We start from the raw sequence: 72,089 nt of genomic DNA, 5'->3' as shown, positions 1-72,089 counted from the left end.
TTCTTAAATTCATATTTCACAGAAAAAATGCAGAAATTCAATACATAAAACTAAAATGAATTAGATCAGATTTGGTTATTGTTTGTTATATTAACACATGATAAAATCAAACCAATATTTGGAATTTATAATTCAGTACACTTGTACCTCAACTGCATTTAAAAAGTAAAAAATCATGCACATAGGAGCATGAAAAATACATTTGCATGAAAAAGGCAAACGAGCAGGGAGGGCGTGAACAGGTGAAAGACAAGTAGCTAATCAGAACAAACGGGTAATAAGCTAGACAGAGAGACATGAAACAGAACACTACAAAATCACGAAGTAAAGCATGCACCAACAAACCAGGACAAGCGTTACAGAACATTAGCTTGTGCGGTGAAACCCTTACAAATGGTTCAGAACGCAGCAGCGCGTCTGGTTTTTGATCAGCCCAAAAGGACTCATTTCACTCCATTACTCAGTGACCTCCACTGGCTCCCCGTGGCCTCCAGAATCAAATTCAAGTCACTAAGTGACTACTGGTCTGCACCCATCTACCTAAACTCCATAATACAAACTTATGTTCCTTCTCTGCCTCTACGCTCTGGCTCTGCCATCCCTTCACACAAAGCAATCCCAGTCCCGGCTGTTCTGTGACACCACAATGGTGAAACGAGCTACTACACACCATCAGAGCAGGTGTGTCCCTCTCTAACTTCAAGAAGCTCTTGAAAACTCATCTCTTCCGAGAACACTTCCTCTTATAACACCTCTAACTCCGAACATCTAACATGCACTTCCTGTGCTCTTCTTCTTCTGTCTCCTTACAATTATCTTGTATTGATTGCACTTTTGCCCTGCGATGGACTGGCGACCAGTCCAGGGGGTACCCCGCCTTTTGCCCGATGTCAGCTGGGATTGGCTCCAGCCCGCCGCGACCCTGTACGCAGGATAAGCGGTTGACGATGGATGGATGGATGAATGATTGCACCTTTTTGTTAACTCGTACTTCCGTCCCTAGGTATTTACCCCATTGATATGTATATGTACCATGAGCTCTTACTAGTATTTATTGCTGCTCTTACTAGTATGTATTGTCAGTTGTAGATCTGTATTTGACGCTCTGTTGATGCTTGTATGTTGTTCCTCAAATGTAAGTCGCTTTGAATAAAAGCGTCTGCCAAATGAGTAAATGTAAATGTAACACAATCAGAGAAAACACTTTGTTGCCAATTTGCTGAAAAAAGCAAATTAACAATTTTAATTAAACATTCTCCAATCAGTACATGCATTAAAACTGAAATCAAATGTGATTATAACTGGAACATCAGTAAAGCAGTTTGCACTGATCTGTAAATGACTATGGGTCACAGCTGCTTTATATTGCATGAACATATTTACATTGCATATTGAATAGCGGTCCTACATCAAACTAGAATTACTGTTTTTTATGTCTCCAGGCAAGTTACAGTTTATATTCTTGTCTATCCAGATCCATAATATATGTAGTCAACAGTGTTGACTACATATATTAGTTACTTCCAAAATGTAATAAATTATGGATTACTAGTTACTGTCATTTGAAAGTAATTAGTTATGTTACAATATTATTACTCTGTTTGTAATGCTTTACACTACTTTGAGGTACTTTCACTGCTATTTAATGGGCGCATAGGTTCTAGTGATGTGCAGAGTTATATACCCGCAGATCGGGTGGGTCTTTGTCATAAAGATTTATCTTCAGATAAGTAGCTGGTGGGGTGGATGGAAGAAATAGGATGAATCGTGTCCCCATTAAGAAAGACACTGTGCGCATTTACACACGAAGTGCGGAGACATAACGTCATTAATCACTTGAATCTCCCGACACTCCGACAAGATCGGTTAGGATGAACTGACAGCAGCCTCTCTGATCATGAAAGTTATTTGTAGCACAAACACAGCCAATAGAAATCTATTTACACATGATCCATCAGGGGAGCTACCATCTTGTTAAGAGGAGCAGAGCTCAATTTCAACCGTCGGATACCAGCAACAGGAAATAACGTTACTCTTTTTTTCAAGGATTTGTTTTTCTGGTGCCGAAATGTTTCGCGATGTTGGTGTATTATTAAAAAAAAACAAACGCCTCTTAATTTTGGGTTAAAAAGCACTGTAACGCGCCTTACTGAGATTGTAACAATAATGAAATATTACCAACATTTTTTTTGGAATGCGTTATATTACTGTGTCACAGTAAAAAGCAATACATTACTGTAATTGCATTACTTTTGTAATGCGTTACTCCCAACGCTTATGGCCAATAAATTGTTTTGTGAGGTCACAGTGACCTTGACCTTTGACCACCAAATTCTAATGAGTTCATCCTTGAGTCTAAGGACTTGGACATTTGTGCCAAAGTTGAAGAAATTTTCTCAAGGTGTTGAGATATCATGTTCACGAGAATGGGTCGGATTGACTACCCAAAAACATAATTCCTCTGGCCAAGGCTCAGCATGGCTTAAAAAGCCATGTGTAAATGAAGCCAAGAAGCATTAGATACGGACACTTGTACCCTGAAGCTTACTCCTGTAATAATGGTAGCTTAAATTGAAATGACACTGAAATCTGCCATTGGGGCGGCTGTGGCTCAGGAGGTAGAGCGGGTTGGCTGTTAATCGGAAGGTCGGCGGTTCAATCCCGGCTCCCCCTTGGTTGCGTGTCGAAGTGTCCTTGGGCAAGATACTGAACCCTGAATTGCCCCTGGCGGCTGTTCCGCCACACATGAGTGTGAATGTTGCTTTCCGTTTGAGCGCCAGTCATACACATTCAGTTTATGAATGTGTATGACTGGTGAATACAGATGTAGTATAAAAGCGCTTTGAGTGGTCGAAAAGACTAAAGTAGTGTTTCATGTTTTATTCTTAAAATGCTTAACAGTCAATTTGTAACAATATAATGTGACCATTTATGATACAGTAGACGTATTTCTGGCCTCTGGCTGCAGATTTTAGGAGCTAACACTTAATGCTGTCCATTGTTTTTGGGGGGGGGGTTGTGGGTACACTGAGAGTGTACACCTGAGAACCCCTCTTGGATATCAGGCAGATATTTCTATAGCTGTCAGTTCCCTTGGGACTTGCTGTGTTCTCACACCAGTATGACAAGCCCATAACATTACCAAACACAGAATGACAGGACGTGAGAACAAGTCAGTAGACAGTGTTACATCAGGACGACAGGTGACTCAGCCCAGTTTATTGGAATGGTCGGATATTATTAAGACACAGTGCTGTACAATGTTTGAGACATTCAGGTGGAGAATCCAACAGGTAGCATGTAAAACAGCAATTAAAGGTCAAATCAGGTTGAGACATTGCTAGTGCGGCTACAGCTTCACTAATGGAAAGTGTCTTGCTTGTAATGCCAGTGCTGTTGTTACTGCTCCTTCTACATGTAAAACACAGAAGGATGCAACAGTTACACACCTGCTTTCTAAAGGCTGTTCAAAGTCATTGTGGGAAATATGTACTGTAACTATAGTAGAAGGTGAGAGAATATGGATCAAAAAAACAGTAATAACATTGCAATACTTAATTATAATTGCATATAAGGCAGTAGGTATAACTCTCAGTAGAGCTGGCGTAGTATTATATGGCAGCGGTTAAAGTGAAATTACAACATGAGACAGTGCAGCACTGAAAATTAGCAAATATGCATTTCAGTATCCTTTCTGAATAAGTAAAGGTTATGAGGAGACGTGAGGTGAATAGCCTTCTTGTTTACTGCAAAAATGGTAACGCGTAAAAATGTATGTTTCTAGCATGTAGTTCAGTTTGTGTTAGGAAACGAAAGGCAGTACCTTGACATAAAGCAGAAAAGGGAAGGTTACCTCACTTACTACTCTTATTTTATTATATTATTTAAAGTCAAACTTCTTTCATTATTTTAATCTCTGGATTCATCTTGTGACAGTTTGACTTATGGGTTACTTTCGGGGTGCCAGTCAGGTTTCTCTCCTGACACGTAAGATATTTTGTGTTTTACGCAGAATAATATGTTTCACTCAAAGGTCACAAAGGGTACATATACTCTGTTATGGAACCCTCACATTGAATGCAACTAGTGAACAATAATGAAAACCACAACTCAATATGAAATGCAAAAGGGGAAACATGTAATAACAAAAGCGTATCACAAAACAATAAACACAACTCAAATTATCACTCAGGGTTCAGTTCATTTCAACAAAGTAGTTAAGTTCAATTCAAAAAAGCAGTTCAGTTTAAAAATAGTTCAGTTCCATTGTCCTCAGAAGCAAAAAGAACTGCCCATCAAATAACAAAAAAGTGCTCCAAAATAAATGTTCATCCAACATAAAAAACACACAGCTCAAAAAATAGGACAGAGAAAAAAAAAAAGGTTTTGCAAAACTTACTCACTTACAGACTGTTAGTGGGTTCTGGACCGGTTTGATGGCGATGGTTTTGGTATTTTTGTGGCTGGTTGTTTGGGGGTTATGGCAGAGTTGCAGATGACGAAGGTTCCGACATACAGAAACGTAGCAGTATGTGAACGCGGAAGGGATTAACGGCCTTACTATCACTAGTCTACTATCACTCTTCTGCAGGTTGTTACAATCTGCATCTTTGCTCCAGTGGTCTTCTGCTCTAAAAATGTCAAATTATATGACTTTTTATCACTTTTCTCTAAACTACTACTTTTGCGAACTTGTACCAGATGGTTTTGCCAATCGACCTGAAACTTTGGCAGGATCATCTACGGACTTCGCTGTTCAAAAGTTATCAAAAGAATTTTGATACGTCAATCTTTATTTTCATAAGTTTTTACTTTTGTGTAGTACCATTTTACATAAAAGCCTGTAAATCAAAATTGGCTAAAGCTATTGTAACCAAACTTGACGCATCTGTTCAGATGCTCGGTTCAGGCTTCGCAGAGCAGTCCTGGGATATTCTTCCATTAGGGGGCACTACACTGGCAAAAATCCGGGTTGTATGATCTAGGGTTACAGTTGATGCATAAAATTTGGTAATGATTGCTCAAAGTGGGCTTATTACAAGAAATGTAAATTTCGAGATATTTCTCATTCCAAACTTCAAAAAATCGAAGAAAAACACCCGTACGTCCTAGAGGATGCCCAATAACATCTGGCAAGGGGACTGCCAATGAAAATTAGCCTGCGGCTAACTCCTTTTCAAATAAATAAAAAATAGAGAGCTGAAATTTTATCAGCACTTCCGCTGATTAACTGACGTTTGCCTCACTGCAACTTCTCAATTCAGAAGTCAGTCACTCTATATTTTCAGAATATGCTAAATCAATTAACATCTATATCTCCACTTGGTCTTTCTTGAAACGCTACCAAAATCAACACAGACATTCTCTAGATGGCCAATATCAAGTGTTTTTAGATCAGTCAAACAGTGAGTCTGCAGTGATCTTCAGTATCTTTCTATAATTTGTACAGTATGCACAACAATTTCTTTATTGCTCAGTCTTGGATCAAGTGCAACCAAAATAAGTGACAACAAACCCAAAACCAGCAGAATGATTTTCTCAGCATCATCAAGTTTAAACTGAAAAAACTATCCAGGTCTGGCACATGTGATGTCACTACCTCAACTCCAAATTCTTTCATTACTTTAACCCCTTAACGCCTGAATGTTTTTACAATCAAAAAATAAAAAAAATTATTTTCATTTGCTTTCAAGCTGATGTTAAATTAAGTGAAGATTGTTAATTTGTCTTTAGAACATAGAAAAGATATAAATTCAGGTATGTGTAGGTATGATGCAAATTAGGTTAGGTTCCTAGGTTTGTATCAAATATGCACCAACAGGCATTGGGGGAATCCATGTGCTATTTTGTCTTGCAGTCTGCAAGGAAGAGGTATGATGCGAATTCACGACAATCGGCGTCAAGGGGTTAAGTCAAGTCATCTGCATGTGTTCTTCTCCTCTGAAAATGTCAAATGTTGCGTTTTTCACGACTTGCCCTGATCTCGATCATTGCCGCTCGCTGCTATCCTTAAAATGGTTTTATGGTACACAAACTAGTTGATCTGTGTTAGAAAATGGTGGATTTATTTGAAGAAATATACGTTTTTGGCCCAATACTTAACATTAACTCAGTGGTTAATGACTAAATGCTTAATTTTTGCAGGATGAAATACTTCCCCAATCTTATTCCATTATGATCTGTCCTGATTTCCCATGAACAGAGCCAATACATTCACTGGGACTTCATTGTCCTCTCTCCCATGAGCGCTGCATTTTACAGCCCTGTATACCGTCCACAGCAGCATGACATATCACAGCTATAAATGTGTTTATCATGGGACTGAGTTGTTCATAGCCACAGAGGATAAACATGTCATTGCTTACTCTCAGTCCATGTTGTTATACTCTGTATGGGTTTTAGAAGAAGCGGATTCCAATGCTGCTTATATAATTTATTCACACAATGTGGACAGAATGGGAAGAGCAGGAATACCCTGTTATTCTGGCTTGACAGTGCTCATGCATCACAGAGGTGAGACAAATTTTAGAGACATGATTACATACAAAAGAAGTGAAAAGAAACAATTAGATTCAAATATATCTGGGGTGGCACGAGTTGAAAATATTTCAGCAGCAAACAATGCGTGCAAATTCCGGGGCTTTCTGAATCTGCTGGGGTGAATAAACACAGCACATTTATTTCACTTTCTGCCTGAACCAAGTGGGAACCTCTAGGTCTGAAAAGTGAAGCCAATGTGTAAGTGCCTTTAACCTACATTCTTTCTAAAGGCCAGCAAGGTGTGATTCCACTGGTCAAAAAGAAGTCCGAATGAATTGGTGTTGATGACAAAATGGCCCTGATTTATTACCTCAGTAAACACTTTCCTAATGAGTTAATGGTTTCAGTCGCTAGTTTCAAGTCTTTTTCAACACAGCATGATGTTCATTTTGTAAATTATTGTCCCATTTAGCTCAAAATAGATAAAGCAGTGTACACTTTAGGGCGTGGCTACCTTGTGATTGACAAGTCACTACATTGGCAACCCGTCAATCAGGATAGAGGCGAATCATGTCCACTGTACTGTGTAAATTTCACAAGTGCCTTTGAAAAAGCTTATTTAACTTAAACTTTAATTTTCAACCTAAAAATGTCTGGTTCACTATTTGGTTGTACGAATAGACACTCTAAAGAGTCTGCTGTTTTCTGGTAAGTAAATTTTGTTTTAAGCATGTTGTTTGCTAGCCAAAATTAGCATCCCAGTTAACCAAGCTAGCTCCACACTCTCGTCCAAATATGGTCACCTCTGGTTCCAAAAAAACAAAATGGCGACACTCAATAAAGTTATGGGGGTCCATCCCATAACCTAAATATTTGCCATTTAAATATGTTTAATTAAAGTTCTTTCCTATTCTACAGATTGGCAGTGAGGAATTGCTCTCCTCTACTTGAAATGCAATGGACACGACAGTCAAGAGAATCTTACTGAGTGTTGCACAGTTGTTGATGTGTACAATGGCCTGAGCATGCTGAACACCTTGGGGAGATTTGTATGGCTTATCAGATATGCACACACATTGCATCCAGGAATAGAAACTCCTGCACTCCTTTTTGGCTGTGGCTCAGGAGGTAGAATGGGTTGCCTGCTAATCAGAAGATCTGCAGTTTGACCCACCTGCTCCTCCAAACTGCATGTTGAAGTGTCCTTGGGCAAGATACTGAATCCCAAATTGCTCCCGATGGCTGTTACATCATTGTGTGAATGTTAATTTCTGTTCTGATGAGCAGCCTCTTCCCATCGCTGTATGAATGTGTAGTGTAAAAGCAATTTGAGTGGTCAGAAGATTTGAAAGGCAGTTTACCAATACAGAGTCCATTGACCATTAATATGAAAAATAAAGATTATCTATTTACAAGTAATGAAAACGCAGCTACTGAGGTTACTGAAAGGTCTTACCAGCTTAAAACATGTAATTTCGGAGAAAATATCCACGCAGCTTTGCAGAGCTATTTCGCATCTTTCAGCTCATTGTTTTGGTTTTCAGGACAGCAGCGCTACTATTCATTCTCACCACTCTCATCACCCTGGCTTCCATCAGGAGCAGACAGCTGTTTTCAGCAAAAACTCTGATTAACCTGCTGTACGCTACCTGCACAGCATCAAGAAGGGATATACTGTTCTTTCTTTTAAACATATTTACATCCCTGCCCAGCTGTAAATCGACACCTTTGAGCCAATCAGATTTCAGCAAAAATGAGGATTGCTCCAAGTTGGGAGGGGCCACCGGTATCCCTCCTCAATATTGAAAGTATTGGTTTGGCCTTGTCTGATAGACACAGACAGCATTCACTGCATCTGATGGCCTGAAAAATAAAAACTCTTGAACACCAGCTGGTTTGGCCTGAAATATTTCGGGACTGTTCCCAAAATTTCCAATGGCCAATCCACCCCTGGCATCAAGTGTTACATAAAGTTAATGTAAGAGGACGCAATTTTCTGCCATAACATAATATATAATAGAGCTTTTGTTGAAACCAACTAAAACCAAACAGAAATAACTATTTTTCTGAATAGTTGTAAATGAATTGCTGTGAATAGTTGGTCTTTGCATTTCAAATGACAAATGAAGCAGCTTGAAGTTATTGCCACAATGTCTTCTTGAGTAAACCAGCGAGGCAAGGCAAGTTTGTATAGCACATTTCAATAACAAGGCAATTCAAAGTGCTTTACAGAAAGCATAAAAGCAACATAGGGAAATATAAAAAGACATTTAAATACTAAAACTTAAAAACTACGGTGCAGTGTAAGATATTAATCAAAAGCCTTAAATTTAATTTAATAAAAGGCAGCGGCAACAAGAAAGGTCATCAGCCTTGATGTAAAAGAATTGACAGCTGCAGCAGATGTAAAGTTTTCTGGGAGTTTGTTCCAGATATTTGGTGCATAACAACTGAACGCCGCTTCTCCATGTTTAGTTTTTACTCTGGGAACAGAAAACACACCTGTCCTAGATGACTCGAGAGCTCCGGATGGTTCATAATGTAGCACAAGATCAATTTTGGCCCTAAACTATTTGGGGCTTTATAAACCAACAGCAGTATTTTAAAATCAATTCTTGAGTTTCAGGAAACCAGTGTAAAGACCTCAGAACTGGAGTGATGTGATCCGCTTTTTTGGTCTTTGTGAGGACTTGAACAGCAGCGTTCTGAATCAGCTATAGCTGTCTGATTGATTTTTTAGGGAGACCTGTAGAGACAGAGTCACAGTAGTCGAGTCAACTTAAGAGAAATGATGGATAAGTTTTTCCAGATCCTGCTGAGACACAAGTCATTTAATCCTTGACATATTCTTCAGGTGATAGAGGGCTTTTGTATTTGTCTTAATGTGGCCTCTGAAAGTTGAAGAGTACCGTCCATCCATCCATCCGTCGTCAACCGCTTATCCTGCGTACAGGGTCGTGGGGGGCTGGAGCCAATCCCAGCTGACATCTGGCAAAAGGCGGGGTACACCCTGGACAGGTCGCCAATCCATCGCAGTGTTGAAGAGTACACTGAACATATTTTAGTTCGATTTATAATGCATGCAGATTTATTTTAATAGCTTTGATCTATAGTATCTGACTGATTTACCAGAAGGCATGAATTTATTTTAGAGTGAGAACCTTCATACAGCCCAGATGTGGCAGGCAGAAGCCCCACAAAGACTCTGATGACACCTGGCTTTCAGGCTACACTGTCTGGAAAATTGGCTTTCGAGCCTCTGGGATGTTTACTGCCCACAACAACCTCTCTCAATCAGATCCTTTAGGTTGTAGCGTGGGCAATGTTTAGATGAGGGTCTGCCAATCGAGGCTGAAAGTATGCCACCTCCCTGGGAGGTTCAACCTCTGGCTATAAAGTGCTTCAGGCGTTGTTTTCTCTCCTCTCCATCCCTGGATATCTGCATTTCTCTATATAAATTGTCTCCAGTCTGCCAGTCTGTCTGCTTCAATCCCCTCTCCTCATTACTCTACCTGCATGTGGGTGGTATATACTACATCAGTAACAGCGGATAAGCAGTATTACCCTGCCATTTATCAACCTTTGAAAAGTGCACTCCACAGCTAAATCATGATTGCCATGATAGGCGTCGCACTTTGATTAGGCATTCAAAGGAAGCAAGGAGTTTCCTTGTAATTTTTGACTCCACATTGGACATGCGTTTTGTGGTTACATGTTTCTTGTTGGAATATAAACATGCTGCGTTTTGTGAAACTGTTTCTGAGGTGTCTAGGATTCAAGCTGCAGCTACAACCACATGCGCTAAATCCTTCACTGTCTCTGCTGAGTTTCTGCTACATGAGACACCTCATCTTGCATATATAAAAAGAGTGTGTCGCATGTAGAGGAAACATGCATGTATATGTATATATGTATATATAAATATATATATATTGGTTGTGCATATATATATTTTGTGTGTGGAAGCATACATACAAATGCAGATAGTGTGTTTGTGTGTGAATTTGTGTGTGCCTGGGTAGTAAAGAACTGTCACTATGCACACTGCTTAGGTATTCATACAGTCGATTTGGTAACGTGCTCTGCTTACTGTTGCCCGACTGGCCTCACGTGCCGGAGAAGAAGGAGTACGAGGAGAATCTAGGGGAGGGAGGAGCAAAGATGAGATAGAAGGTGAGATAACGAAGGAGGAGGGCACGGGAGAGTGAGGAAACAGTGGGGTGATGGATGGGTGGTTGAAGGTTGTGGTCTCTCGGATGCATACATCCAGTGAGGGGTTCACTTAGTATTGGCATTATTTATAGGGGTGCACAACCTCTCTCCCCAATTGACTTTGTGGGTTTGGGGTCTACATCTATATCTTGTTTGCTATCTGGCAGCAGCATTGTCTAACCTCTTCAGCTGTGACTGGAAATCTGATGCAGTAAGCTCAAACCTACAGCACTGCACTATAATCATTTATTATTCAAATAAAACAGATACATTTGTAATCAGCAGCTTCCAAAGTGGCCCAAACCCTTGACATGAATAAAAGACAATGTTTTCACCATTCGAGTCTTAATTGATCTTTTAACAGTTGTAGTCTGATTTTTTAAAAACATGCATTGTTTTTATATGACTCATGGGGGAAAAAGACACCAATGGTTTTTGAAATACCTAAAAACAACATAGTTGAATTTATATTACAAGGACCCTTTTGTCATCTTGTAATTTACGACTTTTGTGTCTCAGAAGAAAAGACGGAAGTAGCAGGATTTTGTTACATCCACACAAAAACTCTTAACAATGTAGGCCCACTGAATGCGGTGTGACAAGCTAATTTGGACCCTATTAATTTTCTATATGAATCACCTATCAGAGCATTGTGGGATAGATGATGATGACATACTGACAATCAACATGAAGACATGAAAGCTCAAAGTTTATCTTTATGCAAACTTGTTTGAGAAATGCATTTTCTGAAAAACTAGCAAAGAAAAATTGATGCAGTGCTGGATGGGAGAATAGCTACATTTAGCTAGTTTTGCTAACGAGCAAGCTACTTGCTAGCTTTCAACTTAAAGGGGCTATATGTATTTTTTGTTTTATGAAATTGATCCTGATTTGTAAACTATTTGTAACCTCACATGAAAATTAACCATTCGCCTGCTTTCTCGATTGCTTGGAAGAGCCACTATGCATGCTTCCTATGTGAAGAAATCAAGTTGGATTTTTCACGAAATCCATTGGTTTATGTAGGATGTGACGTTCATGCACACTCCCAAACCTCTTGCCTTCTGATTCTGAACTGTTCACACAGCAACAGCACCTCAGCTAACAAAATGCTTACACCAAAAAATGCTCTCAGTACGACACCGGCTAATGCCGACCTGTTGCTAACATTATCCTTGCAATAAATGAATGGTACCGGTACCACAATGCTGGTACCAGTATTAAATCAAAGTGTTGATTTTAGCCAGCAAGAAATAAAGTACAATGGTACAAAGCAAATGTGAAACAACTGTTTCTAAACCAACAGTGATGCAATGCAGGGTGGCCAGCTAGACTAGCATGGATCTGCTGTTTTTTGTTTTATTAAACTGAGCTTATGTGAGTCTTTAAGAAAATATTCGAAGATGAAAATATTAGTGAACTGAATTAAATGGTCTCTGCTGACTGCAGTTTGGGTATGAAGTCAACGTATGGCAGTCTACGAAAGCATACAGTAGGTCTATGTGATGTAAATCCTCTGACAGAACTCTTTCTCACCATCCATCCCCATATCCTGTAGGCCTCCTGTTTCTCTTCAATGATAAGGTATGAAGTCTCTGAAGTTTAATCCAGTGAGACAGATCTTATTTCCATGGCTGTGATGAGAGATATGGTACTCTCCTCTGCTCTATTCTCATCATACAGTTGCTATAGCTTGCTGCTATTGAGCAGAGGTTCGTGGGAGTTGCTGACTGAATTCTTTAGGATCCTAAAACTTTTTTGGAGGGAAGGTTTCACAGTTGTACCCTGCTCCAATTCACCCTGGTTATACTATTCTTGCACTGCTATACCTTTTGGGTTTATTTTTCAGTTTGTGTCAGTCACTTTTTGTGACCTGGCTGACCTCTTCATGATGTGTGGAGGTGGTATATGTTCGAGCGGGAAAATCTTATCGCAGAGAGAATTTTTCACACTGCCAGTTGTGTCCAGGTCCTCTGTGCCCACGCATCTGATTAGCTCTGACATTCTAGGACACGGTTTGGCAAATAAGTCTGGCATCGTATAGGCCTAGGCCTACTGAGGCGCGTGAGGGATTGCTGTGATTGGATGATGACAGGTGTCGGTGACCATTTTCAAGTGTCGTGATCAGCACTGCCGCTGTCAGTCAGTGGTTAGATGGTAGTCAAAAACAGAACAAGAGAGGTCACGTATGGGACAAATCAATTAGAACTAAAATAAGGGACATCCCGGCTAATATGGGACAGTTGGCTACCCTATGTGTGTACGATGTAGCCTGTACTGTGTACTATGTGTGTTACACTTGCTTTCATAATCACAATGAGGTTTGGCTATGTTAAGGCTAAAAGGAAGTGTTGTTTTTCCTTTTTTTTTCTCTTTGATTGAATATTGATGTGGAATTGATTTTGTTTCTCCACAGAGGAAAAAAATATTCTTCATTATGACTCTCAGATCAATAGACCCCTTCATGGGATTGGAAATTTACATTTACATTTATTCATTTAGCTGACGCTTTTATCCAAAGCGATTTACAATTGCTATACATGTCAGAGGTTGCACGCCTCTGGAGCAACTAGGGGTTAAGTGTCTCAGGGACACAATGGAAATTGAAGTCAAATTATCCTTTTGTATGTTGTATTTATAAATCTGCGATGCTGTCCCCAGATGTCCCCAGCAAAGTCTGCTGCTGATATCATCTGCTATTAGAAATAGTGCTGAAAGTATGAATGAAATCATTGTTGTTGTAAGTGTAATTACTGGCCTATTAAACTAGTGTGATTGTCTGGTTTTTGTCTATGTTTCTAATGTGATCATATTCTTGTAATGAATTACATTTAGGTTGTGGACATCCATTTGATGAAACGCAAACATCTCAGTCAATACAAACCATGTTAATTCAAAGATGGTGCAGGATTTCTTTCACCACCCATCTTTGCAGTCTACCTACGAACAGACTACCCTGCCATCCATTACAGTAGTTACTGATTCATCCCATGTCCTACACACTAAGTACTAGCTATTGCCCTCTGGGAGGAGTTTGTTTCCTTTTTACGGCTGCAGTACGGGTAGAAGCCCAAGCCATATTCTTCACTTTGTGGGAGAATAAAGTTAATAAAGTTCAATTGCTTCATTGCAAAAATTAATCTGCTGACTGAAAAATAGTCAACAGTTGTCTTGTTCTGTTGACAGATATTTGATGAAAGCTCATGTAGCCTATACTATGTTTCCTGTGGATGCTTTACAATAAACTGTGCTTGACCAGTTTAATGCAAAAGCACCAGCAGAAGGATGTTGTGTTTAAATTAGCAGTGAAAAGTAAACGTGAGGCTGCTATCGATGAGATCAAATTTAGATGAATTATATGTTGCATCGCTTTCTGTGACCCTTCCTGTTAAGTTAGGCAACCTAAATCCAGTGCGGGAATGGTGGACTCTGCCGCTCCCAATAAAAACTCCTATATGATCATTTCTGATCGGAATACATTGAATAGCAGAAAAACAGGCCGACCATAAATAGTATCAAAAATGGGGTTTGATGTCATAAAAATTTAGAAAAGTAAAATGTACTTGTAGGCCTACATTTACTTACTAGCCCCCTAGCGTCCAGATGAATGTCATTGTTTTGCAGCATTGTTTTGCCTGATAACTGATAATAAATTGCAAGATTAGGCCTTCTCATGGACTCAAGTGTCCACTCCTCCTGGTATCCATACACCCGTAATGAACCTACCTATTTATCTTCCCCTGCTATAGCCTCCCAGCTGTCCTGGCCTTGCAGGAGACACACGGGCTGGCCTTCCTTTTATGGTCTCAGTTTCCTTCCTGGAAGCTTCAGTTGCATGAGGAGCGCGGAGCAGAGCGCAGAGCAGCACACTCCGTTCATCCTCCAGCAGCGCTGCTGCTCTCAGCCTGCATCTTTCTGGAACATTCAGCAGTTTTATCCACTGAAATGATAATGATAAATATGAAATAATAATAGTCAGTCGTTGGGTACGGGTGCTTTTCATTTCCCCGTGTTGTGATTTTCTCTCCTGTTTGTTTCCCTCGCCGATCAGTCTGTGGAATGGTCTGCGTTTGCTCTCCTGGGTCGTTTCCACTTCAGCATGGGAACTGCGGTGTCCAAAAGGAAGAATCTGAGGAGTGATGCGATATCTTCCGTGGCCGCAAAAGTTCGGTGAGTGTGTCCGGTGGGGTCTGGTCGCGGCGGGGCGCAGAGGAGATGAGTCTCCATACTTTAGATGATTTTAGATGAATTACACTCCGCTGTGAAAGGACAAAATTCAAACTGGCGTCCACATAAAAAATACATTCAGATTAAGGTAGGCTAATATTGCCAAATGGAGTAAAACTGCTCCCCCGGTTCTTTTACACTCCATTAGTTTCAGTAGTCCAGGTTCAGTAGCTCCTCCGTAAGTTTCACTTAACGTCTTCTATGCTTTTATTCTAAAAATCTTTGTGATTAATATGCACTTAAATGAGGGATAATATCTGTTATACATAAGTGTTCCTCATGTAATTTGGCAGTGTCCCTAATATCTTGCATTTCTAATGGTGAAAGCAGACATCCAGGACAAGCTACCTTTATACATTTCCTTAACAAGTTCTAAAAGAAATAACTTACAAAACTTGTTTCGGGTTGTTGTACCCAGTGCACTAGATTTTAGAGTCATTATTGATCTGGCTGTGGTCTGGCATGATGTTAAAGTTTGATTTAATCAAAATTAGTACTCATATAGTTCTCTGCATTATGACTTCAACATAATGGTTATATCACAGTAACATACAGGAAAAGCTTTTCTTTGGAGCTGAAAGCATTAGCATTTTCTCTGTTTGCCATCATTGTGTTGGTCAGATAAAACAAGACCGTTGAAGACTTTACCTTAGAATCTGGGAAACTGTCATGGATATTTTTAACTTGTTTTGCAACCAAATGAGTAATTGATTTAATTAATGAAGAAAACGATCTGCAGATTAATCTATAGTGAAAATGATCATCCCTAGCTTTTTGCCTGGCTTGTCAAGTTTATTTCTTTTTGCAACGCACATTGCACTTTGTAACATTGTTAAGATATTTGCTATATAAATAATGTTTTATTTATTTATATGTTAATTAATTAGCATATTATTGTGTCAAAATATCATTCCAAGTTAATTTAGCTTAGCTTTTGTATATGTCACTAGAATGAGTATACATGTGAAGTGAATGTCTGAAGTGAATCAATCATGACATTAGGAAAGGCTTGGATCTGACCTGTTAGACCTTTCGTTGCATGCTGTATGCAGCCAGAGTGTGTTTTTACTTTCATTTATTGTCATGGTCATCCACAAACGTTCAGCTGGACTCACTGGAGCTGTGGCTAATTCTAATGACATTTAACTCTGAGTGTATGAGTCATGTCATGAAAGGTCTTTGTGTCATGGGTGTTAGATCAGTGTGTTCTGAGACCTAAGCCTGCAGGATGACTAATGTTTTTTGGTAGGAGATGTGGTATCTGTCGCCCACCTGCTGACCTCAGAAGCCAAAACGCAGACAAAACAAGTACTTCAACTCTCAGTCCTGTGTGCATACATAAACTATCTACCTTAAATGCATGATCTTCTGCACAGCCGTTCTGCAGGAAAATAACTCAACATATGACCTTTCCATCTACTTGCATAGTCACCACCACACTCCATTATGCACACATTGTCCAACTCCATCTGTCTCTGTCTTCCTTTTGTTGTTTATCTGTTTATCGCCTCCCTCTCCACTTTGCTTGCTTTTCCACGCCTCATGCTTTCCTCTCCATAAATCGCGCCGATCACAGCTGGCATCCCAGACACGCATGTGTACTGCAGCCAAGGCGACGGCTCGTACGTACTCCCCACTCTACCAGCGATCGTTGAACAGCTGACAGGGAGTTTAATGGATCTGGGCAAACAATAGCACTTCCACCGAATCCCAGACGCTCCGTCTGAGGCGAGCCGGGATTAGTGGTGCCTCAATCCTGCTGGATGATCTGAGTTTATCTGCTGTGCAGTGAATGAGCAAGGGCAAAGCTGTTACACCTCTCTCTAACAAATCCAATCCCACATCTTTGTCTTTGAGTAAGTGTGAATAACAATGCAGTGGAGGGATTACACTGGAAGTAAGCTTGTTTAATAGAATCCTCTTCTCCCAGCACCCTCGTTTGGATCCTGTATCTCTGTCTGATCTGTCTGTTAAAGTGTCACTGCATAGATCAGTACCTAGACTTGTTAATGTAGGTTTGGGTTGATGTTATTTGTGATGTGATGATATTTGTTTGACAATCTGACAAGCACTTTGGTTAGAGTGTACTGATGTTTTACAACTTCTAAAGAGGAAGGTTTAGTTTTGCATCCAAATTGAATTAGTCTGTAGAATTTCTTTTTGTGAAACTGGATTTTCAAAATATCTATATATAGGCTACACTACACTGACATCTGGACTCATTTTTGTAAGATAGTTTTCATGTCCATGACTTGATAAAGGGGTCATCAAGTTTTACAATTAGGAAAATGAATCCCAGTGCTACTTTTGGCAGAGACGACATAGAAAATACATATTCATATGACTTGACAGACAACACCCTTATAATTATGAGCTTTCTGGGCCTACAAAGCGCTGGTGAGAGCTGGGGTAACCAGTGAAGAACTGGTGTGCTGTCTTGGCAATGTAATGCTGTGGTGCTTCACTTAATAATGTTGTTAAATGGATCACAGTACCAAAACTAGTAGCCTGTTTACAGAAACTAATGTGTGAGACCTGCTTTCTTGGTGGAGTGGGGAGAGAGACCACATATTTGCATTAGAGATGCAGCAGTAAAGTCCCATCTCTTCCCTGCACAAAAGGCACCCAGACATGACAGCTAGCATCATTCCATTAAGAACAGGAAAACTCTATGTCCTGACAGGCTGAATTTGTGCAGCCAGCACAAACACAATAACTTACCACAATGCAAAATGATGAGATGCAAAATAAGTAAATACTTGACAGACTACTTTGAATTTCAGCTTGTAGGACACACAAAATCATAATTTCCTTGAAGCTTTTAATATAAATTGAGAACTAAATTCAACCTTTGCAATCTTTTTTGCTCAGATGAAAACCTCATCTGGTCACAAGCGCAATTTAAACTGTCTCCATAACAGCGGGGAGCTTTCTGAGGAAGTTGGCCTTGTTTGATTGTTTGCCTCTCTCATCCCTTTGCTATTCTTTGACAGATTGAATCACACACAAGCCAGACTGGCAAACATGAGCATGCTGTGAAGAGTTTACTGAAAACACCTTGCAGGATTTCAGGGTATTCATTAAGATGTTCAGGTTTGGAAATTTCTGATAAATACCTCAGGCTTTTGAAAATGTTCAATGGTTGTGTTAGCATTTGGAAATTGGCTCATATGGTCAGGTGAATCACGCAAACATCACTGTTGTGTGTCCTACATTATTGCTCTCTGGCTGAATGTTGTCATTAACTTAAAATTAAACATGGGATTTATTTTTCAGTACAGTCAGGCTATTTTTCATTATTTATGATATTTGTTTTGGCTGCCTGGGGTTGATCAGGGGAATGGGGGGGAAGTGTCTCAGTTCTTAGAAATGAGAAGAAAGATGATGGAAACATAAATCTGCATTGAAAAATGGGCTGATTTGAAATAGATTGTCTACAATAGATTATCGTTTAAGTTGATTGTTATTCTAAAGTATGAATAGTCTCAACACTTGTTCCTTTACAGCAACATTTTGTAAAGAAAGAAGCAAAGGGTTAAAAAGCTTGTGGTGTGTCTTTGTCTTTTTACTGTACACTTTGTGTTTAATGTCTTAGTTCTTAGGGGAAGTTAGTTGAGGTTTTTTTTTTTTGCACTGCTCCGTTGATGATGACCCAAACTGCCTCCCCTGTCCTGTTTATGGCAAATCTTTGTTGAACGACACACCAAAACTAGGCCGTCTGCTTTGATCAGTCACTGGATGGGAAAGATTACAAGCACTTAAGAGCTAACGTCACCTATTAATATTTCAAGAATGTTCGAGTCACTTCTGAAAGGAATTGCACAGCACAAGAGTTTTCAGACAACAATAGCTTCCACTTTGGTGAAAATGTGATTTCATGGCCTCCTTCCCACAAGATTGTGTGACCAGCAGAGACCCTGTCCTCATCACTGCACAGATTAACTCCAGCCACGGTCCAGTGTGACTATTAGCTATAATACATCTGGGTCCCCTCTCTCAAAACATAAACTTGTCAGAAACACTGGTGGAAAACCATATATTAGGCATTGAAGCATTTTTAATCCGACATTTCTGATGGATGATAATTAGTACCTTTTTTGTTATGAAGTGTTGGCTTTATTACAGCGCATCTTTATTCAAGAGTTCATTGTGTAAGATTAAGGGGATTCCATTCATAGAAAATGGCATTCACAAGTATGTTTTCATTAGTGTATCACCTGAAAATAAGAAATGTTGCATTATCGTTACCTTAGAATGAGCCCTTTATATAGGGAGCAGTTCCTCTTCTACAGAGTCTGCCATGTTGAACCACCTTGTTCTGCAGAAGCCCAGAGCAGACAAACCAAATACTGGTTCTAGAGAGGACCATCTGCTGTTTTTTTTTGCACTGAAGTTTCGCAGCCACCGTAAGTTCTCCTACACACTTGAAACTAGAGGCCAGCGGTATTCAGTTGGTTGGTCTGGATGATATTGTGTTCATTTCATGTACGTATCATTGTAATTTACATTGCTATATCATTAAAGTTTACCATTGTTTATCTCAGCATCACTGAAAACTGTTAACGTTACTTAATTTCTTGCAGGTTAAAATTAACACTTTGACATAATACCTCCGCTAGTAATTATGGATTGCGTTAGCTGGTGAAATAATGTGGCAAGAGATAGTATTTTGCAACTGATAACGTTAGCTGGTCGGTGTTAGCCAGCAAGCTAACGTTGTCTACCTTGAGCCAACTAAAACACAAAATGTGTTGCATGCTTTGCATGTTGGCTAAATATTTAGTAAACAAACTTAGTAATAGTGTTCAAATTCAAACCTGATTTCTTTTTAGTTTAGAGAGGTTTGGAGTATGATTTAAATTTAGTTTCATATTTATTATCTACCCAAGATCTCTTTGTGTTGGTTCATTTTGTAAAAAGATTTTTTTTAAAAAGAAGAGTATAATGAAATCTTAAGTAAATAGGGAAAAAAAATTGAAATACCAAAGTATGGTTTACATTTTGTATGACCTTGTCATTTGCCTTCATCATTTCAACTGTCTGGGATGGTTTGGTTTGGAAGTCTCTCCATGACTCAAACACCTTTCCAATGTTGACCCATGTTTTCGCCCGACGTTGATCTGATTATCGTTTGGACGGACGAGGCTACAGCCTACGTAATCCAATGGATTTTGCAGAAACCCTATTTCTGCACATAGGAAGCAGCATACAGGTCATACGTAACCCTGAAAGTCAGCAAATGGTTAATTATGTTACAACCCGCTCACAAAGAGGCAATTTAAAGAAGTGATTAATTTCATTAAAAAACTACTACTACTACTTTCAGCCAAGGTGGGTATAATGACTGACGGTAATTGAAGACTACGTCATAGTTATATGCCACTATGGCAAGTGACATTTTAAATCAGCAGTCCTGCTAACCGAGGCCATATCAGTGAAACACACAGCAGACAACCTGGCTGAAAAACAGGCTGTAGTGGCTAGCTGGTCGAATGACTGCCTGCGTTCCATTTAAATAGTTTGTGCTTCATGAATTAATGTTTTGAAGCACTAATGTGCTGCTTATTAAAATCCTCCCACAATGGTCTGGAATAAAACCTGCTCATTTAGGACATTAGTGTCATAGAGTGGTCAACTAAAATGCTTATTGAGCAGATGAGACAGGTTTCTTCAATTTCCTTCAACTCCAAGAATTAGATACCTATAGTGCATGTGTGTGTGTGCATGTGCTTGTTCTGTTCAGGGGTTTTGGGAGGTTTTGAAACTCTACTTGGTGACGAGGTTTGGGAGAATGGGATGGAAAGTGAGTTTTGAAACCCACAGAACTCATAACCTGCCCACCCTCCAGAGAAATATATTATGGTCATTTCGGGCAATAAACACCTAGTGTCCCTTTAATAAAAGCCAGTATCAGCCCAATATGTCAGCAGACCAAAAGAAGGGTCTCACCCCATCTGAACCTGAGGCTGCTCCTGCATGTTCTGCCTCTTGTCTTTCTGAGATGGTACTTAACGTGTTTTTTGTCCCTCCAGCGCCTGATGAATCCACTCACAGCCTCTTGGGAGATATGGGTAATTACCTGACTCATGGCCTTTGATGTCAGTGGAGGGTAACGGAGCAAATATCTCTTAATTAAGCCATCAGCCTTTTACTAGCCAGTGTGTGTTGTGCAGAGAGATAGGCGGTGGATGGTGACTTAGATTGAAAACAATAGACACAGGCCAGACTGTTACTGTTTAAATCTTAAGTAGATGCACAAAATTGGTGCTGTGGCTTGTCCTTTCCACATGGACCCTGAGAGGCAATATTTCGTTGTGTTTTGACCCTCAGTGCCACTGTACCTTTCCTTTGCTTTTCTTTTTAGACATTTATGTCCACTACAAAAGTCATAGCCTAAATCACAAGAATAACTGAATTAGAAAACACCAAATGTCATGAAGAAAATGTAGGTGTGCTTGCAGCAAACAATTTGCAGCTGAAACATTTTAAAAAGTTGAAAGTGGGAGTCAAAAAATATATAGTGGCAGAGGTTGAAATGGCATTTTCTGAAGTTAGCACTCATTCAAATGTAAGAGCTGATGGAAGTTGAAGTGTCAATTGAAGTGCTGAGAGAATTGTGTGATAAATTGAGCTGGAAGAAGTCAGGTGAAGTGTAACCACTATTAGCAGATGAAAGCAGTGGAACTGTCAGTTGAAGAGTAGGCGATTAGGCAGTAAAATGAAATGGAAATTGACAAGCTGCTGAATTGTCCATTCAAAAGTTAAGAGATAAAATGAGTTGAATGGCCAGCTGAAAAACAAGAGATAAAATCACTTCAAATGTCAGTCGAAGATTAAGAAATGAAAGCAGTTGACTTGCCAGTTGAAGAGATTAAGGCAGATGAAATGTAAATTGGCACGTGACCACTCGAAGCATTTGATTTGTCAGAGTAAGAAATGAATGCAGTAATAGATGCAGTTTAAATTGCACTTGAAGAGATAGTGCCAGAGATAGTGCACCGCAAATGGTTTAAGTGTCTATAGCTTCTAGATAACTGAGATGTAACATGATTCAGCGCCGTATTTTCATTTAGCAGGCACATACAGTATCCCCTTAATTTTGGTTTTGGTTCTGTAAAGAATTATACATTCTTCATATATTACACTTTATCTCACTCCCACTCTGCCTGTTCTAAAATCCTTTATTTAACCTTCTGTCCACCTTTTCCTTTTTGTTCTCCTGTCATACACCCATACTCTGCTTTACTGATTTCTCCTTTACTCTTTATATTACTTTTGTTCATCAACAGTCCAGAGGGCAGCGTCAGTTTACTTAAAAACAGATAACTATCTAGGCTCTAATGATTCCCTGTCAATGATAGAAGCTGGTAGGTGAGCACTAAGATGGCCGGCAGTCCCCTCATTGATCTGACTAATTATGGTCTGTATGACTGATCACCTCCCAGCAAGCGGAGGGACCATGGGGGGCGCAGCGGGGTCATAACTTTAACAAACCTCCTCTGTCAGCTAGAGCTGGTTGTGGAGGCTGCACTCATCTTGCAGCCTGTCACAGTGACACATACAGTCACATACTTTCAGATGAAAGAAAATAGTTGCTGTATCAGCTACTACAATATATTGCTTAGATGATACATTTGGGCGGATATTGTCTTTTTATTGAATATCAGCCCATCAGTGTCATCTTCTTCTGGTGTGATTGATGTTTCTGCCTAAATGGAGCTCTAGAAAAAGCAGTCTAGAAAACCTATATTCAATTTTTCTTTGCACATTTTGATTACCTATTTGCCTTCTGAATAATGTTTTGTAAAGTCTTCATTCAAAGGCAGCTGTGTGCCCAGAGGCTTTTGTGGAATGAACACAGAGCAGTCGCAGTGTGGGTGAAAGACCGTGATCCTTGTTCTTTGAAATGCATGTGCATGAACATCACACATACAGCAGCTAGGTTAAGTCAGTTTTAAGTAATTCATGATAATAAAATGCTAAAACAGAATGAATAAACAGCATTAACAACATGAATTGCAAATGAACGTGCATTGTGTTCACTTTACATCCTCGACAGCAGCATTACGCACAACTAAACACCACAATACACACCTCAAGCATCAAGCGTATAGCATTGTGCCTATTACATTATGTCCACCCAGTCACCAGTCAGAACATTGATCTGCTCACCCCACAGAATTACGTACATTGTTTCAGGCAATTTGAAGTAAAGCTGCACTAATAATTTTTCATATATTACATATATTTTTCATATATTACAAGGGGTGAGATGACTACATAGAATATGAAAGGGGTAGTTTACAGTGACACACTCACCGAAAATTGCTTTTCCGTCAGCTTAGCAGAGCATTTTAACTTCTTTTAGCTCATGGTTTTAGCCAGCAATTTTATTTATTAAACTCTGGAGCAATGAGTGGCTAAAAGGGCAGATATTTTTTCAGGAGTTTGTGGAGAACAAAACGAAGCTCAAAGAAGAGTGAATATTGGACTGCTGTGTGCATGAATTAGCCGCTGTTTGCTACCTCAGCATTTTTATGTCAATGTTATATTTAAAGCTTGTTTTGCCATCCCCATGTGGCAAAAAAACAATTAATACTTCTTATAAAAAGGTTGATGAAAGTTTTCAATTTACCTTCGGGGTCATCAGGAATTTTGTTTAAAACATTCAACAGCCAAATTCACAATTTTAAATAGATGAAAAGCCAAGCACAGTAATCATGGTCAATGATGAATAAGTGTGATCAGCACACTTGCCAACCTCCAGAATTCATAGCATATAAACTGGGAGACCAAACCAGGTATCTGGGAATCCACCTATGATTCCTGAATTCTGGTGAAATTTTCTGCAAAAATTTATGATGGAAATGTATTTATATAAAGGGAAAACATAATTTAGGCCGCAGCAGTCAAATCAGAAAATACAAATATAACATAATATAATGCTGCAAGGCTCTAAGGTGCTCTGTATTTCTTTCAGATATGTTTCTCCTGTAGATAAACTTTTCTCATGTAATATCATCCCTGCTCAGTCAGCACATTTGCAGGCACGATTTAGTCTTCCCTCCTCTTTTGTATCTTTTGTTTGGGGTAGTAACCTCTTTAAATATTATATATTGTAGGCTCAATAGTAAATTATTTCATTTTAATTTGGGCTTTAATTTCTCCTGTGTTCAGCAAGTTTTCTGCTTGTTCAAAACTTTACGCACATACAAAATCTAGCCCACATATCAGTGTTCTCTGACATGTCAAGAATAAAGTCATAGTATTAAGAGAAAAACATCATCATTTAATTTGAATTCATAATTCACTTGCCCTGTACTCTGCTGTGCATTAGCCTGTGGTATGGCTCTGCTGATATGGTAGTATCCCCTTCAGACAGTTTGACAGGCACAGAAACCCGTTGGGGACTGTTCTGGATGAGACAAGGAGGTGTAAAACCGAAACAGCTGGAAACACTTTTGATCAAGCAGAAATCTCACCACAAATTCACCCATATTAACTTCAGTACCTCTGATAAAGTGCAGCTCACAGTTTTGGACAGAGCAAGGTTGCGCCTCAGTTTTTAGATGTTTATATTTTAAAACTCTAGCAGCTACATTACTACTGCGACTCACAGTGCAAGAGCAGGTCCACTTTATTACTATCACGGCGTACGCCGGTGTCACATCAGCCTGGCAGAGTTGACTTGTGCAGAGCCGACTTCATCAATTATACATTTGTTTTTCATTACCTGAGAAAATTAATGTGTAGCATGAGAAGGTGTGAAGAGTGTCAGTTGAGTGGGTCTCACGCTCACTGTGTGAGAGTTGACAGCTCTGCAGTCAACTGTCATGTTGGCATGTTATAGTATGGTAGCACTACAATAAATGCTGGAATACTAAATCCTAAACAAATGAGGTGGACCCCCCATACAAGGAATGAATTGCATGAAAATCAGGGCACTGAGTTGTATCATTTTAACATCCACGTATCCAACTTCCTCTTTAGCGGACATGGAAACCCACATATTCTGCCCGGCGTAATTGATGTGCGCAGATGGTTTTGAGGTAGACTCATCTCGTCCTTTGCTCAGCCCATGCCTCACAAATAACTGGCTGCACACTCCTGTGGCGATATTCGTTGCTGGATGACCTAAACCCAGGGAAAAACACAAGAATAATTAGATGGTCTCAAGGCTGTTCAACAGGGACGAAACAAGTCTAATTTCAAATGAAATGTTTTCTTGCCTAATAATATCAATATAAAAGCTATGAGAGGCAATAAGGAAAAGTTTGGATCAGATGGATTGCTATTAAGCAGCTCCTGCCATCTAGCAAATTAGACAGCATTCCTGCTGCCTTAACAGCATCAAACATGAATTCAATGATCACTTAACTTTTCTGAGGAGCTTTTTTGATGTCGAGCTCTGGTGTTTTTCTGCTATGACTTCACATGTGAGCCAGACAGAGAGGAGAGATCAAGTGTCCAACTAGATGTTTAGTGTATAGAAAAAAGGAAGAGAAAATGGGAAAGACAGATGATGGAGAGAAAAAAAGGGAGAGGCAAGGGTCAGGAAAAGTGGTATGAGCAAATGAAGGCCTCAGTGGGCTTTACAATCTGTACAGCATGTCCTTAGGCCCTCGATTCGAATGAGAGTTGAGGGCCAAAAAACTTGGAATAAATGGAAGAAACCCTAATGAACAGGAAAAGAGGACGGATCCCTCTCCCAGGATGGACAGACATGCAATAAATGTTGTGTGTGCAGACTAGATTTACAACAGAAAATCATACAATTATGATGACCAAATGTGGATGTAAAATGTAAGTGAAGAGGATACGGAAGTCCCATAAGATTAAATTTTTTATCTTGTGCGCACAAGTTATTATCTTGTTCCCACAAGTTATTATCTTGTTCCCATAAGATAATCATCTTGTGGGAACAAATTATTATCCTGTGCGCACAAGATAATAACTTGTTCCCACAACTTAATTATCTTGTGTGCACATGATAAAAAATAAATAAACTCATGGGACTTCAGGGGCTCCGTAAGAGGATGATCCAGGAGGACAGTTGAGCAGGTGTCGCCCACTAAGTTGGATCTGAACCACACCACCTCCTCTCCACCTGGAACGAGGATAGGTCACACAGAAGAGGATAATACCATTCACACAGAGAGGAGAAACTCAGCTAAGCCACGATAAGCTTCCTCCATTTTGGACAATCCAGCTCTTCATCCCCTCAAAGGTCAGCACTGTCAAGACAGCTTGCACAAATCTGCGGGTCAAAGTTGCCAAGTTGAACTTTAAAAATATGCAGATTTACTTTTTTGATTTACTGAGGAGATCCATTAATTGTGGCAATTGCATTGGGATAAATTTCATTCGCTGGTAATTTGTCTTACAGTACAAACTACTTGGCATGTACAGTATGCACAAAAGCTTTTATATACAGGAAACACACTCCAACACACATGGACAAAAGCAAAACCATTGAGTCAAACTAAGAAGAGAGCAGAGGGCACCTTTATTCTTGTATCCGTTCTACTGAGGCTTTCTATTTGCTTCTCCAACTCGGTGGCTTTCACCAGTGCCATTTGACGTGAATGTGTCCCCGGGCATTTATACACTGCACCATGCCTATGTGCCTCATACAGTCATCCCACTCCTTTACACATAGAGAGAAGGAAGGAGCAGCCTGGCATATGACCAGCTCATTAGAGCACAATATTATCTAGTTTCTGGATCATATATCTTCTCACTGTCGCCCCTCCACTCCTTATTTAATACTCTTTCCTTACTTATTATGCCTCTCTTCTTCATCCCACTTCCCACTCCCTCCATACTTTCTATTTTGGTCTTATAAACACATCTCCCTCTTGTCACTGTGTTTCTTCTTCTCCCTCCCTCCACTCCTTCCTCATGTCACATGGCTGAAAACATGCAGGAGGATAAAACTCCAAAAGCAGAGCAAAGCTTCGGGCGCAGACTGAAGCCACAGCAAGATGAGGCACAGCCGGACTGTGCTCAGCAGAGGCCAGCTGTGATGTATAATTAATGTGTTAAAACTCTCCGGGTGTTATACGCTTTGTGTTTCAGAGACGTCTGGGTTAAAAAAATGATAATGCATTTAACTGAGTTGACTTCAGTGCTAAAGCGGCAACCACCAAGGGCTGAGGAGTATGTCGAATCTTTGCTGTGGCTGTGGAGAAACTCCTAAAGAGCCAGAGGGAGAATGAATAAGTGTACAGTATGTATATGTGTGGGTCTGTGTGTGACTTTGCTCCTGTCCATGTAGAGAACTGAATCTCCTCACATAGATAGATAATTCTCCACACTGCAGATAAACTGTGTTGGTTTTCTCAAATTCTATAAGAAGTACGGTTGAAATTTATAATATAAATAGTATAAAAGTTTAAAGTAGTTTTAAAAAAGAGTATAGTCAAAGGCACAATCTCAAAAAAACTTTTTTCAAAAGAAACATTTTGACATTTCATAGCAAGAAAAGCACACATGTAACTAATAACATTAATGATGGCTTCATTCCAATTAGCTGCTGGTATTGTGCACTGGCACAACTTACTGGGACACTAAAATAGAATGGAGCCATCATCAGCGGTTATTGCTGTGCTGTTTCTGTTACAAGTCACAATGTCTGCTGTAAAAACAGTCTACTGCAACCTTTGAAAGAGGTGGTATTACGCTCATTTTCAGGTTCAAACTCTTATTTAGTGGTTGTACCAGAACAGGTTTACATGGTTGAAAATACCATAATTTTGTCATACTGCAAAATTGCTGCAGCTCCTCTTTTCACTCTGTGTGTTGAAGGCTTTGTTTTAGCTATGGAGTGATACATCTTGTCTCTACATGATCTTTGTTGAGAGTTGCACATGATCAGCTCCTAGTTAAGGACTACTAGCCAATCAGAAGCAGAGTAGGGCAGGTCGTGAGAAGCTGGTAAACAGCTTCGATACAGCTGTATATCCCCTTACCGGCTTAGCAACATGGACTGGAGCAAGAGTTTCAGAGTGGTGAGTTATTAATCTGTAACAAAAGTATCTTTCATCCATAAAGCTGAGCTCTGTCTCTACATCACAGTAACAACTTTATGTCCACTGACTGCCTGGAGGGTAGCTAGTGTTTGGAAGGGAGAGGGGAGGTGTGCTGCTGTAGCTCACTGGTTTTCCACCGGCGATTTAGAGGGAGTGTAGGACTAGCCGCTTAGCGAGCGTTTTGCTTTTTGAAAGGGAAATGGCTGGACTACAAATGAGCTGTTTTCAAGTAGTTCAGAGCAGTGTTTTCTGTGGGAGATGGGAACTCCCTTTGGGGTGGACTTTGGGCTTTTTCACTTTGCAAACCTATTACATGCACAAAAAATGTATAAAAAATATAGGTATAAAAAAAAATATAACTCAATAAAGGAGAGGGAAAAAGGCAAAAAGCATAATACCACCTCTTTAAAGTTGATAGAGCCAACATGTTAGCAAACAGTTATCTTTCTACACATATGGACACATGGAAATCATAAATTTGGAGACATGTCTTTTGCCTTTGCAAGACAGTGCTGACCTTTGACAGAATAGAGAGCCAAAGAATCCAAAGTGGAGGAACCTATCATAGCTTATTAGCTGTGAGGCACTGTATTGAAACTCCTTCATGTGAGTATAAGCTGCTCCACAAAAGAGGAATGGTTTACACACAGTTATGAGACAAGAGTTGATACATATTTTCAATAAACTGAGCCTATTGTTCAGGGTTGGTGGTGATGGCGCATATATAAGATGCTTGCCTTTGGTGTAGGAGACCTAGGTTCAATTCCCACTATGAGACATCTACCATTGTGTCCCCGAGCAAGACACTTAACCCCTAGTTGCTCAACTACAACTACTAACAAATGTTGTCAGAGTTAATGAATAAACAAGTTGCTAAAACCTAACAAAATGAATTTAAAATTTTTTATTTGGTCTCATGTAATGGACCACCATGGAACACAGTTCATTGCTTTAAACATCAGTTTAAAGCAGCAGTGCAGTGAAATAGCTTTTCCTATAAACTCTACCTTCAGTCCGTGTGTGCTTGGGATACTGCAGCGCTTTGTCCTCTGTGACCCGCAACGTGTTTTCACATTCCTTTTTTTCTCAAGGTAGCTTATGGAATATTTTTTCCAGTCAAGCAGATACATCAGAGATGAATTCATTTTCTTCCTCGTGCCCTCCCTCCTCCTCTGCGCACATCAACCAGGCTGGGAGGGGAGTTTTTACAGGGAGCGCCACCACGGCACGTGCCGCCTCGTATTTAATTACTTAGAGTGTCTTAGTAGGCAGGCATATAGGGTGCAGCAACAAGACAGCAATTCCATTTCACTGCGCCCCCCTGAGATTTAGCTACGTGTGCATTTAGAAAGCGGATTGTGCGTGTGTATGTGTAGCCTATTTATTTTTCTGCATGCTGCTCCACATGCACACTCTGACGATGTGGGAGTCCATATGCGTATATGTGTGTCTAGATGGCAGGAGTGCCAGGTCAGAGATAGTGGGAGGAGAGTAATTGTAGGCTTTACTGTTTCTCTGTAGGTATGTGTGGCCCGCATATTTTGTGTTGTGTATTGTAAGTATGTAGGTGTTTCAGCATGATACATCTGTATCTGGCTAAAAAACAATGATAATAGTAATAAAAATAATCTTTATTTACAGAGCGCTTTTCATGTTACAAAGTGCTTCACAAGGGCAGGAAATAAATGCACAGTCATAAAACTGTCAGGTTTTTAAAAGAAAACAGATAAAACCAAGAACAACAGTTGAAACTGATAAAATCAAGAAGCATATAAAACCAAGGAGTTAAAATCAGAATCAGCTTTATTTCCAAGTAGGTTTACACATACAATACTTTTGTGACTTGGTTCTCAATAAACATAAACCTGTATGAAGTCAAATATAATCAGGAAAGGCTCTCTGCTAAAAGTATGTTTTAAGAAGTCTTTAAGCTCTGTCTCCTTTGGTTTGCAGCTGGGCCTCTGGAACAGAAAGCAGACCTCTGCCCGAGCATCGCAAAGTACGAGCTGGTGCGTACAGTACTAAACGGTCAGATATATAGCAGGGCGAGAGGCCATGAAGAGAATTAAAAGTAATTAGTAACATTTTAAAACTATTCTAAAATATACTGGGAGCCAGTGTAAAGAGGTTAACACAGGAGTGATGAGATGAGCTAGTCAAGTCAGCTAGTCAAAAGGCTGTTGCAGTAATCCAGCTGTGATGAGATGAAGGCATGTAAAATTGCACAAGTTGCGGTGTGGTGCTCAAAACTTAGATTCAAACCAGGTGCCAAGATTCCTCATAACAGGCTTCACATGATCCACTAAGGAACCAGCAGATGGCAGAATTTGATTTGCCTTGTGCTGGGACCCAATGACCAGGATCTCTGGTCATGACCAGGATTTGTCTGAGTTCAGCTGGCTAAAATGCAGTTTTGATATCACAGAGACATTAAGTGAACTCAGCATTGCAGGGTCTGTGGATCTGATGGACAAGCACATCTGTGTATCATCTACATTAACATGAAAAGAGACACCATGTCTCTCAATAATGTGTCCAAGGGGAAGCATGAAAAGAATGAAGAAAATAACATAGGTCCTAAAACTGACCCCTGAGGCACACCATACTCAAGAGAACAAAATGAAGAGACATAGTTTTCAGAGACACAGAACCTCCAATTCAACAGGTACAATGAAAACCAAGGCTGTACCAGAAATCCCCACCCAGTGCCTCAGCCTGTCTAACAGGATGCTGTGTCAAAATCTGCGCTAATGTCCAGGAGTACAAGAACTGAATACATGCCATCATTTGCAGCCATTGAAAGATTGTTGGTTACCTTAAGCATTCCAGTCTCAGTGTGGTGATACTTCCGGAAACCAGATTGAATCTTTTCAAAGGTGTTATTTTCCAGTGCATGGAGCAGTTGTTTGCACACTATTTTGTCTAAAGTTTTGGATATAAAAAGGAGCTTGGAAATTGGTGTGTGGTTTTGAGGGAGGGATCCAGAACAGTTTTTTTTAGCATTGGTTTTGCACAAGAAGTTTTAAAATTATCAGGGACACAGCCAGTAGATAAGGAACACAAATTGAATTACACATTCACTGAGAAATATTGGCGACCCAACCACTGAGAGAAGAAAGAGGTCTGCTCAAAAAGTTGCTAGATTACTAGTAAACTTTAATTTCAGTTCGACTTTTGTATGTATGATTGAATTCACTAATCATTTAATTTTGAATGATACGTTCTTACATGAGAATTGCCCTGTGTACAATAGGTCCTACAAATAGACAGTAAGCGTTAGATTTTATGAAGGTTAGTGTTGATTGGCCCTAGCAGGTAGGAGAGGTAGGTAGAAGTAGGTGTTTTTAAATGGAATGAAGCCTGAAGGCCTTGTGGCTTTTCAAAGCACAGAGCTTGAACTACTTTTGAACTGCTGTTGCCTTTTATTTTAAAGCAAAGCTCTGGTATGGTTTTAGCACTACGGAATATAGATTGCAGTGCAGAGTACAGGACATGGTATTTTGTGTCCACCAGTGCTGAAAAATGAGTGCACTCATGGTTGTGTAAAGTGCTTTATTTGAAAAACAAATCCATTAATTCTTGTGTTTCAGTCCAATACGGGTGATTTTTATGTTTCAGAAATCCAGAGATAAAGTCTGACAGCAGCAGTGCTGAGAGAATTATCTGAGGCGAATTACATGTAAGAGAGGACATTATGTTTTATATACTAGAGACAGTCTGCCACAGATATTCTGCAGAACATGCCAGTTCATCACTGTGCACTTTCATAACATGTATATGTGTCTGCGTTTCTTTCCTGGCTTTATGGCTGGCACGTGCAATGTCCCCTATGGGGCCTATCAGATGTGCAGGGGAGGCAAGCTGTAGCTTCCATGCTGTTTCCTAGTCCTTCAGTCACTATGTAAGAACATGCTGTTACTCTGGTGAGAGACGGCTGTTACAGAGTATGGATTCAGGACACTAACAATAAAATTGCCTGTTACAGACTGCTGTGGTGGTGTAATCTACTTGACTGGTAGCATGTAATGTCACCCATGAAGAGACCTTGTAGATAAAAAGCTCCGACAGACTGTTTATGTGGAGAGAATCCTGTGACTCTTTGTGAGTCACTACTCTGTGTTTGACAATAGCAGTGGTGCAGTAGGGCTCAGGGTTAACTGCTGCTCTTGTTGTCTCTACAGAGCAGCCCGAGCATTCGGAGAATACCTTTCCAATACCAATCCGGAGAACCGCAACGGAGCAGGTAGGTGACACACACAGTGTTGAAATAAAATCATTATGTAGCACCCAATAACTAGCCTTGTCAGCTGAAGTAAACAGAGGAAAAGAGTAGCTTTCTGCTACTATATATAGCATGAAAAAATGAGTTTCCATGAGTTAGTTACAAGCCTGCAGCATTGTAGAAGGAGCATCTATCCTCCGTGACCCTCCAGGACATCTGGGCTTTTGATTATGCCAAAGCTAATCATGTACTGTACCAGCTCATCCATTTCCAAATATTTCATCATTCCTCTCCTTGCTCTTTTCTATCACTCAGCCACCTTTCTCTTCTTATCCTCCCGAAAGCTCTGCTGTCTCGCAAATGTTTACCACTCTGTTGCCAAAGCTACAAATCCCAAAGCACAACAGTCTCTCTTCATTTACATTTATATTTAATGTATTTATCTGGTACTCCTTTACAAAAGCTGTATAAATTACAGCTTTCTAAACCCAGAGATTTACTTCTCTTCATCTTATTTTCTTTCTCTGTATCTCCAGATCATCTCTTGTCTGACACCTTCCCCGGACAGGACTGCGACTCTCCAGACGTCAGCCGCTTGCATAACAACAATCTGCCACCACGGAGCCGCTGTTTGCCCATTGCTAAACCCAACCAGTCCAGCCAATCCAACCCCAGTGCTCATCTACAGTCTCAGCCTCAGGCCAACACCCTCCAGGCTCAGGCACCTTTGGGCCCCTCCAAACGTCGACTCTCTGTTGAGCGCAGCCTCTCCTCAGAGGACCCACCACGTGCCAGAGAACCAGAGCAGAGCGCGGTGGTGAAGCCGGCCAGGGTGTACACAATCACCAGGGAAGGAGGGATGACCCTGGGGGGCCGTGGCAGTGAGGAGAGCCTGGAGCTGGAGGTGCTGAAGGGCACCAGGGAGCAGCTTCTGTCCCAGGCCCCTGCCTCTGGCAACCACAACCCGTCCTGCACCACCCAGCCATCCGCCACAGCCGCCCGTGGTAGCCATCACCGTAGTAGCCATCACCGCAGCAACAATCACCATGCCCACCCGCATCACGGAGGCTTGACATCATCGTCGCAGCCGCTGCAGAGCTCAGGGAGTGCCAACAACATCCGGGACTGGGGGATGAGGAGAGGGGGGTCGCGGGACGACTACACCCCAGACTGCGTGGCCTGCATTCGGGCTCCGTGTCAGAGCCAGCGCTCCCTGGACATGGAGACCTCACCGCGAGATGGAGGAAAGCATCGCAAGAAACTGGAGAGGATGTACAGCGAGGACAGAGCGTCTACTGATGACAGGGGTAAAGATAGATGAATGGGAAGATGGATGGGAGCTTAAATAAATATGAAAGAGAGAAGAGAATTTGCTATGCGGTTCATGTATTAACCTATAATTTGCAAAGTAACAGGTGTGACAAAATGTTTGCAATACCTAAACATACCGTGAATTTTATGTGAATAAAAAAACAAAACAAAGTGTAATTCACCCCATTCACCCTCAGATCTTTCACTTCACACTTTGTCATCATGCATTCACTTGCCTCCTCCGCTAATTGTAAGGGCCGCTTTTGAATGTTCTGCTCGCTGATGCCACGCCTTCCTTTTGTTTTCTCTGTTTGCAGAGGACAATCCTAATAGCTGGTTCCCCAAAGAGAATATGTTCAGCTTTCAGACAGCCACCACCACCATGCAGGCGTGAGTATGGCATGGAAATCCGCCTTCACTCCCACTCTGTACATCACAGTGTCTTACTGCCTGACCACCGTGTTGGCAGGATATGGCTCCGTTTTTTTCCTTCCAACACTTACAGCTCAAATGTAGTCTTCTACTACAAAGTCTTAATGAGCTTTTCACACATTTCTCACTTGTTGGTTATGAAGCCAGAACAACTTGTTATAATAAGTATAAGTATTGGCCAGTTATAGTTGTCACTTCTGTTATCCACCTTTTAGGTAACGTCTCTGAGCTGTGGACGTTATTGACTGCCATAAATGAAATACATTTTTTAACCAAATTGGAATGAAATTTTTCATTTGATTAAGCATAATAAACAAATCAGTTTAATTGAAAAAATGTTAAATGCACTTTTCTTTTCCAGTTCAAATTGGCAGAAAATGTGCAGCCAAAACTTGAAATCAAATTTGCAAAGTGAACTTTTGCACATTGATAATGCAAAGAGAAATTTGTGCCCTTTGTATGGTATTTTTTATACCCACCTATTACGAAAATTGCCAGTTTCATTTGACATAGTCAAATATCAACACATAATTTAAAATCAAATGCGGTCCATTTTGCAGTTCTATTTTTAAATTTAAGTTGCACTTTGCTAAAAGACAACATGTCAAGCTTGCTTTTTTGTTCCTGTTGTTTGCAAAAACAGCGGTGATACTATTTTTAATAGTTACAGTGGATGGGCAGGTTTTGAAATCATGAATAATTGAAACTCCAGCAGAGCAGAGGTGACAGGAGAAATAAAAAGGATTGGCAAGCATGACATGCATATTTCATTTCATTTATCAGAATCACATAATTTATATCATATATAATTTATCATTTATGTTGTTAATAATAGATTGTCAGTGTGTTGTCTGGTTTCTTATTTGTAGACCGGATGCCAAAACTATCTCTGCAGACCATGGCATGCCCAATTGGTTAACATGGGCGCTGAAAGGAAGCATGCAGCACTTCTTAGTGCTTCTCATAGGTGTCATTCACACTGGGGACGCTGGGGACATGTGCCCACCTCTTTTTTTAAAGCATAATTTGTTTTTAAAAAATGTTCTGAAATATAGCTTGCAGTTAAATAACAAATGAAAATACCTTTAGAAAAGTTTATTTGCACATTAAGAAAACATGCAATTAAAATATAGAAGAAACAAATGTGCATTGTCAAAAAAAAGTAACTAAAGCTAACAAGCTACTGATTATAAAATGACCCAAAAACATGCGGCACCAATCAGTAACTCTAGCAACTTCTATGCACAAAAAAGGGAGCGTTTTCCGTTGTCCCCCTTTGAACATGACAAAAGAGGAGGAAGACTTAATCATGCCTACATATATGTTGCCTCAGCAGGGATGATATTACATGAGAAAAGTTGTTCTACAGAGAAGCAGATCTTAAAGCAACATAGAATGCCTGAGAGCTCCACTGTATTATATTCTAATTATATATTTGGAAATGTCACCTGCCACTCCACCATAATTTTGTGTTTCCTTTGACATAAATAAATGCATTTCCACCATAAATTTGTGCAGAAACTTTCACCAGAATGCAGGAAATTAAGTGTTTAGAGATCAAAATTTTCTGGGGGAGGTCACCCCAGACCTCCTGTTCATGTATCTCGGCATTGAGGATATCTTTAAAACACCGTTTAAGGATCTTTTTGTCACGTTCTTGTGAACCTAATATCACTTATCATGACGCATCATGAGCCATATGTCATCACTTTTCAACACAAAGTGATGCCCTTAGTGGTTCCACCTCCCTTCTGAACTTGCCGTTAGTTAGCAAGCAATCAGCTAGCAAACTCATCAGCTTAGTGGCTAACAAAGCAGTTCATTTTCACATTTCTCAGTTAACTGAATTCAAGCATTTTGTAACTTTTTCTTCATAACTGTCGGTTAACCATTGTGAAGCTATTTATACCCCAACGGAGGAGGAAAAGTGGTGATACACAGCTACCAAGTTGCAATAGCTTCCTCCATTTTGGACTCTCTAGCTCTCCGTCCCCTCAAAGATCAGCTCTGGCATTGTTCAGTGGGCAAGTTCGTGGGTCAGAGTTTAACTGGATGCAAAACATTTGCATGGATTTACTTCACCCCCACGAACAAATCCACTAATCATGGTGATTCCTTTGGAAATAATTGATTTAAATGCTGGTTAGAGAGATCTTTACTTGGACTTTTTGACATTGATATTCTCCCATTTAAAGAATAAAACACCAACTTGTCAACTTGAACAATTGACCAGATTTAGAAAGTAAAGAATGTGTGTTGGTCTAAACTGTTCACATGGATAAACCAACACACACACGCACACACATGTGCCCTCCACTCTTTGCGACTAGTAAATTATCACCTATCACCCAGATCTTATAATTATGACCCTCAAATAGACTTGATCTTTCCCCTCGTCTCTCCCACGCTCCCTCTTCTCTCTCTACATGTCAGCCTTTCTCCTCCCTTTTTCCATCTGTTTCCATCTGCCAGTGTCACTATTAGGGTCAGACTGATATATGGGCATGACACTGGCCTGTGATTAAAATGACTGGCCAATCAGTGTTTCACCTCCAATAAGATGGGTTTGTTGTGATTTGATTAATTACACATTTTTTGTAGAATTGATCAAATTATTTGTCTATGGACAGTCTTTAAACTCTTCTAATGAGACATTTTGATCAGGTAGGTATACATATTATCCTCATCAGAGCTGTAGAAAGAATCTGTCCTTGCTCACATATTTTGAGTTTATATACTTTTCTACTCCAGGTGAGTTTTTTTTTGCTCATTGTATCCTCACCTGAAAGTGAGAACTGCAACATAAAGCAATCTGTGATGTGTGTGTGGAGTATTTGGCTGGACCTGTTGCTAACCTCTCTTTCATTTTGTCCTCTCTTCTTCCTCTCCTCTCTATGTGGTGGCTTTCCAAACCACGACTGTAGAATATCGTGAGTAACCCTTTCAACCGCCCCCACTGTTCTTCCTCATTGCTCTTTCTTTTTCTCACTCTGTCAGTTAGGTAACATGTCTTGAAATGCCTTTTCCTCATGTGGCTTTGTGCTATTCAGTCTGCTGTGTCCTCAACCCAACAACCTCAGTGTCTTATGGACTGTGTGTTTGAAGTTATTGATTCAGTCAGTAGTCAACTGAAGTGCAGGGAAGGTACTGTACACCGGGAATGAAATGAGAATCAGCAATACTGAATGCACAGGAATATTCTAGTTACACAAATAGTGTATCAAGTTAAAGGGTTAAAGTATCGGTGTACCTCGTCTGAATAGTGACAGCTGCTTAACTGATGCGATCTTTCATACATTACACAGCAACACATTGCAACACTGACTTAATACACACACTTAATGTCTGCCTAAAGCTGCTTATGCAGCTATCATGAAAAGCATATTGGTCAAAGCAAAGCATTGCGTCCAGCAACGCCATTTCATTGTGGTTAATTGTTAAGAAAGGCACAGAAGAAGCCGATGAATAAGACATGTAACAATAGGTATTCATTTATCTAGCATTAGTGCTGCTTTAGCATTATAAAAGAGAGAAGTCACATTAATTAATTACTCAGTCAAACTCAATAATAAGTTCTTTGCATGTGCAAATTACATTCAGCCAAATATGGTTTCTTCACAATAAAAAGGAGCAGCACCACTCTCAAACGTAGAGAGTGGGCTGTATGGTTTTGTAGATCAAAGAGGAAGAGATCAGCAGAGTGGTCAGTCTCTCTCTGCATAAATAATCACGCAGATCGCACACTTTTCTCTCTCTGGTTCTCTGGTTAGCAGGTAGCTTAGTGAATCTGATTAGAAGCAGCTTGATCTTTCGGTATATAAAGCTAACATTAGCTCAGCAAGTACACAGCAAAGCTGACAGCAGTTTCATTAGTTAGGGGTCCTTAGATATGAAAACTTTCACATTGTGACAAAACTCTTAACAGCAGTTTGTAACTATAACCAAAAGTGGGCTAGCGCTACTAACTGTGTAGCAGATGTACTGTAAAATCCTGTTAAGCATATTGGCTGTATGATCACAAAAGCATTTCTTTATGAAATCTGAGACATAAAATTGCCATTACTGAACAGGAATATTGCCATGTAATTTTATTTCTAACCACTTGGTTGAATTTCGGTGGGAAATCTACTGGATTGCTTCAAAAGCACAAAAGAGGAAGAGGGCTCTCAGCTTTCAGAGATTCTGGTGATGGCAGCTAGTGGAAAGAGTGACAGGCTGAAGGAAGAGTCACTTCCAACATGTTCATCTTTTTCAGGGAGAGGGAAGAGAAAGTGATTGAGCTTATGGGGGAATGGTGTAATAGCAATGCACAGGCAGAGCTATGCAGGCTGTTGGATAATAAGCACTGTACGCAGTCCACTGACTTCAGCCCGTTGTTTGTCGTCCCAGAGCTCGTCAGCTGTCGCTCTGTCAGTCAGAACCAGGCTGCAGGACATGACTTCATTTCTAGACATACGTTGTCACTGATGATTCTCATTATGCTTGACATCCTGTCAGAACCATTACTGTCCCCTTCAGGAAAGACACACCCACGCTCACCAACTTACACTGGCAGAATGAGAAATAACATCGCTAGACAGAAAAAAATAAAGTAAAAAAATAAAGTGTTATAATTAATTTTTAAATAAGATATAAATGAAAAAGACTCAAAGATGACAGCGAGTCATTAGTATCAGGAGTTGGCTGGCTAATGACTTAACGATATAGTTATCTCACATTGGATAGGCAGTTCCCTGGTTACTCCTCAGTGTCTCTCTTGTAGATCCCTATCCTGCATTGTGGTCCTAGTGTGTGTGTGCGTGTACTACCTGAGAATATTCACAATGTCTTCCTCCTCTGGTGGAATAAACATCCCTGTGCTGCTAACTCTAACCACTCAGCAGAGTTAACCAAACCTCTCACTAACCCTTATGGACTTAATACCCCTTTATTGTTGCCCCTTTATTGTTGCCCCAAACCATCATGAATGGAACTTTATATTCATGCCTGAACCCAACTAGACTCAAAGGGCTTAAATCTAGTACATTTTTCTTAATGTTGTGGCATTTCACTCAGGGCTATTTAAAAAAATAACTACTGTAGTAGGACTGTATGATTTCTGAGTTAAATCAGTTCTGGAAAGATTATTTACCCTTTGGGCCAGTTTGGGTTCTGACAAAAATGATTTGGTGTTACGTCAGGTGCAGCGAAAACTTTAAACTTTATTTCCCCACAAAACCACTTAACGCTTTGACATCCTGGCAGGGCTTTCCGAGGCATTGCTGAGAAAAAGAGGCGGAAAAGAGAGCAGGAGGCAGCCACCATGATGGAGAGGTACCGTGTCCTGGCTGTCCTGTCCTGTCCTGTGTGGTTCCCAACTGTCCCTGTTACAGTTCCCTTATTACACAGCAAAGAAATACCCTTCTTGACAAGACTCATCATCAGTCTCAAATCAGATCTTTAAAACTCGTTTTTTCTTAAATGACCATTTGGCTGATTTTTAACCTTATCTCTATGTGTACTGTAAATTGTCTAATAGTGGTGATGGCACAATGGATAAGACACATGCCTCCCCACTGTGACCCATCCACCATTGTGTCCCTGAGCAAGACACTTAACCCTTAGTTGCTCCAGAGGCGTGTGACCTCTGACATGTATAGCAATTGTAAGTCGCTTTGGATAAAAGCGTCAGCTAAAATGAATAAATGTAATAGCCTAGGGCCTTTATTAACCTCATCTGCCAAGACAACCTTTTTCTTTTCGAGCTACTGACAATACTTCCAGCACAGGCGTTTCACTGTTAAAACACTCCAGCAGCTCCTAAAGCCCCCCTGTTTCTGATAGGCTTTTACTTTGAAACATCTAACTATTGAGTTTTATTGACATGTTACATCGTTCAACATCTGACAATGTACTTCCTCTACAACCTCTGCAAAAAGGGATTGAACAGCCTCCTGTGCGCACAATCCACTGGCACAGCAATCCCACTTTTAGTTCATCGATGTGTGACGCCTCCTGATGGCCAGCACTCGGCTATAAAAACATTTAATAACCAAGATTACTGCATACAGCAGGCAAGATAAAATATGTGTATGTAAACTTCAATTTTTAAAACCTTCAAAGGCCTTTTTGAGGAAACTGAATACATTGCAACAAATACACCGTTAACAAAAAACAGCAAATTAACCAGATGCTTTATTTATTGTGTACTTATTAACTGTACTTGTTATTAATAATTCTAACAAGTGATAGCTATAAATAGCCAATCAGCGATTTTTCCTTTTAACCACAAGAAGCAAGATGAACAACATAAACAATTACCACTAAAAATGCCACTAAAATGTGAAATCCAGCTTGTAAATAATGTCATAAAAATGTCTGAATAATACGGATCACGTGATGACACATTCAACAATGCTCTTAATAATTTTCATTAACAGTAGGTGAAATGACGTCATGTCGATCACATCCTCTGTCACCTCTGTTATTATCTCTGAAAACATGATTACTCACGCTCCTCACGCCCCTCTCGCTCCTTTAATGTTAACAGTTTGATTCTCTGACTATAAATGCATATAAATAGAACAAATTGTGTCAAATTGCGTCTGTGCCTCCATATCCTGCTGACTCTTCTTGTTCCACGTATGCTTAGTTACTATGTTTTTACACAGGAAACAAAACATTCTTTGTCCTCCTGTCCTCAACTGCTGCTATAGGGCCATCACAAACCTTGTAATAGCTTCCTATGGTGTGTGTGTGTGTGTGTGCAGTGAGTCCTTGAGGCTGTGGGTTTAATCAGTGTTCCTCACTGAACACTGACGTGTGAAAGCGAGGTCTATCAATACAAGGCCGTAGCTCACTGCTCAGTGGCTGGCACTCAAAGTGAACAAATCGATCAGTATTTGGCAACAGACCTCACAGCCACCGAGGCTTGATACATGCCATTCGTTGTTTGAGCCTATGTGTGTATTTGTGTGTGTTGCAGTGAAGGAGAACTATTTTTCTTTTAATAGAAAGTTACATCTCAGTTTCATAAATAGAATTATGCATGTTTGAATAAACAAACTGTTTCTTTGCAAAGCATTTAGAAAGGTCACAGGCCGATTGAGAGGGTTGTGTGAGATAGCTGCAGACCCACACATATGCATGCACACACACTAACATGAATTTGACTTGGTGGTCTTGATGCGCGGGTGTTAGTGATTTTAAAAGCTGTTGTCACTCAGTGTGAAAATATAACACTGGCTGACGGATGATGGATCCCCCTCTCCTCTGAGTCATCCCTCTATTTTAGGCTCTGCCTTCACGACTCCTGCAATCACAACTGACATGTCAACATTGTTCTTTGGAATGCCTTAAAACTGCACTATGGATACAAAATAGCTTGAGAATCCCAAAACTAAAATGGAACGCATGGGAGGTGTGCGTGCTTTGCATTTTTCTGTGACACCTCGCTGCTCTTTGGTTAGGGATACACTAATACATCAGTTGATATTGGCTTTTTATTAACGACAAGGCCTTTTGTTTGACTTTGTTGTTCAGTACGAAGTGACATAAACAAGCTAGCAATAAATAATTAGGGAGGTGGGTCTTATTAAAAATAATGAGTAGTGGGGTTGTGGACCAGCCATATCAGTTTTCAGTTGTCTTATCACAGCTTCACAAAGCTACCTACTTGCAATTCAGGGAAGTTTGCACTGGTAATAAGGCTCAAAATGCAGCCTACTGAGACTAAAAACAACAAAATAATAAAAATCCTGCATCAAGGCTGTGATTGTTTTGCATATTCAAACAGTACAGCCCACATCATACAGCTGTGGATTGTCAGTACCAGATGTTTCAGCTAAATAGACCAATTTAATAATCAGTTTCAGCACAAACGTCAGCACACTGGCTACAGGTTAGCTAACCTTAGCTTTCAAATTATATAGCAGGGACAGAATGAACAAAGCAGAATCCATGGCTTCACTTCTCATAACCAGAGATAATACCATGTCAACAAATACACACCGAGAGCACAAATCTGTGTGTAGTATTTTTCTCTGTTAGATCTGTTTTGAGACAAACTCTATAGTTCAACTGTTCACGATGCTGTTTATAGAACTGTTGTGACTCAAGACAATTAATGTAGCTAGCTATCATTGACTTTACGTTTTGACTGAAAGTAACCCTTAAAAAAATTAATTGCCATGATGTAGATATTTTTCAATGTGTAAAATCATTTGAAATTCATTTTATTAAGTCGATATATCGCCCAGCTCTAAAATGTACTCCAGTGATTGCACGTCAGTAAAGTTGGGGGACTAGCAAGAGACAGATTTGAAAACAATCAATCTCCAAAGCCTTTGAAATCCTACATTTCCCACAATGCATGGGGTATTTCAAACCCCATGCTCCCTGTTTGTAATCCAGGCTTTCCATTAAAAATGGAGCTGATGACATCACTTGGATTATTTTCTCTGACTTTACAAGGTCCTTCCAAAGCCACAAAAGCCATTATTACAGCTGTTTTGTAATAAATTTCCCAATTATGGGTGAACTGATCTTCACGTGTAAAATCAGTGGAGTTCCCTTTAAACAACTGTTCATTTGAGTGCCAGTAATTTTGCAATACTCCAGCTGAGGCAGTGTGTACCTTCTACAAGAAGCTTTTGTTTTCATACTGTAGCTTCAGATAGGGGTGACATGACCATATTTCTCATTGAGGTGAAAAGTTGGCCTATGATATCAGCATGAGTGTGAGGGTGAAATTAGCCTATAAGATGCCCCCACCACTTTTAAATCGTTTGTGTGGCAGCATTTTGGGTATCCAGTGGAAACAATAAACGGCAACAGAGAGACAGACAAGACATGAACAATATGTAAGCAACATTTCAAAATGCTACTGCATTGTTTTGCAATTTCTTGACTTTCAGTCATTGAAGACTTCTTAAAAATAGTGTTAAACTCTCGTGAAATTCTTGCAAACCCAATATCATGGATCGTCTTGTCTGATGAGCTATGTGTATTGTCTCATCTTAACTTAAAGAGTGACAGACATTTTTGCCTTTATTCCAAAAAGGATAGAGAGAGACAGGAAATTAGGTAGAGAGGGGATGACACACAGCAAAGGGCTGCAGGCCAGAGTTGAACCTGGGATGCTGCCATAAGGACTCGGCCTTGTACATGGGGTGCGCGCTTTACTGACTGAGCTAGACAGCAACCCGCGTTTCTCTTTTCTTATTCTCTTTCTGTCGCACCCCTTTTCTCGAGCGGTATGAAACATGAATCATACAATGCCTTTGATGAAAAAAATGAAATCCAGGCATTTGTTTGTCACCGGGGGCACAACCTGTGCGGAAGTAATGCCAGGCAGGCACCCAACAGAGCAGGAACGTAATTTAAAGATTTCTTCTCTTGCAGGGGTTTATAAAAACTTTGATATGACATGTCTGAGTAACTTCAAACACTCATCATTTAAAGAATTACACTGGCACCTTTTTTGGTCCAGTGTATCAAGTGCATCAATCAATCAAACCATTGGTACCAAAACCACCTCAATGTCAGATCTTTTAATGCTAAACTGTTAGCAGGCAGCATAGATACAACAATAACAATTAGTTATCTAGAATGTTTCCTTTAAATTCCATCATTTTAAGGCCCAGCCACACCAGAAAATTCATCTGTGCATCTTTGTAAAAAAAGAGATGACCTACAGACTTGCTAGTGACACATGGACTACTCACAGGTTGCTAGTGTTGACTGTAGCTTGCGAGATAAGGCACTAGCCAGCCAGGACCATTCTCTCCGCTAGCGAGTTTACTGTCATTTAGCAAGCTCTTTAGCTTGGTTCCTAAAGGAACAATGAGTTCTCCTTGCTTGTTTTGTATAAAACAAATAAAAGTCTTATTTTATATTTTTTATTTTGTATTATTTTATGTATAAAATATTAGACTGGGACTTTAAGGTACTCTGTAGCATAATGTGTGCTAACATGTTACTGTGTGCTCGAGATGGAGCTATGTTCTGGAGAAACAGAGCTGATTTTGGTACCAATCTTCTTGTCACAGCTCTGGCAAGGATCCACAGTGGCTTCTTGCCTGTGCTTTCTGTTCATCTGTTTTTATAAGTTTATCTTTTCATTCCCTGGCTCTGTTCCTCTGTTCTGCTCCTCGTTCTTGATGTCTTTGTCTCCTTCTTCTCTTCCCTAAAATGGTAGAAATTTCCGCAAACACCTTAGGATGGTGGGCAGCCGCAGGATGAAGGTCCAGAGTAAGTCTTTCACTGTATTTGTCTGCATGTACTGTATGTGTGTTGATGTCAGTACGTTTTCATTCATTCATGCTCCACAACATGTACCATCATAACATCGGACTTGAGGTTCATCAGAATTTCTTTGTGCTTTATGCATGGAGCAACAGAACTGTGCATGTTTATAGGATTATTGTGTTAAGAGTATGTTTATGAATCATTCCTTAAAACCCTTGTTGTTAACTGATTTTCGTTTAGACTGGTCTATGTGTATGTTAGTGTGTTTCTGCAGCTGAGACTGTGCACTTAAATTTGCTTTAGAAAAAGAATTGTGTCATTTTTATCAGTCTATGGAAACCCCTATGACTCTAACCCAGGAGATTGAGATGAATCAACTAAAGATTGCAACATTTTTCACTGGAATTGGCTCAGTTTTCTCAAAGCCTTTGTCTTTCAGTGATACAAATAGACACCAAAATGAACAATAGTCCTGCCCATGAGTGGGGCTTGGTGATAGGAATTTGAATTTGATCAATAATATTAATAAGAATGTCATTTACTGAGATATATCGATATATAATATCCTATAATGAATAAATGCATAATACATTTTCTCTCGATTCTGTCAAAAATGTTCTCAGTATTGTAATCGATTAGCCACGCAAGTCATTTTCCAAGCAAAAATGCCAAACATCTGCTGATTCTGCATTCACAATTGGGAGAATTATCTTATGTGGCAGTAAGAAAGATATCTGTGTTTGGACTGCTGGTCAGACAAAAGAAGGAATTTGATGATTTCATCTTAGGCTTTGGGGAGTTGTGATGGGCATTTTTCATGTGTAACCACACCCATCAGTGATGTCACAATGTACTGACACACCATGGCGCACACTGCTACATCACTGCAACAAGGTGGTTTAGGCCAGCAAAACTCTGATATTTATTGCTCTGTATGAAATTTTGTTAGATTTTAATTGCAATTTGCTTGGAATCCATCATAAAGAAATGTTGTCCAAATGACAAAAAACGGCAGACATCAAAACAGAATCCTTGTTTTTGGGGTTTATGATCCTTTAGAGAGTGTAGATGTGTGTCTGAGTGACTCTCTTCCCCCCAACTCCATCAGCCTTTGTCGACCGTCGAGCCAAGAGTTTCAGCCGCTCGTGGAGTGACCCCACCCCCGTCAAGCCTGACTCACTCCAGAGACATGACTCCAGAGACAGTGAGTCGATGCGCTCTCAAACACTTATGCACATGAATAAAAACACAGACACTTACTTTGCATAGTACATGCACACTTTTGTACAGACACGAAATGCTCATAAACACATAAGCACCTGACTCCAGAGACAGCGCATCTTTGCTTCCACACAAAATGCTCAAAAATGTCCCTAGAAACACATGCACACACTTTCAACACAAACACACACGCTAGTATGCAGACACACAAGATATGGTTGCTTTCATAGACACATCAAAGCTATAGACACACACGGAGCAAACGTACATGCATCTACATTACCACAGAGACACATGCCCTCTTGTTGTAGTGAATGACCAGAACTGTGTGTCTACAGTTTATCTGTTTGTAGTATGTGCTGGCTGTATCTCCACTACTCTCTGTATCTGTACTTGGCTGTTGTCATCCATCCACACAGCCATCCTCATTTTTCAACCTGTTGTCCATCCGCCAAATGCTTTTTGTTGTAGCGGTCTGAAACTGGCTGGGTGCATAATGAGAGTGGTGTCGTGTCATTTTGTGTCGTCTAAAGTAACAGGTGCAACGCTATTAAATGGAGCACCCTCCTCCCTAATTGTGTTTGTGTGTTATCCTTTCATCTCACCCTTTGTTCCTGTGTGTGTGTGTGTGTGTGTGTGTGTGTGTGTGTGTGAGTCAGGTGGCGAGCTTCAGACTTCCTCAGGGACACTAGATGAAGGGCTGGATGAGGATGCTGACTGGGAGGAGGAGAGGGAGATGGAGAGAGTGGCCTGTGAAGGGGAGGACTTCATCCCACCCAAAATCATGGTGAGGTTTCAAGTCAATTGAATTTCAAATAGACATTGAAGTTAAACAAAATATTTCCATCAAGTTCCATATGCCCTATTCAGCCAATGGTACTGAAGTTTCTCTGCATTTTTCCTTTTTTCCACAGTTGATATCCTCCAAGGTCCCAAAGGCAGAATATGTTCCCAACATAATTCGTAGGGACGACTCCTCCATCATCCCCATTCTCTATGTGAGTAGCAGCCATCGACAGATGTACACCACTGTTATATTTAGGTTTAAGGCATTGCGTGCTGTAATTATAAAAAAAAAAAAGTCTGTCATTGGCTTCAAAGACATGAAAAGCAATATGTTTAGATGGATGGAAAATTAAGATGCAACATTGCTTATTTTTACATCCTTACCATGAGGCACGAGCTTGGCCTGTTGATGCCACAGAAAAGGCCATGTTGTTACCCACATCGTGGCTATTTTATGACATTGTGACATCTCAGACTCAGCCTGTCAGGCTTAACGTTGGTCAGACTTGATTGGACATTCATCAGTATGAGCTGTATTTTGTCAACTGTGTCAGATGAAGTCAGATGATCACCAACATTATTAGGAATCATCCTCTGGGGGCCATGAATATCTGTGCCATATATCATGGCAATCCATAACACCTGTCGTGATATATTTAAGTACTCCACTAATTTAGCATTGCACTTCTATAACATTGTCAAACTGACGATGGACAGTTAAAAAAAAAGATCAAAACTGATGCAGTAGAACGAGATATCATCTTTTTTATTCTACATTTTCTTCTTTGCCAAAACCTGATGCCTATATTACCCACAATGCAACTCAAACTGTGGACAGTTCAATCTGCGATTCTGTTGTGTTATGCAACTAGCGGCTAATGTGGCCTCAAGCTGCTATCATCAGTAGAGATGGGGCTACGAGGTCTAGTAAGCAACCTCAAGTGGCATCAATTGAGATGTTTTATTTGTCAGACACAGCTCCCTCTGGAGCCACAAAATGCTTTATACAATTATTTTCACATACTAGCCAAGATAACCCATTACCCACTACCTATTGGGGGGGATTTGTAGGGAGAGCTGGACACTAGCCTTCCACTACCAGAGTACTGTACATCTTATTAACACAGTTTTACCATGACATTTAAAGGGGCCATGTGTAGTTTTCAGTGGCCTGTAGCAGTGAGGTTTCAGATTGCAACCACTACTTTCCCGAGTATGTGCTTGTGCATGTGCTCGAACTAATGAACATACCAAAACAGAGACAGAGACAACACACTGGAGACAGCATCACACAAAATGCTGTAAACTCAGCTAAACTCCCTCTGCAGTGTTACAGTAAGGGATGCAACAAAATGAAAATTCTTGGCCTAAGATGAAACCGAATATAGTGAAAAAATTTCCCGAATACCAAATACTGACCAAGTTTTTTCAAGTTTCTTTTCCATTTATTTTTCAGTCAACATGTGCTTTTTACTTAGTGTTTCTCACAGGATTTGGAGAGACTATGGTGGGTAGGTCCGAGGCCCAAGAGGGTCCGGTAAAGTAAATTACATGAGTCCGTTTACTTTTAATGGGCACATGTAATATTTCTTATACTTTCTGTGAATATAATCCCATTATTTATATCCTGTATGTACACCTTATTTTACAAACCACACATTGTCATATGTGTTTCGCTGCGCTAAATTCATCAAGTACCACCCAGTATGATAAATAATGTTGTATGTGGTTCTCGTATCACGTAACATGAAGACTTCAAAGCCTCTGTTCAGGTAGGACTCTCATACTGCAACACTCGTCTTTGTAAAGAGAGAAAATGACAGGATAAAGTAGCTAACCTGCCTGTCAGCTCGCACTGGTCCATTTAGGTGGATTTACCATAAAGGCGCAAATATATGTGCACTCCAAATTTAGGTGCGGCTAGCTTAACATTCAAAGCTGGTCATACCATTTTTTTTCCTTTTTTAAGAACATTGCCGACATGGTGAAGCATGTTTGGCAAAATTTGTCTGGTCTTTTGACTTATTAGGCCGAACACGAAAGAGCTTTTTTTGCTATTTTCAGCTGATTCATTTTGTTTGCCGAACATTGTGCGTCCCTAGTTACAGTAATGTTTTCATCAGCTTGATGTCAAACTATTAAAATGTTCGCTTAACGTTACATTGACTGCATTTAGCCGACAAAAAAACTATTTGTATAAATTTAACATAACGAAGCAAACAACACCAGATCTGTGCTGGTTGCACCACTGCCTTGCATCATTATAGTATATATATGTATACATAGCTAGTAAAAACAAATTGCTCCACATTTGCCTTGTACTGCTACATAATTTCTTGCAGCTGGTGAATTAGTGTCAAAAGCTATATAACTGTAGTATTTAGCCAGTAAGCTAACATTATCTAACATGAGCAACTAAAACACAAATTCAAAATCAAATACAGTATATTTCACATGCTTTGCAGTAATGTTTAATGTTAATGCTTACCTGTCCATAGAATAAAAGCCAACTCTGGGTCGGTTTTTATACCCAAACAAAACGGAGGCTCTCCATGATTCAAACACCTTCCTGATGTTGTCCGTGTTTTCGTCTGACATCTATCTGATTCTCATTTGGCTTGACGGGCTTCAGCACATAAAACATTTGTTTTTTATCCTTACATGGAGTTTGTGTTGGAGTCTGTGCTGTGCTGGGAGCCGTCCGTTTCTTGGTGTTAGTGAACGCCATCTCGTTACCTGCGGTGTTGTTGCTGTGTATAGAGTTAAATATCAGTATGCAAGAAGCTCAGGAGCGTCACAGCCTTTGTAAACCAATAGATTTCGCAGAAAATCTGATCCAGTTTCTTAACATAGGCAGCAGACTAGTGGCTGTTCCAAACAACCAAGAACGCATGCGAGGTCGCATGTGAGGTTACAACCAGTTCACACATAGAAAAAAGTGATTAATTTCATTAAAAAAACTTCATATAGCCCATTTAAGTGTGACTTCTACTAACTAACCAGATGTTTTATCTGTTGGATCAATCATCATACTATGAGGACAGTTTAAATGTTGTTTCATGCCTCTGCAGTGACTATTTTTCAGCACAAATCTGGAAAACTGATTTTGGTAGAACTTTTTTTCCAGTCTGACAATCATAGGCAAAGACCAGCAACAGCCGAGTACGCTATGGATTTGTTCAGTCAAGGACCCAAATTTCATTTTTGTCTGAGTGAAGAAGAGCACTGTCAATCATCCACTTGAAATGTCTCTCCTAAGCAATATACAGACTCATTTCAGGCTGACTTTGATGTTCGGTTAAGTGGTACCCTGTTCTTTTCTGTTCAGATGAAAACATAAAGGCAATCTTTTGCTAGTATTTTTTTTAAGAAAAGAGAACAAAATGCTTGAAGTCTGTAGTGAGATCCAACATTCTTTCAAGTATTGCCAAAACCCAATCACTTTTGTGTGGGTCAGAACATGGAGACAAATCCATTGTTTCATCTCCAGATTCTATGTAGTTTAAAACAAGCATACTACCTTATATACAATAAAACATAACCTTTTTAGCCAAGCTAGAGATGGCAATGTCAGTTTGTTGGTTGGTCAGCTGGTCCAGACTGAGATATGAAAATTGGATGCCTTACCATGAAATTTTGTAAAGATATTTGCACTTTCTGGATGACTAATGTTAATTACTGTTAATTACTGTGACATTCATATTCGTTTTTCCAATACTTTGGTTTGTGACCAAACACCTGCAATGACATGTACTCAGTACTCAGCTGTGCTGTGATTGAGCAATTTAAGTTTATTCCTGCAGTTGTTGTAAGTCACTCATCAAAAGTCTAATGGGATGTAATTGTGAAAGAATAAAATCAGTACTCTTAGAAAAATGTCTAAATTAAATCAGATTCCATTAATGGCTGTAAATGAACAAACGTTCTGTGTAGAAAATCAGTGGGTTGTTCAGTTTGATTCAATTTCAACTCAGTTTCATTTAAAGAAATAATAATTCTGTTTTAATCTTCCATTTTAAGGACCATGAACATGCCACGTTTGATGACATCCTTGGTGAGTGCGGCATGTGTTTTTTTTTCAACGTTAGCTCTTAAGTGAAAATGACTCTCCCAGTGTAAATGTGAAAAAGATGAGGGTGGAATAAGCTTCCTGGAGTGTTGAGATGAGTCATTGTTTTTGTACTTGTACACGTGTGTGTGTGTGTGTGTGTGTGTGTGTGTGTGTGTGTGTGTGTCAAGGGACAGCCAATTTATGTGTCTCATCATTACAGCAGAGTGGGAAAAGTGACACCCCCCCCCCTTCTGATTTCTGTTTCTCTCTCACCCAGAGGAGATAGAGAAGAAGCTGACTGCCTACAGAAAAGGCTGTAAAATCTGGAATATGCTCATTTTCTGTCAGGTGAGTGAAAGGAGAGGAATATTGTGACATTATCAGGTCACATTTTTCTAATGTACTGTTGAGCTGAAAATAGTCAGGTTAGTACTCTCTAACCAGTAGTAGTTAGTGGTCTCTAATTAAAAATATACATATAATATATGAGTATATTTAAAGTTTAATAGCATATTTTATGACAAATATTGACTTCTGGCAGCTTAAATTTTACAAAATCCATTTAATCCATCCTTTAATAGAACTTTAGACCAAACACAAAAGCTTAAGACTTAGGCCTCTCGTTTCACAGCGTTGAGCTGGTAGTAATGGCAGATAAAGCCGTGGTGGCTGGGTTATCCTAAACCGCTGACGAGCTGGGTGGAAGATTCCGCCTTCACCACCCATTATACAGAGAGCCCCTGGATTTTACACTGTTGCACAGACACACAGCCCCTATAATATTACACTGATGCAGTTATGGATCAGAGACCCAAAGCGTTCCATATTAAATAAGTCTGCTTTTTTATCATAATGACACTTTTCATGACAGTGGTGTTGGCACAGCGCTCTCACCTTTCAGCCAATGACATACCTTCTAACATAAAGGAAATATTGCAAGCCCTGAAACGACGGGGTGAAGTGACCTGGTACTTTATTTTTAATCCTTAAATATTAGTTTATGGTGTTTCCCACCTGCACACTGTTCTCATTTGTAGTCTGGATGAATAATGCAACACATCTCCTGCTGCCTGGAATGCATTAGGCATAATCAATATCAAATATCACGTTTAGGCTTGTTGTCCTTATGCACACGGAATTACATTTGGTTAAACAAGCCACATAATGATAAGAGATGCTAAGACACATTTCCTTACATATTGGACCCAGTGTTTCTCCTCAGATTTCCATCAGCAGCTGGAGATAAATATTTAGTAGCTTTACTTAAACTGCTACTGCTCCGTCCACAATCCCAATATTGCTGTGAAACTTAACAATATTTGCTTTAGCTTTTTGTTATTTTCTTACTGTTAGTTTTGAAAGCAGTGATTGGAGTTTTACACAGCTTCTGTTAAACATTACAGTTTGGGATTACACACAACATTATCAGTTCTTCAGACCATTTTAATTCTATAGAATATGAAGGGATGAGGGGACTTTTATACCTATATTCTATCTATAGTAACACAAACACCTTTCCCCAGGGAGGTCCAGGACATCTGTACTTGCTGAAGAATAAAGTTGCCACCTTTGCCAAGGTGGAGAAGGAGGAAGACATGATCCAGTAAGATGTATTACAAAAATGTATTTGTATTTGTGAAATTTATGAAAACAATGTAGCATACTGTATATTCATTGTAACTCTATTACATAGAGATCTATAGTATTCATTCAAACAGAGTTGTTTCAGCAGATTACTCTGTCTTAAGTTTCATCCTACATTAATAGCGTGCTGACAGTAGGGAACTGGTGATATTTTGTTTGTCATTAGTCACATGTTTTTAATGTAGGTAGTGTGGTAACATTTCCTTTTACCCTAATACACACATTTTACATTTAAATGATTTCAGGTGGCATGAAGGCATGTGATGGAATTATTCAAACCATAAAGTGCCTCCAAAAATGTGATGTGACTATCGTGTGGTTCCTCAATCCTACTCTTGATAAACCATCATTCAGTTTTGACCCACTTACTAACTCATCTTTCTCATGTCCTCTGCTGCTCTTACCCATATGTTGTTGATTCTCTGAACCTCTCGCCTCGCCTGTGTGTCCAGGTTCTGGCGGCGGCTCAGCAGGCTGATGAGTAAGCTGAACCCGGAGCCCAACCTCATACACATCATGGGCTGCTATGTGCTGGGGAGCGCTAATGGAGAAAAGGTAGTCGTCTTTGTATTCTGAGTCACGACAAGCCTCGAGGACAAATAAGACTCCCACACTCCACCAGTTAGTGCAAAAGTTTACCTAAAATGTCTGCATGCTTTTGACCTTGCTCTGTGAAAGGTGCTACACTAAATAAACTTCTTGCAGTGTCTAATGAGGTGAATGCAAATACACTTTTTGCGTATACATGGTAGAATAATGTATGAAGGAGCTGTTTCAGTGCGTGCAATGTAAGTGTTTTTTTTAGAAATCATTGGGGCAAGTGTATGAATTATGACCTTATCAACACCTTCTGCGCCCTGGCTACATATCTGATCTTGGAACAGGCTTGGGAGGGGGGGGGTAATGAAGAAGACACACACACACACACACACACACACACACACACACAAAAATGATGGAATGACACTCAATTAACACATACTCACACATGCACCCACTCACCCTTGCTGCAATTACACAATCACACATATACTTATACACTCGTACCTCTGCCATGATCCTTCCACCCCCACAGACTGATCCACACTATATGCAGACACATGCACATACAGCATATGCCCATGAACCTGCCCACACACTAAAATATTCATACTTTATCATGCAGCCACATCTAGAACCACTGTACAACTGCTTCTTATGACGGCTTACAGCAGTACCACTCATTGTTCTGCAGGTAAAAACTCATGTAGAGCTTCTCCTGCCCATTTCACCCAGAAGTCTGAAGTGAAAATTAATATATTAATATTCTGGGACTATTGGAGATAGGTTAGACCTTAATGCTAATAAAAGATGCAATGCAGTATGAAGCTGTGAGGGCTGTCAAGACACTTGCAGAGAAAAGCCACAAAACGTATGTCTGAGGAACTAATAAACCTCATAATGGTGCCAAATGTGGTAAATAAGTAATATTGAGGTAGATTAATATTTATAATATAATATAATTACCAAAAATAACCATCATTTAGAAGACAGGCAGCCAATGCAATCTGTTTAGCGTGGCACATTTAGAGAATAAGAATAAGACATACAGAACAGGATAAGAAAAACATCTTCACAACTTTGACAGTACATACCATATGTCACATTATGAAAAACCTGCAAATAAATAAAACACAGCAAATAAAGAGACCAATTCATTAAGAAAAAAGCTGCAAATTTGTTTACAGGACTAATTTAACACACTTTCAAAGTTTCCAGGGGACACAAGAAGTAATAAACATACTAGTTATTAGCAGAAGCCTAATGCTAGGTGTAGGTGTCCATAACAGAAATTAACATTGTTTGCACGCTATTTTTGAACATCATTAGTCATGTTTCCATCTAAATGTAACACAAACCTCCATAAAATCAGTCAAAAGACAATGCCAATTAATGTGCGTTGCCATCTACTGACATGTGAATATTAGGAGTTGGGCACATCTAGATAAATAGTTGTTGCTGCTTATAATTGCTGTCTCTACAGTATGATGTGAACGTGGCATATGCAAACATAATGGGGTTAAGGGAAATGTAGTTTTAATGAGGAAATCACAAGCAATTACAAGTCTGTGAACTGGCCAGCCTTGGATCTCCACCATGATGTTTTTTGTTTACAATAATTACAACCAGGCGTTCATTTGAAAATGGTATGTTAATGTTTAATGTCCCTGTTTGTAGCACATTTACAACAGTCATTGTTTGTTTGGACCTTGCGCCTGTATCGTCAAGCTATAAAGAAGTCCTAGCAGCGCACAGTGACAGTTAATGTAACATTTGGCATCTTCTCCACAGTGATTCAGTACAAGTCACACCAGAAAGTGGATGAACAGGGAAGGGTCATTCGCTGCATTTAACAATTTTCCCCCTGCTGCAGCTGCCTGCGTGCGCTCCTGCAAGCTCAGCTGGAGAACCACTATTAATAGACTGACAGACTGAGCTACCTTCAGATGCTCCACTCCGCTCCACCCAGCCATCTTACACTGCAAAAGTCAAGAAAATAATGTTTTGTTCAAAATCTGTCACTGTTTTTAATTGTCTGCAGTGTAAAACAAATAGCTTTCTCATCATCTCAAAATAAGATGAGTTACCTACATTATTTCAAAACATTAATAAGACGCAAGAGGTCAGTAAATAAAGAACATAGCCAATCAGTACTTTATTTAATTTTAAGATCATACTTCCCTTGAAACAAGGAAGTATCAGCTGGGAGATGTGTACAAGTGGCGAGTTTGCTACGTTACACAAGCATTCTTAGTTCTTTTTGTCTAATAAATAAACAAAAACAACTGTGTCTGAATGTCAGATGTAAAGAAAGGAAAGGAAATATTCTTACAGCAGTTCTTATCAAAGAAAAATACAACCATTCACCTTCTGAGGTTTCTCTCTTTCACAAAACAATTTCCCTCAGTACCTCAGTACTGTATGCCCTGTCTTCAGACCGGAGTGCTTGGCCCCTCTAATTTAATTGCAAATTGCAATTCTCTGTAAATGGAAATTCCATGATCTATGCCAATTTAGTAGCATTAAACAAGAAAACTGTATTGCTTTTTAGCTATTAGGGGTCCAAATCCTTGGACTGTTATACTTACGCTATGTCGTTGTCAATCAATGACTGGCGTCATTAAATAGAAACAAATTAAGAAATAGAAAAAGTTTAAGAAATAGGACATCCTTTCAGTCTGCCTCCATCGAAGTGGACAAAGCTGATAAATACTGTACAGCTCGCCAGGTAAAGTCGCTTTAACCTCTTAACATTTCAATGGCCCGCCCACGGGCTGTCAGGTCCTGGCAACAGCTTTCGGCATGTGCACACAGCTGCTATGTTAACTTCATACTCATATGATACACTGTTTGAAAGCTAAAATCCTCGTGCAAACCATTTCAAGATGTAATCACAGCAGGCACGATCAGCTTCTCTGTCAGACCAGCCAGTACAATCAAAATTTGATGCCACTCACCTATGAAGCCTCATAGTAATCCACCAATCAATTATATTCCAAATTTGTTACATTGTCAAACGTCAAGATGATCCAATCAAGTAAAAATATTTAGTCCAAAACACATTATTTCATCAATAAATCCCCAGGGACAGCTGCTGCATCGTTTCATATTTGCCGGCAGACGTGGCTCGTATGTCATTATAACCGTAATAACTCCGATTTGAATGTAAACAACTACGATAGCTTGTATTCAAATTAGCCACTGAACTCTGACCTTTCGAGTGACACCAAATCCGACCCAATAGGAGCTCACATGTCCCTTTCATGACTGGCACTTCGTGTAGCCAATAAAATTCTGAAAATAACGATATCGAGTTTTAAGTAGGACGTTCATGATCTACTAGGAAAAAAACACATCTGTGTCAAGCTACCGGCTAATATGGAGAGATGCAGCAGCAGCAGCCGCCTGCCGCCAGGGGGTGGTGCTGTTTTAGAAAAATTACACAGAAAAACCTGTGTAAAATAGTAATTTTTCATGGTATTGGTATGAAATTTTAACTTGGACTTGGTAAGGCTTTATGCCGTGGCGTGTCCCTACAGTGTTTTCCAGCTAATAAGTCCCAGCTATAGTTGTCTGCATACATTTGTTAGCAAGCATTTTCAAGCGGAAACAAAAAATATAATAAATATATTTGTTTTAGTGTGTTTAAACTTATATTAATCAATTCCAGTAGCACTCACAGTCATTCTGACTTATGGGTTAGACTCTCCAGAGTGTTATCTTTCAGAGAAGCCCAAAACCATGCATATACTCCAAATGATTCAAGAACTACATTTAATTTACTTTGGATATGCCTTGAATACTTGAATACTAAACCGATTTCTCTCTCTCTCTCTCTCTCTCTCTCTCTCTCTCTCTCTCTCTCTGTCTCCCTCTCTCTGTGCCGTGGTGGACAGACCATCAGTGTAAAGATCAGGGTTTAGGAATGAGACAATCAGCCAACATCACGCACTCATAATCTGCAAATATCTTATATCACAGCTGACCACAATCACAAAAAATCCACTTCTCCACATTTTTCAGTCAACAGTCTCACGCATCTAATGGTATACACTTCCATTTGAATCATTCCAGCTCACTACACAGGCCATGTAACAGCTCACGTTTCTCTTGCACTAGACATGCTTAAATACAACCCAATCGTATCAGTGATTGTTTTCTGGCCAAAATGCAAGTGACCTACAGCCAACACTGTTCCTAAATGCATCCTGTGTGGATGCAGACGGGGCACTGAAGCTGCTGCTTCGCCTCCTGTGCAGACACAGTGTACCAATCTGAGTACCAGTCTAACACCCATTTTAAATGGTAGTTGAATAGTCCACATACCAACTTAACAGCAAATGTGTGATTTAGGCACATGATGAAACCCCTCAGCCTGCTTTCCTGTGTCAGGTAAATCTGGCTACTCTGTAGGTACTCACTTAATTTAACAAAAGCACAAGGGTTAGATCAGATTCACTGTTCAAATAGTAGTACAATAGTATTACTTGCTAACAGCTTTCTTGCACTAGTATTTGCGGCGCTGACCCCAACCATAAAAAATCATGCTCTATTGATGGCCTGCTACTGTAAAGCCTCAGGGAGATGTCGAGGTTAAGCTCCAGAGCAGATTGCATTGCCAACACATGCAGTCTCTGGCAGCTTGTGTGACCTTTCACCTTCTCTACCCCTCAGCATTCAGTGGCGCCATTATTAGCAGCAGACCATATGCCTGCCTGTTGTGGCGGTGTCTGGTTCACATTCAGTGCTGTTCCATTATCGCTAGAGAGGAAAGAGGTATTTAGAATGTAACAGATCGGCAGGTAGAAAGACACCCTGTCTCTCACAAATGATATTTTTTCTTGCCATTTTATTAATGGCTAGAACATATTTCATCCTCCAGATGCCAAGAGACACAAAATTAAAACAGACAGGCGCCCAGTGGTTGCCTAGCAACCTCACATTGACAGCATCACTCCATGAAGTGAAATACATACAACCCCCTGTGAAACCACAACGTGTTGTTTTTACAATGATTAAACAAATGAGACTTAACATGTTTAACAGTGAGCTTTGAAGGTGCTGGCTAAAGTGCAGAAGTATATTTCCACAAAAGTATTTGCAATTGTCACAAAACCTTGAAAGAAAGACGCTATTTTGTACCATAGAACAAAATCAAATCTGTAAAAATTTAAACAAACCTAATTTTTGGTCAAAAAGGTCCACAAATAGTCCTTCTTTGCTTTTACATCTAAAGCGTTATGCGAGTTATGTTCTAAGATCTAATGTATCCAAACTAATAAATAAATGTAATGTTTTATTTTGTTGCCCCCTTAACGCAGACTGTTGCGAATTTGCATCACACCGCTTCCATGCAGACTGCAGCCGAGATAGCGTTTGAATTCCCCCAAGGCCTGTTTGTGCATATTCGATGCATACCAAGGAACATTTTGCAAGCACTAGTTTATCATTTATGCCTGTGTCGCTAATTTGCATCATACCTACATCGTACCTGAATTTATATCTTTTCAATGTTCTATAGGCAAATTAACAATCCCCACTTAAATTAGCATCAGCATGAAAGCAATTGAAAACACAAATAAGTAACTTCTTTTTACATACTTGTAAATAAATTCACGTGTCAATGGGGTTACTTGTAAATGAAAATTGTATTCTGTTGCATATACATGACAATGTATTTAAAGCTGTACCTAGGTCGTTCAACCACATTTTAAACAACCAATGAAGAGACATTTAGAATGAAAACCATACAATTCTTTGATTTTGCCTTTAGATGGCATCACAAACTGTTGAACTGTTATTTCTTTTCTTTAATTGTTTACGAGGCAAAATTGATTTTAACAAAGGTAAAAGATAAGTAACATTATCGTGTCAGATGTAAAACACGTTTATAAAGTTGCAGACTTAAATATAAAAGTTACCTAATTCAAAAACATTTGTACATAAGAAAATTGGTTGTAAAGTTGCAAAAAATAAATAAATAGAAATCTAGTTGTAATTGTAAAGTAATTCTTTAGTGAGCTCTTTTGAACTAGCTTTAAAATAAATAATAATAAAATGAAAATTATGTTGTTCTTATATTTTCCTTAATGGAAGCAAACCAAAAAGAATCACAAAACATTGCCCTTTGAACTGACGGTTGCACAGCTAGCCTTCTGGAGATGAGAATGTCACTTGGCTGCTGGTCTCCATGTGTGATGGCGCACCAGCTGGCACTGGACCAGACCCCAGGGAGTGAGAGGAGGGACAGGGAGGACGAGCTGGAACAAGAGGGGGGAGGAGGAGGCAGTAAAAGTGTGGAGAAGTGTCAGGTCTGACAGGTTTTCAGAAGCACAAACAAACGCGTGTTGTAGGTAATCCAAGGTTACAGCTGATGGGTTCATGTTGTGGGTTTCTAACATAAAACTCAATAACAAATTCAAATCAAAGTGCATGAGTAAGGTTGGTGATTTGGGAGCACAGACATATGGTCTGTCCCATTTCAGGAGCTGCCATCTATCAAACTCACATTTCTTATTTTATTTATTGGTTTATTTTACAGGGGAAGTGCACATTAATAAACACTGCTGTAAGTGAGTTAGGTTCTTTTCATCTGTCCCTGGACAGAAAAAAAACCCAATTTAAGCTTCAAATTGACACTGACCATGTCCATCAGTATCCCACCCAGTGTCAAACAGTTTTGGTCTTTGAGGTTTGTGGGAGCTACTGATGAATCCTCTGTAGAGTCTCTTTTGTGGTGGTGGCACATCCTCTGGAGAGTGTCACCTCTGAAATGGGACACAGCTAGTTTAACTCTTGGATGCAAACAGTGATATGGACATAAGGCAAGACACCTATATACCCGGAGGCCGAAGCAAGCAACCCTAAGTCTAAGTAAAAAAATGAATATTTATAGTATTTTGGAAAAAATTTACACAAGACATTGTCCAAGCTGTCCCCTTATCCATTCCAAATTAAAGCCCCTTTAGACATGCACCTTGCATAAATTTACATAAACGTGATGGCAATTTACCATGTTTGATTCATATCTGAAAAAGAGCCTGAGCCGGGTCGCTTTGAGCAAGGCACAAGTCTGAATTAAATGCCGACATGTTAGTGTAAAGGCTCCAGTAGCACGTGGTTCAATAGTCAGAGAAAGAGACTGAATGCACATCTTGCTCCATCTTCTTCAGAGCACTTTGATTCATTAAGTACTCAGGTATCTTCTGTTCATTTGACACTTTAACAAACCATAAAAAAAGAAACTTTTTATCAATTTTAAGCGTGTGTATTGTCAGCATTATTAAACAGCAATATTCTTTAAATAAGCCTTCAAGAACAAAATACGTTGTACAATTCATCACTTATGCAGCCTGTGAAAGAACAAACACATTTCTTCCTTTATATTATTACTGTGACAGTGACATTGCTCCCAGTCATGCACCAGGTTGATTGACAAAATTTCGTTGTCTAAGAAAACAATGACTGAACAGTCATTTAATGGTCACCAATGTCATCCCAAAGATCCAGCAGTGTATTGTTCTGAAAAGGGCTTAAAAATAAAAATCTCTATTTCCAGGGAAGCCTTTAAACGAAAGCTTTTTATTCCATAAAATACATTTTCTCATTAATTACATCAGATTCATCCTGATCATACAGGTCTGGTACATGTCTGTGTCATCTTTCAAAGGCAGTCGCAGTGAGTTAAGGTGTGTTCTCCTCCACCGTGTATGTGACCCTGCTCTGCCAGCTCCTTAGCTCACTCTAAATCCACTCAACAGGTGTGTCTATTTGAACAGAAAACATTACACATACTAAGTACTATACATACTATAAGTGCCTTTCACTTATATTCAGCTACTACAGTGGCACATTGACCTTTTCGCATACACTCAGCTGCAGTGGTGCATGAACAGAATCAATGTGCTGCAGGGCCCCCTCCTGCTCTCTGCATACAGTCATGTCTCTGCGTCATCTCTGGTTTGTTTGTTTTCATTTCAAAATTCCTGATGGCGTTTGGACTGAAGTGTTCTCCCTCTCTCTAACTCGTCCTCCCTGTCTGTCCCCTCTTTCCCTGCAGCTGATTCAGACTCTGAAGAGGCTGATGAGACCCTCCTCGGTCGAATTCAAGTCCCCACTAGAGCTGTCTGCACAGGGTGAGAGCACTGCATACAGACACATTTGCAAATAGTTACAAATGCACAGATGCTATATTATTGTTTCTTTACTGCTGTTACAGAGGTGGTTATTCCACCTCCACCACAAAAGAGTTGCACAACATGCACACACACAAGAAATACAATATACAGGTTTTGTACTGATATCGCATTATCGGCCTCACCGGTACACATACTGAATGTTAATAGTTGGTGGTAATCAATGGCAGGAAGCTGCTCAGCAATGAAAAAAGCACATTAGGGAGCGTGAGCAAACATCCAGTTAACCCTGCTGACTTCTCAACGCATCCCTCATCAGTCATTTCCATGACATCTATTGATGCCACGCTCATTATTTCCCATTTAAGCTTTTTCAATGCATTTTGGATAGGTCATCTTTTGCAGTGCAGATTACTTTTTTAAAAATTGAATAGATGAGTGAAGTGCTTACGCTTATGCTAAGGTTCTTATGCAAAAAGGGTTGCCGACAAAATCACTCCATGTCAGATGTCAAATGTGAGTTGCATGCGTGAGGTGTGTGATTTTATTCTTCAGCTCAAGTCAGTTTACCTCTACTGTGTGTGCAGCAAGCATTTTATTGGCTGTGAAATAGCACAGTGGTCTGAAGAGCTGTTGTGAAGCTAAATGTGGGCAGCAGCTCCTGTCTTCTTTATCTTGGCAGTGCCTGACTCTGGCTAATCCAAAAATGGGCAAAGAGGTGGAGCTGAGGTGGGCCGAATGAAGCCTGGTTGCTGAACCACCTACCTGTCACCCAAAGCAAACTTTCTTTCTTTATGCATAACTTTAAGCCCTAATATAATTTAAAGAGAAAGTTAGATAAAAATGCACAGGGAAATTAGCTACAGAGACCAAAACCGTTATTTTTTTGTACCAGGCTGTAATGATGCTTGTTCTGCTGTAACGTTTGACATTTTAACATGCGGGTCTATGGGCGGTACACACGGTGGCTGAGTCCCACAGGTGCCTGATTGAGCAGATGTGCTTCTATTTTCATCAATACAGATGTGTAGGGGCATACACAAGCCACTAAACAGCTCACGTGTTATGGAAGATTTTATTGGACTTTAATATTTGTAACACACAGAAAACAATCCACAAATGTGTACTATGATGCGCAAATATTTCACTATCTACAAATATGTATTTTTATATTTGTGATGTGTAAAATCATATCCACAAAATACAGTTACTTCTACACACAAAACAGTTTTTGCCCATTTGCTGATTGTTTTCTGTCAATTTGTGGGTCATGTTACATTTTACATTTGTGTTCTGTAAAATCATATCCACAAAAATACAGTGCAATTTGAAAATATGTACTATTTACTCTGTACACACATTTTAATTTCACATACAAAGTGTTATTTACGCATTGGTTGATCTATTTTTAATCCAATCTGTACCATGAAGATCTGTAAAGATTAATTTATAGTCCTGCTTCGTAGACATGCATCTATACTTATATCAAGGAAGTGGTCTTGGTCCGGTTGCAAACAAATTCTGTTTCTTCGCGATAGGAACATGATAGTATGTTGTGAATGTTCTCATCTGGCTTTTTGATGCATTTTGATTTATGTAAATATGTTTCTCTGTAAAAAGAAATTAAAGCAAGGCAAACATGCAACAAGTCAACAACAAACACCCTCAGAGTCTACAGCCGTGCTCTTTGTGGTTGTACTGGGATGAATGCTAAACTCAGGCATGCTATTTACAGTGTCAATGCTAACTAGCTAATTAGTACTAAACACAAATGTAACCGAGGCAAATAGTGATGGGTTCAAACCCCCAAATATCTAAGTAACAGTTGCCATAGGTTCCCCACAATTAATAAGATTCAAGACATTGGTTTCGTCCGGTAGGATGATTTATTTAAACAATATTTAAAAATCTGTTTTTTTTTATTCATTACACAAGCTCAAAACAACAACAAACAAGATGTAGATGCCAGTGCTGCCAGAAATGCTAAAAGGATAAAAGCCATCCGTTAAAAACACCTCCGCGTCTACCGATGGTAGATGGTGCGCAGCCACCTAAACACAGCAAATCAACACACATCAACCACATAATAAAACTGAGTTAAACATGCACACACAGCTATCATATAAACCACCACATGCAGTGAAGGGTAAAGGGGTTCCCAAAATCCACCACCCTGTCCGTCTGGCAGAACACTAAAAAGAGGGGAAAAAATGTCTAAGCTGAGGGAAATCACACAGCCAAAACGAGGGATAATGGCCACACCCGCAGCAGACCTTAGCAGTTGGCAAAAATATTCACAGGGCCCATCCACCTGTAACAATCAAGTAAGAATCCACATAAAAATACAAGCATGAATAGCAGGAGTTGATCTTTAGCATAACAGGCTATTCAGCCGACAAGGTCTGGTCAACAGGTGGCTTAAATGCGTGGCATTACTAGGCCAAAAGCCTGCCTATACCACAAAGTACAGCCAAGTACAGCTCATTATTAGGGCTGACCCCGAATAGTCGAAGAATCGATGCTTCAATGGGCGAAGCCTGATTCGACTGTCAATCTCACAGTCGAGGCTTCGCTGTGAAACAAGGATCATGCCATTTTGGCGATATGGGGGTGTTCAACGTCTGATTTTACATAGAACTACCAGTTTTCTCCCAATAAGTTAATATACAGCCCATTACAATATAGGTTTCAATAAATAATGCTGTAAAGAAAAAAATTAGAAAAGAAAAAAAGCTTTTAATAAATGTTTTTAAAGTGTGTGAATAAATCCAGAATTGTAACCCTAACCCTCATGGTAGGGGGCATCAGTGCGCATGTGTAGGCGTAGCCTGTATGTGTGTGTAAGTGTGTAGTGGCAGGAGAGGAACTTGCTGTAGAAACGGAGCCTTAACTTCACCATTGTTGTGCAGAGTTGTAAATCCTTCAGGGCAAGTTTTTACAATTCACCATCTGGGGACCATGAATGTCTGAGTAAAATTTCATGTAATCCATCCAATATTCCACTGGTTAAGAGAAAACTTCTGGGGATCACCAGAGTCAATGGGATTCATCCTCTGGGAACCATGAATGTCTGAAATGTTCATGGCAATCCGTCAAATAGTAAAAATATTTTAGTCTGGACCAAAGTGGTGGGCCAACCGATGGTCAGATGCCCTAGAGCTCTAAAAAACTCTTGATGCATAAACAAATAGATGACCCCCTGAAATCAGCAAGCATGTCCTTTATTTTAAAAATACCATAGCAATGACTGATGACGCCATGACAGAAAATCAGTTCCATGACCCAGATCCCGTTCCTGCCAAAATCATTATCAGCAAATTAGATTCACAATTTCCATCAATACTCTGACAGTTAAGTACGTTATTTATAGTGACCTGATTTTATGCACAAGTGCCTGACATTTGAAAACCTGTTCAATATTACAACAAAATACCAAGTCAACTGTAACAACACTGAAAACAGGCGTGATGTGTGCTGTGATAGTTACCCAACTGAGGCATGTTTCATATCTCCGTAAAATGAACTGCACTGAAGTGAATGGAAATCAGCAGCTGCATGGAAGGCAGATAAAATAGACTGAAATATAATATAATATATAATATAACACTTATATGGTACTTTTAAGTAACAAACTAATGATTACCAGAATGAGTCTGAGGCTAATGATATAATGTGCCAGGATTGTCAGGGGTGATGCTAGATGAGGTCAGGTTTTCCAAGTAGTTTTGTAATTTTGTCATATCTTGCTTTCTTTGTGTTGTCTTGTTTCTGCAGGCAAAGAGATGATCGAGATGTACTTTGACTTCCGCCTCTTCCGCCTGTGGAAAAGCCGTCAGCACTCGAAGCTTCTGGACTACGACGACCTCTTGTGACTTGGCCCACCTTCTGTTGGCTTGTCGGCCAGTTATCTCATGTCTGAGCCTACTGTACGGTGATAGGGCGTTTGGTTGAAGGGCCACCAAGAGGCTCCTAGACCAGCTCTGTGGCAGAGCTGAAGCAGCAGCGCAGTTGGGTCTTTTTATATCCTTCTGAAGCGACAGGGTGGCACAGTAGATTCAGCCAGTGGTGTACTTTTTCTCCCTTATCCATTTTCACTTTCTGCCAATCTCTCTGAGAAAAGAGAAAGAGAGGGACATGAAAAAGGAGGAGAAGTGAGGAACTCATCATCCTAGCCTAAATGTGTCAGAAGACGCTAACTAGAGTTAGATTTCTGAGTACAGTACAGTAAAAGAGTGACAGCAAAGAACAGAAACAACTCGTGCTTTCTGATTTTGGAGGGAGACAAATTTTTCTTTTTTCTTGCCTTTAGCCAACCTATCTGCTCTTTTAAGATGGAGGCTTTTAAAGATGGAAGTATTTTCTTTGTCAGGTCTGGAAGTTATTCCCAACGGGATTAGAGCATTATGTAAATAAACAAGTGCTTACTGGAGCATTAGAGAATAGAATTACAGCATCTCTCTCCATGCTATCATGTGAAAATCTAGACATTTAATTAGTCTTATTTAAAATTAGAGTTGTCTATTTAACACAGCTTTTTTAAAACTTCAAATAAATGTATTAGTATTTCGTATTTTGTATTTACTCAGGTTAAATCCCTTGTTTGATACTAAGAATTGTACTCAACATACTGTAGATGAGAATCTAAGGCCTTCATACTCCTCACACAGTCATCTTCTGTGGAACGTTATGACCATCAGGGAACGTGTGTGTGAACGGCGGAGGTTTTCTACATTTTCATAGTCTTTCAAGTCAACTGTAGCGGAACAGACAGATGTCTCCATGCATGTTTTATAGCATTACACTTGACCCTGCTGAGCCAACACTAGCTATTCTTTCTTGAGCTGTTGGTTCGCATGAGCTGATCCTCTTTAGTGTGTTTGTATTGCATTTGTGTCCATAACTTACTTGCATTTTGTCACTCTGTAAAGAGGTTGCAGGTGGAGACTATGACACTAGACTCTTTGCCCCTCGGCAGTGTCTTTATAAGAAGTAGACAAAAATACATACTGATAACATGCTTACTGTATATACAATTTATTTCAACATTTAATTTACTCACATTTTTTTAAGTAAATTAGAATTTCTTATTTAAGATTTAACTTGAATCACTCAAAGTAGCAATGGAGTGGTAGAGGTGATTTAGAGTCATTTTTGTTTCTCCTCACCACTAAATTGTTGTTGATTGAACATAATGTTATGTTTTGTAATATACAGGCCTTGCCATATCCATTTCTGGTATTGATATCCATTTTAAAACATCAGGAACTTTTCACTAGAGTTGAAATGAAATGTATTTTTTAAGGCACACTACAGTGAAAATAAATCATCAAAATCTGTTCAGAGGCCAAGATTCCCTGGCTTTTAATTCCTACTATGGACATTTCTATAAAGCAACTGGATAACATCTATTTATTCCTCTCCCTGCCTGGTACAACTTTTGTGACACATGCTTTTTGTTAAAAACGCTGAAGCCTGAGCTGAGAAACCCTGATGACATCATCTTGATCATCAGTTTTACACTCTGTCCTCCATTATATCAGACTTGGACTAGTGTAACCCATTTTACAACAAAGACCAGTATTGATGCTGCATTTTTAGCCTAATCTGTATTTATTAAAAATTAGTTCTATTTTTTTTAAAGGAAGGGCTTAGAAAGAAATACTCAATAAAAGGTAAATAAGTAACTGCTGCATTACATACCTAATTACTTCAAACTAACTGTAAAAGTTTTGGGGGAGAGTGGCGTTTTAAAGCTTATTTCAAATTAGGAACAGTCTAATTATTGGTATCTGTAGTGTCAGATAGGATGAGAGACATTTACACTGCTCCATCTTAAGCTTGTGCTGAGGTGGCCAGTGTGTGTGGTTCCTGAACTTATATCTTTCTGCAGATTGAATGTCCTCACAAAAATAGGACAGATTGAGGAGAATCGACCAAAAGTGGAGACTTGGCTTTAGCACATTTTTTAATAGAAGTTAAGGAATTATTCGGGGGAGAGATTTAAAGTATATTAACACAATATGTGTCATTCACCACGTATGCTTCGTGACTATCAAGTTTCCTTGCACATGTAAAGTGTGTGTTGTGACCATGGCTGACTGAGTCCTTTCAATGCTTTTATGTGTACATACATGTTTTGTGTTGTTATTGCTTCCTGCATGCAAGTCAACTGAGCTGGAAGAAGTGTACATTGCACTTGAGTGTTTTGAGTAGCTCTCAGCTAGCAGGAACAGGATGGGGAGTTGAGATGCCAATACTATTCATCTCAAGTACCCATGGACATAGGGGCTCTATAAAGATTTGGTCCAAAATGGGACATTTAGCCATTTGAAATATCTCCTTATTGCCAATGAGGATGTAAAACGTGCTATTATATATTAAGGAAGCTAGTAACTGTCGAGCACTGTTCAGAGTACACACAATGGTGTAACTGCTTTATAGAGATCGCTGCTTTGGAAAAGTGTCAAATGAGAGGTGAAACTGTTTTATCCAAAATGGCTGAATAGCTTTTTGAAATGAAGCCCTTTAAGCAGATGAAGGGCAAATGAGCTATTTTTTGATTTGCATCAGCAACATTGATACTGCCCTTTGCATCATCTGGCTCCTATTATGGGGAACCAGTGGGCTAATATTTTTTTTTTCTATATTTAAATGATTAATGTATTACTGTAAATTATGATTCATGTGTGTCCTAGTGTTGCATAAAATACTTAATGCTACATTCATGCTGCTATGAACTTATCATTATGCCACAAAGTAGCACATGTCACTCAAAGTAGTAGTAGTTGTGAAAATTTAGTATAATTACTTACTTATCAACTAAGACCATAGTGGTTTACGATGGTCATCAATGATACTGCTGCCATGGGTTCAATTAGTTAACAACATGCTAACTGACCCCTATAGCAGCACAGGTTTTAGCGCTTTAAAAATAGCCCTCTCCTCCTGGTTTGTGAGATAAAGTAAACATATATATTTATAAGTATAATTCAGTATTTCACCCAGCATTTATTTCTTTTATTTTTTTCTGTGCAGGCAATGCAGTTGGCTATTATTTAGACTCAGCCATTATTTGAATACTGGCTTTCATTTGAAACATCACGTTATTTTATATTAATTTCACACCATTTCGTATGGCCAGCTGGTGCTGCCATCCTTGTCAGTCTTGCTTGTTGACAGTTGTTAAACCAACTTCAAAATGAATGTAAAGTCCATTCATGTAACCACAGAACACTTCGACACTTCATTTTCCTTTGCATTGCAGTCAAAAGGCTTACATGTCTCAAACATTATGTCCTGACTGCTTTGGATTTCTCATGTGAGAGTGAACCTTATGGCCTTTGCTGTGTGCTCAGATATCTCTTTGCTTAAATGTAGGATCTGACCTTTGTAATTGTCGTACATTTTTGATTTTGCTTCATGATGAAATGTATTTCTGTATGTGTATGTTTCAACATCTCCTACTCTCCAAATACTTCTCCTGTAGCAATATACTGTGTAGGAATATTTCTGTATGGTTATTTAAATTTGTATAATATACAAGATAGGGGACATTGTTCAAAGTATTGTATTAGTTTGTAATACCTATGGATTTACAGTAGTACTGTGGATGATGGACAGAAACAAATTGATATATGTGTAGAAGACTGATCCTTTATACTACTACTACTTTCTACTGGAGTACAGTCTAACACTAATCATGCTCATAGAAGATTCCTCTGCTTTCTCCTCTGCTGTGAGTTTAAATAAACACCAAATCCCAGAGCCTAATTACTAATTACCTAGTATGCTCAAACACAAAGCGCCACTAGTAACATGAAGAAAGAGCTCAAGCAGTGTAAACTGTATGACAGCAACTCATAAGCTGTACATTTGCACTGGCTGAAGTAGTAAAGCAGATAACTTGATGCAAAAGAAGACAAAATTAGCTGATAGTTCCTGTTTGCTTTTGAGGAGCTCATTCTGAAATGCAGGTTGGTGCTTTATGATGTCCTGCTAGGGAAAACATAACTTAGTCTTTTATCACCTCAGCCAGTACCTTTTATGGTTCTATTTTCACATTGATGTAAAGTGCACAATGTTCTTTATGCTCCCTAACTCAACCAAACCCAAGGCACACCTCTCATACATACATACATGATTTAGGTGTATTTACACCTGACACTTCAGCAACATACAGTGTCCTGGATATGGTACTGCTTGAGCTGGAATTCCTTTTTTTATATCAGTTTTAAATGTGGATGGTCTAATTATATTATATATATATATCACCTCATTAGTTATGGGTAAAATGTTAGCACATACATTTTATACATCTAGCACACACAGAGCAACATTAGCACTAATTTGTTTTTGACAACCTTGTTTTTGCTCTGTTTTGGTCGTCACCAACTCCTGAGGAAAATATCTGACTCTAGCGACTTTTTAATGTGGAGCATCTAGCTTGCTGGGCATATATGGGTTAATCAGAGCTTTTTTGAGCTGGTAGCTTTGTCCAGGAACTGGGCTGATTAGAGTGGAATCTGGGGGTAGCTAAACCAAAACAGCTAAAAGAGGCTCAAAACCTCCACATAGCTGAGAGGAATCACAGCTGGGAGATACTTCTTTCTGGGTTTGTAACTATGAGAAACCTCCTTCACAACACACAATGTGATTTGATCCATTGTTGATATGAAAAATACGGATTTTTGCAGCTTTAAGCTCAAAACAGATCACTACTGAACATACAGTATCAGCATTGGAGAAAGCAGACCTCACCTAACAATGTTTTTCGTAACATTAAAAGGAGTTGAGCAGGGATAACTTCAGAGTCACAAAAGGACAGTCTTGGCAATCTATTTTTGGGTGCTGGCATCTTTGAGACAGCAGTCAAACCTCAGAAAGCAGAAGTTTGGACTTTCGTATCAGGACAAATCCATTACACTGGAGTTGACCAACAAACAGTTTGTGCTGGCTCACTCGATCAGCCATTTCCATTTCCTGAGAGCATAATTACACAAATCAAGAGACTGATCTTCGAACATCCCAGTCCTTGTTATTTTCCAAATGAAACTGCGTGTCACCATTGAGAAGACATATCCACTCAGTTCAAATTAGCATTGTTGTGACCTCCCCGCTGCTCTTGCTGGTTACCATGAAGATTGCCAGGGCTCAGTAGGGAGTGTGATTGAGGATGATGGATTGATGCTGCTTTGATTGCCCTGACACCTCCAGTCGGGCTGTGATTGTATTTTGGGAAGAATAGAAAATAATGTGTTTATGTAACGTCTGTTTCACTTTGCATCAACTTCTAAGTGATATAACTGAGCATTACATTTAGGAATAGCTTTCTTAGACTAACATGCAGTAGAGACTGTAGGAGTGATGTTACAATATGGTTTAAAAACAGGTTTATCATCCGTATGTCTTGATGAAGAAATGTTTATTATGAAAGGTATAATATATTAGCATTACTGTATCTGATGATTTTGATACTAGTAAAAGTTAATATATCTGGGTAGTTTCCCTGAGCTTTTGGATTCTTCCTTAGAATAAACATTAGAGATGGAACTTTAATCCAAGATGGCAACTTATTGTATCTGAACTACTAGCAAAGAAATGTTGTTGCATTGCACAATGTTGGTAATAACCTGTGAGAAAAAAAAAGTTTTTCCCCCAGTAAACCTTAGTTCTACACAGCTTGTTTCATTGTCTTATTATTGATTGAGTGATGACATTGACACAGTAGAAAGAGTATTAGGGGTCTATTCTCAGTGTGTCTCAGTAGGTAGCAGGCAGAAACACAAGTCCACTTTTCCTAAAAAATATATGGGCTTGTAATGCTGCAATGCAATGGATGAAAGTCTCCAGTAAATTATCCAACTTATTAAGGTTCACAAGTTGCATTAAATTTCCTCCTGACCAATCATGCAGTGGATTACATTAAAAATCGTTCTGGATTCTTCTCAAACATAATTATAACACCATCTATACCTTGTCATCTGTCAGATGGAGGTTTTTTTTGGTTTCTATTTAATTATTAGATGTAAATGCTCCGTATAGCACCTTTCTAGTCTTTTCGACCACTCAAAGTACTTTTACACTACATCTGCATTCACCATTCACACAGTGAGCCTAAGTGCTCAAACAGAAACTAACATTCTCACACATTCATACACTGGCAGCCACCAGGGGTAATTCGGGGTTCAGTATCTTGCCCAAGGACACACACGCAACCAGGGGGAGCCGGGGATTAAACCACCGACTTCCCGATTAACTGCCAAACCGCTCTACCTCCTGAGCCACAGCCAGCCCTGTATTAATTCTTAAAATTTAGAGGTAGAGTTTTAATAAACCTAGTAATAACTTATCTTTTGGATATAAAATGCCAATTAGGATCATCTATAAAAATCTAAAAGGAGGCCGTTCAAAGTTGCATAAAAATTACAGAAAATCGCTTGTGATTTGTTTTGAAACATATAGGATAAATAAGATATGCTGAACACAATTTAAGAAGATAACACACGAACTGGGAGTATGTTCCAAAGCGTGACTTGATAGCAAAAATCATGCTTTTCAAAACTATATATTTAGTTTTTGGAAATTGGGTTTGTTTGGGGGGGGGGGTTGCAGCACATAATATAATTGTGTCCTTGAATGCAAATACTATTGCACATTGTCACTCCACTGTGAGTAACAAATGTAATCATTAGCTATACAGATGGAGGTAACATATGTGCAGAGGCTACAGGAGTGCATTGTTAGCTCTCAGCTAACATCAGCTCAATGCCCAGATGGAGGATTCGTTAAAATCCTGCTGACATTCGTGACTGGCTGGGTTCCACAAGTTGAAGGTACAGACCAAACAAAAACTCTTGACTGTATAAGCTGATTATGAATTCACTGTGTGCTTTCAAATATAATGTGTTCTACACGCACACTGACGCACACACAGAGATACATAGGGACACAGTGGCCCACAGAATTCGGTAGCCTTACCGTAACCTGAGTGTGATGAATAACTGGAGAGGATGAAGTGACCCAGATCACACCAGCAAAAGAACAAAGTTAGTGCTCTACACTCCGGGGACGAGCTGAGAAAGACTGAAAGAGGGGCGAGTGAGGACCAGCTGGTGTGTAAAAGTGTGAGAGAGGAGGGTTAGAAGGAGAACATGTGGGACAGAGAGCAGCAGAGAAGGAGCGGGGACCATCTCTGATCCCTCTGTGTTTAGCCCCAAAGTTTCACTTACAAACACTGATTAAAAAAACAGGACATGGATATATTTCATTGAGCATAATGTACACTTCTTGTTGGATTGTCCCATTTGTGTTACCTCAGATGTATGACGTGCCATAAACATGAAGTAACATTTGTATTGTAAAGTTATAAAACATGACATTCTTTGAAATTAGAACCTTTATGTAATCAGGTAATCTCATAGTGATCAAGATATCTTTTAAAGGAGAAGCCGCAGTACAGCAGAGGGAAATAAAAACAAACATAGTCAGAAAAAGTAGTAGCATAAGTAGTGGAAGGCAGTTTTCCCCAATAAACAAGTTAGTTTCAAGTGGTTTAAGGCCGAGCGAGTAGC

The 72,089-nt window shown here is 39.6% G+C and overlaps 1 protein-coding gene across 2 annotated transcripts; it reads left to right on the top strand.

Annotated features, from left to right (window-relative positions):
* The first annotated feature begins 14,537 nt into the window (after positions 1-14,537).
* On the top strand, positions 14,538-70,196 carry nsmfb (NMDA receptor synaptonuclear signaling and neuronal migration factor b). 2 transcript variants are annotated; one of them, XM_038703966.1, is made up of 15 exons: positions 14,538-14,862; positions 32,132-32,193; positions 32,709-33,479; positions 33,801-33,873; positions 36,840-36,845; positions 44,093-44,145; positions 45,251-45,346; positions 46,023-46,150; positions 46,278-46,361; positions 50,170-50,203; positions 50,478-50,548; positions 51,724-51,803; positions 52,297-52,399; positions 60,444-60,519; positions 64,294-70,196. In XM_038703966.1, exons 1-15 carry the CDS (start codon positions 14,792-14,794, stop codon positions 64,389-64,391), a joined length of 1,806 nt encoding a protein of 601 aa, XP_038559894.1. In that variant the 5' UTR covers positions 14,538-14,791; the 3' UTR covers positions 64,392-70,196. The 2 variants fall into 2 exon arrangements, with proteins under 2 accessions (XP_038559894.1, XP_038559895.1); XM_038703967.1 differs by lacking the exon at positions 36,840-36,845.
* Positions 70,197-72,089: the final 1,893 nt, after the last annotated feature.

Source organism: Micropterus salmoides, unplaced genomic scaffold (assembly GCF_014851395.1).
Source record: "Micropterus salmoides isolate LMB-PRFRI ecotype aquatic unplaced genomic scaffold, ASM1485139v1 Ms_hic_scaffold_7, whole genome shotgun sequence".
In the NCBI taxonomy this organism is placed as follows: domain Eukaryota; kingdom Metazoa; phylum Chordata; class Actinopteri; order Centrarchiformes; family Centrarchidae; genus Micropterus; species Micropterus salmoides.
Note: the sequence above shows the minus strand (reverse complement) of the source record. Positions and strands in the feature narration are given on the sequence as shown.

Excerpts from the sequence above, each read along its gene's own strand:
- nsmfb (XM_038703966.1), top strand. The coding sequence starts at position 14,792 with ATGGGAACTGCGGTGTCCAAAAGGAAGAATCTGAGGAGTGATGCGATA. Across the intron at positions 46,362-50,169 it reads CCATCATCCCCATTCTCTAT|GACCATGAACATGCCACGTT; the intron begins GTGAGTAGCAGC and ends TTCCATTTTAAG. Across the intron at positions 60,520-64,293 it reads ACTAGAGCTGTCTGCACAGG|GCAAAGAGATGATCGAGATG; the intron begins GTGAGAGCACTG and ends TTGTTTCTGCAG.